We start from the raw sequence: 72,089 nt of genomic DNA, 5'->3' as shown, positions 1-72,089 counted from the left end.
GTCACTGAGATTGGGTTTGGGTTGAGGCACATTTCATCTCAGCACTAATCTTATGTTAGAGCTCCCCAGCACTCTGGGTTCTGAGTCAATTTCCATCAATCGAGAGTTTTTTCATTCCTTTCTTGTCTGAAGTGGAGCTGGATGTGACCTGCTCACTCTGGTCTCAGGTTTGTGGCCAGTCCAGGCTTTTCCTGTTATCAAAGCTGCCACCCTTAGCCCTCGTTGACAATAAGAAGCTTATTTATTTTGTTCAACAATCCAACTTGAATTTCCCTAAAGAATTTTTTGAAAGGTAAAATAGCAAACATATTAATCATGTAGGACTTTGCCGCCCATACTTATTGCCCAAAGGAGGACAGTTGCTATGGCAATGGCTCTGGTAAGGAGGATGGAGTCTGGCTGAAGGGTGAATAAAATACCATAATAGGGCATAGGCCACCCAGCTAGCCCCCCCCCTTATGATACTGGGAGTGTTTACCCAAGTCTTAGGAGTTAAGTCATAATTAAGAGAGAATGAGAGAAAGAAAAATGTCCAACGAGCATTTTGAGGGATGCAGGTGGGGCGTCAGAATGGGTGGGTGTATGTGACTGTGTCTTCTCCTGAGGGCTGGCAAAACCCTCCCACCACTAGCCCCATCCGTCTGCAAAGGGGCACAGCCAATGGGGCAGAGAGAAGCCAGTGAAGGGTTCACTGGAGAGCTGGCATTGGAATGACCCTCCTGGCCTCTCTGGCAACATACTCCAAGTCACTACCAGATTCATTCTCTGTGACCCAGTGGTCCCTTCCTGGGAATCTGCCCAAAGGAAATCACCCTGACTCTAAAAAAAGCTTGTTCTGTGGCTAAGGGAACCATCAGCTGAAGGTATTTGGTAGTACTTTTGATAGTATTATCACACCAGATATACGTCTTTTCATGTGCAAGAAATACTAGTGAAATTGGTGGGAGAAAGCTGAACAAAAATAAAACTTTACCTTCTAAAAAAAGCAAAATTCAGCCCCTATGGAGAGAATAAGTTCTCCACTTGCAGAATTTGTAACATTTCTGTGCACCAACCCGCATTCTCATTACTGCCAGGGCTGTGCCTATAAAAAGAATATCTGTGCAATGTGAGGAAAAAGGGTTTGTTACCAAAACCCACCAGCAAACATCTGTCTAGATGTATTGATGCAGTTGCTGGCTTTCAGTATGATTTTACTTTCTTCTTGGACTTTTCAAGGCACAACATAGATGTTCAAGTTACAAAATAACATGTTTTAAGGCAAATAAGTAAGTTTAAAGCAGGGGAGTTGATAGGTATTCATTCTTCCGCCCTTAAGAAGTTCTGAATAGCAACAATGTAACTAGCCTTCTGCCTTAAATTGTTATTTTCCTTACAACCACTTTACTGAACTTGAATAAGTGGCAAATTTAATGGAAAAAATTTCCTGCTTTATTTGCACTTTTTATTTAACATTATTCATATGATTCTTATTATCCTCTCCCTCTATTATATTTACAGATATGGCAGATGTGAGGAGGAGACTTAATATTTTGCTCTGAACTTGGCATCCAAACTTCAAATTCTCCCCTCATTCCCTTGTTGGTTGCACAGTTCTTCAAATCAACAGTTGCTAAATTAATTGCAATTTCACAGGGTGTTTAAATATTTGAGACCATTGTGGCTGAATGGTTGCTTGGTAATCAGCCCAGACCCAAATCAAACACAAGTTGTGTTTATGATTTTTTAATTTGTTCTTGAAGCCAAAATGTCAATACCTTCCTTTCTTTTCTTTTTAATTTTTTTAATTGAAGTATAGTTGATTTACAATGCCGAGCCAATGTCTGCTGTACAGCAAAGTGACTCAGTTATACATACATACATGTTCTTTTTTATATTCTTTTCCATTATGGTTTATCACAGGTTATTGAATATAGTTCCCTGTGCTATACATTAGGATCTTATTATTTATCCATTCTAAATGTAATAGTTTGCATCTACGAACCCCAAACTCCCAGTCTCTCCTCCCTCCCCTCTCCCCCTAGGCAACCACAAGTCTGTTCTCTATGTCTATGAGTCTGCTTCTGTTTTGTAGATAGGTGCATTTGTGCCTTATTTTAGTTTCCACATATAAGTGATATCATATGATATTTGTCTCTCTCTGACTTACTTACTTCACTTAGTATGATAATCTCCAACATGTGGCATCCATGTTGCTGAAAATGGCTTTATTTTGTTCTTTTTTATGACTGAGTAGTATTCCATTGTATATATGTACCACATCTTTATCCATTCATCTGTCGATGGACATTTAGGTTGTTTCCATGTTTTGGCTATTGTGAACAGTGCTGCTGTCAACATAGGGCTGCATGTATCTTTCTGGTTTTCTGTTTTGTTTTGTTTTGTTTAACATCTTTATTGGAATATAACTGCTTTACATTGGTGTGTTAGTTTCTGCTGTATAACAAAGTGAATCAGTTATACATAAACATATATCCCCATACCTCCTCCCTCTTGCGTCTCCCTCCCACCCGCCCTATCCCACCCCTCTAGGTGGACTCAAAGCACCGAGCTGATCTCCCTGTGCTATGTGGCTGCTTCCCACTAGCTATCTATTTTACATTTGGTAATGTATGTATGTCCATGCCACTGTCTCACTTCGTCCCAGCTTACCCTTCCCCCTCCTTTCATATGAGATCAAGAACACAAGAAACACCCCACACAGGTCCAAATGAATACACTGGACTTCAGAAAAACATTACACACATTACCTTGAATTCAAACTGTCATGAAAACCAGGAGAGCAGTGTTCATCCATAAGGATGTATAATATAAATGAATCACCACTCTTTGGGAAAGTTCTTTGAAGTAGAAACCAATTTTTTTTTCTTTATCTCCTCCTCTCTCCCACCAAAATAGATGATAGATGATTGATAGATAGATAGATAGGAACGAAGCAGGGGGGAAGACTTTGGGCACGAAGAAGTTCAGTGCAGCATTGTTTTTAATTCTGTAAAACTGGAAAAGGGAAAACAAAAACCTTAATCTTAACAGCAAGGAAAAAGTTAAGCTATGATGCAGTAGCACAGTGAAATATAATGCAGACAATAAAATGATGTTTAAGAAATCATCATAACATATGGAGAAATTCTCATCCTTTCATGCTACAAGAAAAGGTAAAATTCATCATTGTAAATGCAATATAATTTAATCACAGGGAAAACATGTAAGAATCTGGAAGGAAATGCATCAAACTATTGACAGTTCTTGTCTTGAAGTTCTGAGACCAGGGTAAGTATATTTTCTTCTATTCCATTTTTTCCAAGTTTTCTATAACAGGCATGTAATTTTTATATTTGCAATAACAATCAACTCTTTAAAAAACCCAATACCTATCTCTGACCTCATAGCTATTCCCAACCCACATTGCTCTTGTCTACTTCTACTACAGAGACTGAAAAAGGTGAAGTAGTCACTTTTCCAGCCACCTCTGTCCTAGCAGAAGACACCTGACACAATTCTAGCCAATAAGATGTGAGTGGCAGTCTGAGCCCTGCCTTTCCCCCTTCCTCCTCCTTCTTATCTAGAATGTAGTGACTGAGGCTGCATCAGGCATCTGGGAACCAAGCTGGATAGGCCAAGAGACTCACAGATATGCTGGCTGTAACACTGTCCGGTACTGAGCCAATGCCAGCAGCTGAGAGCTGTTAAGAACATGATGCAAAGTGTTGGAGAAAGCTCTGCAGCAGCAAGGCCAGGAGTGGAGGTTCTCACCCATTAGATTCATGGGGTGAGATTTGGTAAATACTGACGCCTGGGTCCTGACCCTGGAAATTCTGATTTAATTGGTCTGGGCTGTGCTCTGGACAACATGATTATTTTTAAATTCCCCAGGTCATTCAGCCAGAGTTGAGAACAAAGTTCTGGAGGCATATAGAAGATGAGGTCTGAGACGACATCCCACTACCCAATGGTTCAGACTTCCCATTATGTGAAACCAATAAACCCCACTGTCACTGGATTTTCTGTAACTAGAAGTTGGATGTATTCCTAACTGATGCAATTGTACTGCTTCTTAAGGCTGGCCCAAATGTGTGAAAACATGAGCAAAAAAAAATAAAATAAAATTTCATAGCACATAGCAGTCACATAGATATTTCTCCTTCTCAGTGTGGACTTTTCCCCATTTGAAATCACACCCAGGTAAAGACAGATTTATGAAGTATGTAAAAGTACAGTTTCCTTGCCAAGAGGGAGCCCCCAAACTTACAATTTCATGCCCTCTCATTCCTTCTATGCCTCCATTGGTATTGCCCCCTTTGTGGCAGAGACCAGGAACTACGGCAAAAATCCCACATCACATCCTGGCCCGGCCCCCAGGCTCCCTCCCCTTGATGTTAGCACCTGGCTATACGTCTGAACTGTAATACCTTAATCCTCAAAGTATGGTCCATGGACCATAAGTTTTGGTATTGTAACTGAGCAGGACCCTGTAAGACCTTCCCAGGAAAGACCCCCTCCCCCATATCCTTTAGCTTTAGCTCTTCTCTGAAGTACCTAGATAGTAGTATCTGAAGCACATTTCCTGAGTTGTTTTACAGATGCTAAAATCACCACCAAACGGAAAAAGTTAACTACTTGATGACCATGAGCACATAGCCCCCCTGACCTACTGGTACCTAAGGATTGATAATGTTAACTGCTGTGACACTGCGCTGTTACCTCACCATCAATCACTCAATCAGAGAATTGTGCACAAACTGATCACATACCCTGGGACTCCCCTCCCTCACCTGGCCTTTTAAAATGCTTTGCTGAACCCATCAGGGAGTTCAGGCGATTTGAGCACTAGCTGCCCTGGACTCCTTGCTTGGCGCCCTGCAATAAACACTGCACTTTCCTTCACTTTCCACCACCACAGGACACTTCACTCCAGTGTCCTGGAGTCAGGACACTGACTTTACTGAGCATGGGCAAGCAGACCCAAGTTTGGTTCCAGAACAGCATTACCTGGGAGCTTGTTAGCAGTGCAGACTCTTGATGCCCAGACCTATTGAATCAGAATCTGCATTTTAATAAGATCCTCAGGTGATTCTTATGCTTGTTAAAATTTGAGAAACCCTGCTGTAAGAAAGCCCTAGAATTAATTATGTTTAAAGTAATGGTTCTCTCTCTAATACACTCTCCTTTTGGCTCCTCTTTTGCTGTTAAAAAGAAATGGAGGAGGGGAAGGCAGAAAGGACAAGAGAAAAGTAAAGCTGTCACTGAGGCTGCTGTGAAAAAAAATGAGTAGGGCATGCTTGCCTATGTCACCAGTGGGCTCCCCCTCTTTCCCCTCCCCAGGCTAAGGGCGGGAACTTGAGCCCCCTCACCCTCAGCCCTCTCCCCACTAGTGTCCCTCCCAGGTGAATACTCCACCTACCCACCAGAGGGAATGGGAAAGGAGCATATTAAATTCCTTCTTTTAACCTTTTTGCTGCAGCAAGTGTGCCAATCCCACAGCAAGTCCTTTAGGGATGTAAAATTTCAGACAATTTTGAAAGGAAAAAAATCACCACTTTTTGTGTGTATATAGAAGAAAATAGGACCCTAGGGGAAATGAAGGGATGGGAGAGGGCAGGAGAAGTGGAGCTGAGTGGAGCCTATATATCCATTGAGGAATTCTCACACAACAGAACATCTACCACGAGGGAGATCTGTTTGCAGGAGGATCTGGGAGAAAGATTGTAGATGTCTATGAGACTGACACTTAGATCCTGGCACACAACGTTAAGGCTTTAGCAACAAGAGAGGACAAAGTCTGTCTCCAAAGTTATAAAGGGAGGGGTTATACATGGAGAGAAGAAAGTCACTCTGAGGCAGGAGAGAGGCAAGGTGTCCCGATGTGGTCCTGGAACAGTGGTTCAGCATATCTGGTATAGAACGTTTTTAAGTCAGACACAGGTTGGCATTGCTCACCAGCCCCTAGGAGCTTATGCCAAGTTTGGGGCAGAGGAGGCTAGACCTGGGTAGGTGAAGTTCCACTTGGATGAGAGCCTCCCCCCAGCTCAGACAGAGGTAGCTAAGCAAACTGATGCTTGTGTCAGCTGGAGTTATAACCCTTGCCTCTCAGTCAATGAGGCAAGCTGAGCTGACACAGGAAGCTCACCCCCACACCCAGTTCAAACACATAGGTATGCTGTATAAAATTAAACAAAAAGGGGCTTCCCTGGTGGCGCAGTGGTTGAGAGTCCGCCTGCCGATGCAGGGGACACGTGCCCCGGTCCGGGAAGATCCCACATGCCGCGGAGCGGCTGGGCCCGTGAGCCATGGCCGCTGAGGCCCGCGTACCTCAAAAAAAAAAAAAAAAAAAAACTTTTGTTACTTTTTAGCCAAACTGAACTGTGCTGGAAATGAAAAAAAGAACTCAAAGGCAGAGTGATGAGTGGGAGTTGATGGCTCACTGGGGGAGTTCCACTAGACATACACCATGGGGTTTGTATTTTAACCTCTTTTGGAAAGTCTCAGCCCCCACACATTTGATATTTGAACTGAGCTCACTGCATAAAGGGGAATACCGCTCTCACTGACCCAAAAACACGGAAGAGATACGTGCCACTGATTGTGGACCAAAGATGGGAAAGAAATCACCTGTGAGAAAAATGAACCCACATTCTATGTTGTATATAGAGCTTCATGTCTACAATCTGTGCTTCTCCACATTTTTCTTGGCTTAGGGGTTTTGCCTGGCAGAAAAATTATTAGCAAAAGTCGTCTGGAGGAGCTTCCAGTATGGCTTAGAAAGCTCCTTCCAGACTGATCCTCCTGCAGATAACAAATATAAAAGCTGTAAAAAATAGAAAAAGCAACCACCTGAAGCCACTAGAGAGTGAACAAAGACAGGCATATTCTGGAGGGTAGTTTACACTTGGAAGAAAGAAAACTCACACAAAGCAGGTTTCTGTGGCTTCTAGCCCAAGGGAAGAACAGAGTTAGGCAGCAAAAAGCAGCTAAAACTCTATTAGAAAATCTATAGTCTTTATGGACTGAAGAATCAGAGAAAAGAGTTCAGGGCAACTAGAGCCACCATAAAGTGAAGGGAGAATACTGGAAGAAAGACACCCAGAGGTGTAAGGTCTAAATTTTGTATGTAATATTTTCCCCAAATCTCTGAGTAAACTCTACACGTGCAGGGCTGACTAAAAACAGCTGCCTTAGGTAAAAAACTGAATGGAGATTTGAGATGCCCCCCAAGAAACAGAGTTTGCAGTTCAAATACAAGCAAGTTAATTGTCAACTCAAACAAACAAACAAACAAATCAACACTCTGGAAGAATATAGTAAAATCCAATGTCTCTAGAACATAACACTTACAACATCCAGAATAGAATCCACATTATTTTACATGCACATGACATGACCCATTTTTAATAGAAAAGGCAATCAATGGAGACTGACTTCAAGATAACATAGATGCTGGAAGTAACAGACAAGGATTTTAAAGTGGCTAATGTAACTATGCTCAAATACATAAAAGATAATATGCTCATAATGAATGAAAAGATAAGAAATATCAGCAGAAATAGAAACTATGTTTTCAAATGAAATTCTAAAACTGACAATATAATTTCTGTAACAAAAATGTATGAACTTATAATCAAAATGGAGATGACAGGAAACTATCAGTTAACTTGAAGATAGATCTGTAGAAATTACCCAAGGACAGAGAAAAAGAACAGTGACATGTAGGACAATATCAAAAAGAAACAATGGAGGCCAGAAGACGGTAGTATGATATAATTAAGGTGCTGGAAGAAAAAACTGTCAAGCTAAAATGATATATTCAGATCAATTATCTTTTAATAATAATTAAAGTGAGTGAAGGCAAAATATAGTTTTCTGATAAAAGGAAATCATGAGAATGCATTGCCAGCAGATCTACACTACAAAAACTGCTAGAGAAAGTTCTTCAGACTGAAGGGAAATGATACCAGATGGAAACTAGGATCTTCAGGAAGAAATGAAGAGCACTAGAAACAAATCTTATTAAATAGGACATTGTATATCACTAGATATAATGCAAGGCTCAAAGCCTGAGAATTTGAGACAATCAGTGCACTACATCCATCCTTCCACCACCACAGCATTTCTGGGCAGCTGTCAGTGTTCCCACACTCCCCCACATGGCTGGGAGTAGCAATAGAGCCACATTAAGAAGGATATATCTGCTTATGTACAGAGAGGAAACACAAGAGCATTGAGTAAGTAATAGTAATAGGCAAATCTTGGCAGTCTTTAAATCCAATACTAAACCAGGAAATTCTTAACTTTGAAAACTTAATTGAAAGAATATTTTCAAAATTGTTACTTTACACATTTGATACAGAGGTGAAAGCTTCCAGGATGAGAATTTCCTCACAATCCCCATATCTCAAAGGTATCACTTTGTAGGTCTTTAGGTGATAAACAAAGGCAGTATAGAAGACAAAGAACAAATCAATGGCTATTCTCTGCATGTCTTGTCTCATATTAGGAAATAATGTCAGCTTTTTAAAAATGTATTTTCATTTTATACTCATCACCAAGCTATTAGACAAGCTGTTAGACATCTCTTCTTGTGTTTTGATCTCTCTGTTTTGTGTGTTAACACTGAATATTTTGAGCAACACATGGGTTTCTTTGATTTGAGTTTATGGATGAAATGTGTAACAGTAAGAACAAAGTCAATTTCATAGGCCTTGGTTCTCAACCAGAATGTGCTAAGGAATGGGAGGCTTCTGGACTCCTAGAAGTATAACAGCCAAAAAAATGTAATTTTATGCCTAGCACATTGAGTGGATTGATTGAAAATATCTGCTAATATAATTTCTTCACACTAGGGTGATGGTGGGAGAATTATGTGTATATATGAAAGTTGTAGGGTGATAAGATTTTGAAAGAAATGAAACTAAATTCACTCTGCTTTTAATCACCTAGAAATTTTTTTTAAAAAGGATTACAAGTGTCAATTACTCATCATAATTGATGGCAAATAGTTCAACTCTCCTCTCCCTTTAAGCATATTTCTCTCCTGAATGTAGAAGAAAAGGCTTTCTGAAGCAGCAGTCCTTATGTTAGACACCCTCAAGGGAATTATTATAGCCCCTGCTGCTGACAGTTTAACCTCAGAGCAGTCACTGAGGAGTATGATTCACAGAGGAGGATGAGACAAAGAGTGTAAAGATACTATTGTGAAACCCAATAGCTGGCTGCCCTCTGGTTCCCCTGCTCTACCCTGATTTCATGTTGCAATGGAATGGAAACTCCAAAAATAGGCTAAACATGGGGCACCTACACTTGGAGAGGATGTGCAACACTTTAACATTCTATTTCCTAAATGGAAGCTAGCTCTTATTTCTATGAACAGGAGAATTGGCACTTCATTTATTCTTCCCCAAATGGGTTTCATGCATATAATATACTTTCAATATTCACCTGTATTCACTTATTGAACAAACATGTACTGAATGTCTATTTTACACAAACATGTAGAAAATTTGCCATTAAAATAAAATATTTATAAACCATGTAGCAAAATATTTTTAAAATTATGAAAGGAAGGAAGGAAGGGAGGAAGGGAGGGAGGAAGGAAGGGAGGAAAGGAGGGAGGGAGAGAGAGAGAGGAAGAAAGAAAAAAAGAAAGAGAGAGAGAGAAAGAAAGAAAGAAAGAAAGAAAGAAAGAAAGAAAGAAAGAAAGAAAGAAAGAAAGAAAAAGGAAGGAAGGAAGGAAGAAAGATAATAGCCTGAAATAACTGAAATTATAAGGTCCCAGAGCAGGTACTCCATATGGATGTATCCACATCCCAGCATACACAAGCTTCCCTCACTAAGACATCTTTCACTAAAATTAAGCTCACTATCAAAAATTATAAAGCATGTGAGGAAATAAATCATGATGAGAAAGTCACCAGATTTGAAAACCAAGAGAAATCAAAAATCAAGATCTAAAAAAAAAAAAAAAAAATCAAGATCTACAGCTAATAGAAAAATATAAGAGCCTGTAAAATAAGGACACTTTAAATGTGTCCCCCAAAAAAGAATTGGGAAAAACGAACAGGTGGTATTTTAAAATGAACCAAATAGAAATGCTGGAAATTTAAAATATAGTCATTGATGCAAGAATCATAGTCAGGTTAAATAATGGACTAGATATATAGCATGCTATCTCAGAAGAATGAGTAAAGGAAATGACTCAGCACAAGAAGAGAAAGAGATGTAATGCCTAAAAAAGATTTTAGAGACATGACACACAAGATGAGGAGCTTTAACATTCACTTAATATGGATCCAAGAGAAAAGATTAGTCAACCTGGAGAAGAGGAAATGTCTCTAGAACTGGAGAAAGACATATTCTCTGGTATGAAAAGTACACTGCCTCCTGAGGAGAATTAAGCTATACTTAGGGACATAGTCATGAAAATGTCGTATATCAGGAATAAGAAGAACATCTTAAAATAAGTAAAGAAAAGATTATTTATTATAAATCCATGACAATGAGACTGACATCAGTACCAAAAAATGCCAGAAGACTTTGTAATCATATCTTCAAAGTTCAGAGGAAAAACAGTTGTCAAGCTCGAATTTTACAACCAGCTAAACTATCATTCCAAAGTAAGGACAAGATGAAGTCTTTCCAGGGACCAGCATAAAAGATACTGGCCATTCCAGCTGTCATTGTGCTCAGGAAACACAATGTGACTGTGTGAGCCACACAGAATTCTCCCAGTGGAAAAGGGTCAGGTCTGAGGAACTAGAGGTCTTGTTGACTCTATCAGGTGGGTATTGCCAAGCCAATACTACTGAGGATTATATCCAGACACTTAAGAACAGGTGGGCCTTGAAGAGCAAGCATCATCTTAGCTTTAGTGCTTTTTACCCACCTAAATTACTTCATTAGTTTGAGAAGTACAAAGGTAACACATTCTAGGTAGGCAGAGGGACCAGCTAAATCTACATTGTGCTCAACCTGGGATGCAAGCATATATGGATATCCTGGCCAAGTCTTTTTGTATGTAAGGAGCAGAAAACCCACTGTATGATTTGGGGCCTCTCTGCCAGCTGCTTACTCCTCAACTAAAAATGGTTGCCCCACCCAGATCCAACTCTGCATGAACTTTTAGTTAAAGTATCTACTACAATCTAAGCAGAACCTACGTTTCTCTTAGTTTAAATTCTTCTCATGAGAGAAAATCTGACTGACCACTAACCAATGAAAATTTTGTCATCCTCTGTGAAGGGTGCACCTCTGATCCAATCAGTTCTGCCCCTGTAGTAGCCTTGGCTACTCAACATCCGTCCTATTATCATCATTTTTTCTTGCTAAAGAAGTATATCCACCCTCCATCCTATGGCGCTTTCCCCAGCTCAAGGGATATATTTTGATTGGCCTAAGTCAATCATAGTGACACATTCCCCTTCCCAGGGATTGGTTTAGGGAATGGAGCATATGATCCAGTTTTAGCTAGTGATTTATAAAGGAAAGTCTGTTGGAGGATTCTAAAAAAAGATTTCTTCACTTCCTAATGAGAAGACAGCAAAACCTACAGACCCATCCCCCAAATACACACACATGCACACACACTCACACACACACATTCTTCCTCCATCTAGCATCACCATGATTATATGTGATGACTGGAAACATTGAAGCTAGGTTGCTACCAGCCTGAAGATGAAGGAGAGCAGAAGAGAAGCCTAGAGGTGGAAACAGAACTCTAATTTTGCTCCTCATTTGCAGACATTCCATCTCTGAACTCTTTGTAATGTATGATAGTTAGCATCTTTATTGCATAACCAAATTTCAGTTGGGATTTACTACTACTTAAAGCAAATGTATCTTAATTAAAAGAAACATGGACACCCAGGCCAGGCTTTCATCAGAGACCTTGAGTGGGTACAGCTCCCACAGAAATATCCATTGTGCCAAGTGGGTTTGGTAGACTTGAGGAGCATGAGGAATGAAGTATGTCCTAGAAAATCCCATCTCAAGAGAAGAAAAATGACAAAGAACAGGTTTACTTCAAGCATGAGTAGGGATGATTCTGGATGCAGTGTGTAATTTTGATTGTCCTCTAACCTAGTGTGCATAGACTTGTGTCTGAGTTCTAGGGCAAATGCATTGCAAAAAGAAGCAAAACATATTAATGGCTACAGTAGTCCCCCCTTATCTGCCGTTTTGCTTTCTGTGGTTTCAGTTACCACTGGTCAACTGTGGTCCAAAATTATTAAATGGAAATTTCCAGAAATAAAGTCATAAGTTTTCAATTGTGCACCATTCTGTGTAGTGTGATGAAATCTCATACCATCCCACTCCGCCCTACTCCATCCTACTCTGTCTTATCCAGGAAGTGAATCATCCTCTTGTCCAGCGTATGACACCTATTAGTCGCTTAGTAGCTATCTTGGTTATCAGATACACTGTCATGTTATCACAGTGTTTGTGTTCAAGAAACCCTTGTTTTATTTAATAATGGCCCCAGTGGGAAGAGTAGTGTTGCAGGCAACTCAGATATGCCAAGGAGAAGCCTTAAAGCGCTTCCTTTAAGTGAAAAGGTGAAAGTTCTTGACATAAGGAAAGAAAAAATATGCTGAGGTTGCATATTTATGGTTAGACTTATGGTTAGAATGACTTTCCTATCTGTGAAATTGTGAAGGAAGAAAAAGAAATTTGTGCTAGTTTTGCTATCATACCTTAAACTGCAGACGTTACTGCCACAGTGCATGATAAATCCACTTTTATTAGTCTACTGTTATAATTATTCTATTTGGTTATTAGTTATTATTTAACAACAATCTCTTACTGCATCTAATTTATCAATTAAACTTTATCATAGGTATGTATGTATAGGAAAAAATATAGTATATATAGGGTTAGGTACTCTCTGCGGGTTCAGGCATCCACTGGGGGTCTTGGAATGTATCCCCCATGGATAACGGGGAACTACTGCACTTCACTAAAATCTTAATGCCATCCTGAGAGGTTCTAGTAGCTTTGGTGCCATGACCTAGCTGTGTCAGGAGACTAGAATGAAGCTTCCTTGGAGGGAAGAGGGGGTCTTTGAATCTTTGTACCAAATGGGCACAAACATCTCCCTGTTTGGAGCCAGGGACAACAATCATTGGATCTTAAAAGCCTAGACTGATTCCAACTGACTGTGCTGAGAAGGACTCAGGCATGAGAGACTGCCATGGTCAGTGAGCAGTGTCTGTCATGCAAGTGGCTGGGGACAAGCAGCACCCACGTCACACTCTCACCCTCCCGAATCCCTTCCGAGACCTCAGCCAACCACTCCCTGCATAACAGGGAAGGTGCACTCCCTCCAACACTCCACATCACGCATTCAAAAATCTTGTATTTTATCCTTTATTCTCTTAAACAAGGATACACTTACAAAAGTGCACTGTCTCCAGCCAATTCAGGCATTGTTGAACAACCCTCCAAGACCAAGAGCCATTCTCATCACTTTTATTGTCCCTTGCCCATCCACAACTTGACACGCCTCAACTTGCTATTTCTTGAAGATCAACAGCCCTCCAACCTAGCGAATTTTACTTCAGAATTTTAGTATTATTGTTACTTTTATGATTTTTCTTGTCTTCCTGCTTCATCCTAGAGATTTTAACCATGAGTAGCTTTGACATGCTTCAAAACTGTTTTTGTTCTTTCAGGGAGCTTTTGGAGAGGGTCCAACTTCACAATGTCCCTATGAAACAAGGCCACAGAGAATCCTTTGAATTTACTTCCTCAAATATTTCTTGAGTACCTACTCTGTACCAGGTGCCATGGCAGATACAAAGATGAATAAAGAAGGAGAAGGAAGTGCCACTTGTTGAGATTCTGCTGTGCTATGTAATGTGCCAATACCATGCCAGGGACTTGGAAGTGCTTCAGCTCATTTCATTTCCATAGCAACCAGCAATTTCCCAGAGCATTATTATCACAATTAGAGCTGAGGAAACTGAGACTCAGAGAGGTAACAGTCATTCTTCTAGTGATTAGTGGAGCTGGCATTTGAATCATGTCTGTCTGACTTGTGGACAAAAAATGTCGCCTGCCATATCAGTAAACAAAGGATGCTGGGACGACCAATCCATCAGCCACTGCAGTCCCCGAATGTGCACCCTACAGGGATTCAGGATGGAGAAAAACAGGATGCTGGCCCTAGATAGCTGAGGTGTCTATCAAAGGAATGATTTAAATGAGCCCAGATTCTTGCATCTTCCCATACATAGAAAAGTGCTAAATTCATTAACCTGAGATATCTGGTTTTCTTTAATGAGTGCTAATCTTTTGATGCTCATCTACCTGGGTTTTTTGTTTGAATTTCTGTATATCCCGGCTCCTCCCTTACCTCTTCAGATCTGTCCCTCAGAGCTATCTGAGAGCCTGTCTCCAGGGCTTAAGTCCTCAGTAAAGCTACCGAATAAAACATAATTCTCAACTTTTAGGTTGTGCACTTTTTTTCAGTCAACAGACTCAAAGCCCATTGTGTTTCAATGCGCCAAGACAAGGGACCAAATGAGAAGTAAGGCTTATAGGAAAGGGGGAAGAGGGGTGCTGGGAAATTTGGAGTCAGAGCATTTCCTAGCAAGCTGTATGAAAGTAGGCCAGTTACTAACCTCTCTCAGCCTCAGCAGCTCAGTCAACATGGGCTAACACCTACCTTGCAAGGTTGTTGTGAGGATTAAAAATAATACGTGTAAAGCATCTAGCACATGGTACTAGCCTATAAAGCATAATTATTGTTATTCACAGCTATGCAAATTACCATTTCTCAAAGAGGCAGGAGCCATTTTCCTCCACCCCAAGTTCTCAGAATTTGCAGTGGGTATGAAATCTAGGACCTAAGTTAACAGGATTTTGCTATATGGCTTTGAGAAGGCATATGTTTGTCTCAAGAATCTCCAGGAAGTCTGTAAGGAGAGAAAATCCCAAATCAGAGGCAAAATCCAGTCCTCATTCAGGGCAGATACTGGGCAGGAATGCCAAGAGAAGCCACCATAGTTCAAGCCTGCTTGTGAATTTGCGTGAAAAGTGAAAAACAACATGACCCCGGATCTGGCCCCATGGAATAGCCACGGGCATCTTCAGTGAGAAGAAGGCCATTATCTAAACTGCTTGGAATCCCACCGCAAATCTTTACAGAAAGGCACAAACTCACATTGGATCAGGCTTTTGTGGGTCTCCAGGGAATGCTGACTTTGTTAATGTCACCACAAATGTGTCCCTGAATGAGGGAATTGACAGGACACCTGTCTCTGCATTGAAGCCTGATTAAAGCAAGTCCAGCCCCTACTATTCTCTCAGAAGTTTTCACAGTTTCTAAGCTGTTTAATCCTTTGTGATTTGGTCATTTCTATGGCAGGAAGACTTCATCCTTGATTCTTTTAGTGATAGTCCATCCACAGCACGGCGTGAATACTCGAGGAACAGGCTGTCTCCCAAATAGAGAGGATTGCCTAGGTGGAAGGACTGGATAGGAACTGAAAATGCATCCCCAAAAGCCACCCTCACAAATAAGAATTTTTCCCTACCTCCTGTCACTGATGCTGTGAATTCTTCCCTGGAGGAAGAGCGGCAGGGAGGTAGCATCCCAAACTGTTGCACGAAAGAACCCCTCAAAAAGAGGGTAATAGTGGAGATGGCTGTGCAACATTGTGAATATACTAAAAACTAGTGACTTGTACACTTTACAGTTGTGATGTTTATGTTATATGAATTATATCTCAAAAATATTTTTTTAAACATTAAAAAAAAAAAGAGAGAGAGAGAACTTCAGCTTTGGGAAACTTGTCCAGGAGGCCTGGAGGGCCCAGACCCAATTAGAGCTCCAGATAGGGACTCTTGTGCATATCACGTTCTGCTCTGTAATATATCTGTATTTGTTGTAATGTTTTAAGGGTTAAAATTATTTGCCAGTTAAAATGCTTAACCTTTAACCCCTCAGATATTTAAATAAAATTGATAACCCAGGAAGATGTGCCTTAGTTTTCCAGGGGTTTGGAGAACCTTGTGGCAACTCCAATTGCTTGTGGGCTTAAGAAGCATGAGAGGGCTTCCCTGGTGGCGCAGTGGTTGAGAGTCTGCCTGCCGATGCAGGGGACACGGGTTCGTGCCCTGGTCCGGGAAGATCCCACATGCCGCAGAGCGGCTGGGCCCCTGAGCCATGGCCGCTGAGCCTGTGCGTCCAGAGCCTGTGCTCCGCAACGGGAGAGGCCACAACAGTGAGAGGCCCGCGTACCACAAAAAAAAAAAAAAAAAAAAGAAGCATGAGAAACCAGCCAGGCTTACCAAAGTATTAACCCCGGGTGTGGATCTCAGGATGCTATCCCGGTGCCTATAAAAAAATGTTGTCTGTCATTCCATTAAACAACAAATGCTGCCCACCATCAAGTCATCGGCCACTGCAGCCACCCCCGTTAGTACTCTATGAAGGGAATTCTGGATGAAGGAAAACAGGATACTGGCCCTAGATAGTTAAGATGCAAATCTAAGGAATAATTTCAATGAGCCCAGATTCTTGCATCTTCCCATACATAAAAAAGCACTGGGCTTCCCTGGTGGCGCAGTGGTTGAGAGTCCGCCTGCCGATGCAGGGGACACGGGTTCGTGCCCCGGTCCGGGAAGATCCCACATGCCGCGGAGCGGCTGGGCCCATGAGCCATGGCCTCTGAGCCTGCGCATCCGGAGCCTGTGCTCCGCAACGGGAGAGGACACAACAGTGAGAGGCCTGTGTACCCCCCCGCCAAAAAAAAAAAAAAGCACTAAAATCATTAACTTGAGTCGTCTGTCTTTTGTGATTAGCAGTAATCTTTTGATGTTCTACCCCATGTTTGGTTTGTCTTTGCTTTTTGATTTTTTCAGCAAAAACTCCTGTATACCCTGGCTCCTCCCTTACCTCTTTGGAACTGTTCCTCAGAGCTATCTGAGAGGCTGCCTTCCCAGGCTTTTGTCCTCAGTAAGGTCCCTGAATAAAACATAACTCACAACTTTTAGGTTTGCATTTTTCTTCAGTCGACAGTCTCAATATGTGATTCCAGGGTATAGATCCTTGCTGTGGACTCTGGTCTGGTCAGGTCACTCAGAACATTCATTTCCTCTTCTGTTAAATTAGGAATCCAGCACCTACTGTACTATGAAACACACCCAAACCTACATATATATATAAAGCATATATATATGCTTTGTCACAGGAATAATTGGCAAAAGACAAAACAATAATGACCACAACAGTTCCCAAAACACCATTACACAGACATTCATACTCAGTAGAGGGTATCTCCAGATTTGAAAGAGCTTATCCAAGGCAAGAGACCTCCCTCAGGTGAGCAAAGAACAAATATTGAATGGAAGACTGCCAGTTGAAGCAAGAAAGAAAAGCTCTTCCATCCGGTAATGGAGCCCTGTGAGGCCAAGGTCAGGGCAGACCTCTGCAGCTGGAAGAAACATCCTTTCCTTATTATGGGTTCAGGCTGTAAGTCAAGAACAAAATAGTTGCTTGTTTTCACAGCAGTACAGATCAACTGGTAAAAGAAGTGATCATACCAAATAGAAGACTTAAATTAGAGGTCCATCCTCATCCACCAAACCAGAACTCAGCACAACCTAGCTTCCTTCCTGTGTCCAGTGTGCAGAGGCCTAGGGCTGACGCTACAACCGCAAATGTGGATGTGGTCACCGTCGTGAGGAGATTAGCAGCAGCGATACATGGCTTAGGCCTGAGCAGGCAAGCGGCCCAGGCCTCACGGGGCCCTGCTCCTTCCTTGACATTTTCTAAGCACCCCTCAGGGCCTGGAACTGGCTGGGGCCAGCAGTCTCTTCTGAGAAGATGCCTCAAGATCAGGACACAAAGAACTCCATCCCTGTTTCTCCCCTTCTCAGTGCTGACTCTCTACCCTGGATGTGGGGATGTTGGATGCCCAGAGGAGCTCTGGAACATGCCTATGTGTCCCGTTTCAGGCCAGCAGCCAGGCCAGCAGCTTACCCTTCCTACTTAGTACAGTATTTCTTTGTGAGATCATGCAAGATTGGGCCCCTAAAATGGTGTTAATATGCTGAGTTGGGGTGACACTCACATATCCCACAGAATAAGTTCAGGGCCCGTGTGTCAACCCTCCCCCCTCCCCCATGTTCTATGCTCAGTGCCGCCTCAGACCTACAGCATCGGACAGCAGTAGGTGTCACTTATCCTATGTGTCCCCGGCTGCTGGCGCCCAGGAAGGTTTCCCAAGTCCTCACCGGCTCCATGCCACACGCCCAGCGGTCCTCTGGGGATGGTCTCACCTACATCCCCTGAGGCCTCTTGAGATTGCCGCTCTGCAACCCCAGAGGGCGCTTTTATTGATGTCCTCGCTTGCTCCTAATCCATGCGGCGACATTGCCCTCTCCTGCTCAGTCTTCCCCCACGGTAGAGGACAGATGGACATGCCTCATACAAGGTATGTGCCTCGCTTTTCTCACTCCCCTCACAGGCCCCTCGTCCATCCTCCCTGCAGGCAAAGGTGTGTCTACATTGAACGAGATCACATCTTATGAAGGCAGTGATTAAAGCCTAAAAATTTCAAGAGAAGACGTGGTCAGAAGATGTGGCCTAGGGACTTCCTTGGTGGCCCAGTGGTTAAGAACCCGCTTGCCAATGCAGGGGACACGGGTTCGAGCCCTGGTCCAGGAAGATCCCACGTGCCACAGAGCAACGAAGCCCATGCTCCACAACTACTGAGCCTGCATTCTAGAGCCCACAAGCCACAACTACTGAACCCGCGTGCCACAACTACTGAAGTCCACGTGCCTAGAGCCCGTGCTCTGCAACAAGAGAAGCCACCGCAATGAGAAGCCCGCTCACCGCAACGAAGAGTAGCCCCCGCTCGCCGCAACTAGAGAAAGCCCGTGCACAGCAACGAAGACCCAACGCAGCCAAAAATAAATTAATTAATTTTTTAAAAAAAGAAGATGTGGTCTACCTTCAGGTTAAAAAATTCCGAATGGTAAAGGTAACAAGACCAGAGATCTATCATTCCCGTTTTCCTGTATACTCCGGGTAAGATTTGTTGTTGTGCTCCTCAACCACGAAGCAGGTAACATTTGAGAGTCATTGGAAGCCAGTATTCACAGGTGGCCTGATGCAGAGGCAGCATCATAAGCAGTGGTATCACCGTCACTAAATAGCTGATATCAGGGAACTGCGGGAACGAGCAGATCTATATTGTTTCAGTACAAACAGCCACAGCAATGGGAGCAATAACAGCATTGCTACCTTTTCCTCATAATGAGGGGTATGAAATTAGCCAGGAATGGTGCATTTGACAATAAAGAACATGAAGAATGTTTCCTGGACCTGAACAGGATGGGATGGTGCCAGAACACTACAGAGAGTCTTCACATGCACCAACTGGACAATAAACAAATCCATAAGTACCTCTGCTCCCCCTATTTTTCTATATTGCCAACAATAAATCACTATGTCACATGAGCCCATGCCCATGGACTTTAAATTCTTTAAAATTAATTTAAAATTTAAATTAACTGCAATTTCTTTGTCTTAATCAAATAGTTTTCATAGACAGCTTTATGAAAAATATTTGCTCAGGGCCCTGTACACCCTAGAGGTTCCCTGGGCAGGAGTGCATCTTTCTAAGGTAGAGGAGGAAGGTTTGTGGGAAAGAGCTGGGCAGAAACATGCTTGGGAAAGCGCATTCAAACCTGAGGACAGAAGAACCTGGTCATGAGTGGCGACTTTTGTCCCCTTCAACTAGTATTTATTAGTCCCCTAAGAGCCTCCCCAAATGGAATAAAAATAAATTAAAAAAAAGAAAAGTAAGCACACTAAAGGTTTAAAAACTTGAGGCTAATATCAAGAGGAAGTATAGCAAGAACAGTAGTTGCTAAAGCAAATTGCCCTGCGTTCAAATTCTCCCTCTACCATGTGTAGTCATGTGACCTTGAACCTATCTGAGCCTCAGTACTCCATTCTGTAAAATGGGGGGATAACAGTAACTCTCATCAAGGTACTTGTTGTACAATAAGTGCTCCATCAGTGTCAGCTGCTATTATTTGTTTGTGGAAGGATCTAGCCAACCATATGCAGAATAAAAAATCCTAGATCAGTTTCTGTAAAGTCCAGTTAATTATCTTTATGTTTAGAATACTGCAATTTTTAAAGTTTTTTAAAGATATAAATCCTCCAACTTAAATTCATACTGTATCTTAATAAAGATAGAAAAAAACAAATGAATCCAAACTTACAAACACAGTGATGAAAATGTAGAATTGCAGCAATAAAGAGAACATCTTAAACTTAAGTCAAGAAAAAAGACAGATTGACTACAAAGCAATGGCATTTGGAGTGATAATAGATTTTCTAGAACACAGTGGAATCACATCTTTTAATGTAATGATGGAAAACAATTATCCTACTTCTCTACACCTAAGTATTCTATCATTTAAGAATGAGAATGAAATCTTTTTATTTTCCATTTTCACCGACTCTAGTGCCTTAGGCCCCCCAAATCAGATCGTCACCCTTAAACCCCTTCTACAGGGAAACTTTCAACCACCTATGTGACTAAAGAATGTATTGAGAATGCCTGAATCCACATCTAGAATGAGAAATATATACACGTTCAGGGAGTATTAAAACCAAGTATAGGGCTTCCCTGGTGGTGCAGTGTTTAAGAATCTGCCGCCTATGCCGGGAACATGGGGTCGAGGCCTGGTCCAGGAAGATCCCACATGCCGCGGAGCAACTAAGCCCGTGCACCACAACTACTGAGCCTGCGCTCTAGAGCCCGCGAGCCTCAACTACTGAGCCCACGTGCCACAACTACTGAAGCCCGCACGCCTAGAGCCCGTGCTCCACAACAAGAGAAGCCACTGCAATGAGAAGCCCGCGCACCGCAACAAAGAGTAGCCCCCGTTCGCCGCAACTAAAGAAAGCCTGCAAGAGGCAAAAAAGAGCCAACACAGCCAAAAATAAATAAATAAAATAAATTTGTAAAAAAAAAAAAAAAAAAAAGTATATTTGCCACCTAGGCTGCAGCAGCCGTTGAGTAGAAATCATGTGATCATTTATACACAGCCACACTCCAAATATTGATGCTCCAAACCCCTATGCCCTTGACTAACAGGAAGTCCCATTCTTTGCTGCAGTACCCTCCCTAAACTTTTCAGCTCTCTCAGAACTTACATGTGAAACCCAAATGTTCCTAAATCTACCCATCTGTGGGTTCCAGGTAAGGGCCGTTCTTTCCTGGAGTGTCTGGAATGCCCCACATAAACGCAGAGCCTCCGCCTGACCCACCCTCAGCTCTCACCCTACCGGTGCTCTGTGATCTGTCGCCCCCTGCCGGTCTCACTGGACATAGCCTTCCCTTCCCTTCTGGAGTCCAGACTACCATTTTCTGACTTATTCCAGGCCACCCTCAAACTACTGTCTACACCACTGCAAATTTCAGGCACACCACCAACCTCTGGCCTCGGCTGCTCCTTTCTCTCTCTCCCCAGAATGGGGCTGCTTTCCCTTCTGAGACCTAGTTCTCTCTCAGTGCTGTGTGCCCCTAGTAATACAGCTGTGAACCCCATATTTCCCAAAGGGCTTTTTTAAAAGTCATTTTGTTTCTGCTATACATTAACCACAAAAGAACTAATTCCAAAGCCAAAAAGAAAAAAGAAAAAAAAGACAATTACGTGAAAAACGGCTCAGAACCATGAAATAGATGCTGATTATAAATATAGGCTTCAGGCATTATGAAATGAGGCAGCTCTAAATTTTCAAAGAACAAAGAGAAAGCAAGAGGATTTTTAAATATAAAAAGGACTTTCAGGTTATAATTAGTAAACTGACTAACCTTTTTAAAGGTAAAAGTGAATTTCTAAAGCCTAAGGCATTCATGGGATTATACAATACTGTAAGTCTAGAAGATCGGCTCTGCCAAACTTCTCACTTCACAGGTGAGAAAACAAAATGTTACGTGACTTTCCCAAGGTCACAAAACAGGTCTGTGGCTGTCAGGATTTGAATCAGTGCTCCTAGCTCCCTTCTTCAGGCTCTTTCCACTCTGTCTACAATAGAAGATGTGTTCACAAATGAGTGACAATCCCCAGAGTTACATGGATAAATATACAATGGTCGTGGTTGTGGAGGCGGTGATGATAGCGGTGGTGGTGATAGCGGCGGTGGTGGTGATGGTTGAAGAGGTGGCAGTGATGGTGGTGGTGGTGGTGGTGGTCGTGATGATGGAGGAGGTGGTGGTGATGGTGATGGTGGAGATGGTGGTGGTGATGGTGGTGGTGGTGGTGGTGATGGCAGTGGCAGTGGTGGTGGTGGTTGTGGTGATGGTGGTGGTGGTGGTTGTGATGGTGGAGATGGTGGCGGTGATGGTGGTGGTGGTGATGGCAGTGGCAGTGGTGGTGGTGGCGGTGGCGGTGGTGATGGCGATGGCAATGGCGATGGTGGTGGCGGGGGTGGTGGTGCAGGTGGTGGCGGTGGTGGTGGCTGTGATGGCGGAGGTGGTGGTGATGGTGGAGATGGTGGTGGTGATAGTGGTATGCATATGTGCTGGAATATTGAAGAGTAGGGGACAGACAGTTCAAGGGCAACTCAAAGGCATGTCAGCCGAGGCTGAGATTCAGTTATGACTGGGTATATCTAATAAATTGAAGGAATGAGGCCTGGGATGCAGCAGGTATAAGCAAATCAATTAGATGTATCTATACACAAAACGAGAGACAGTACAGCAACTGAGGAAGGAAAAAGGTCATAAGGACCTTTCCGTGTGGGATTGCCCTGTGTGTTGGATACTTCCAGGACGGGGAAACTTCCTGACAGTGAGTCTCCTTGAGAACACAGGTTGTGGAGACCCATCGGTATTCGTTGATTGTCTTTTTGGTGCAAGACTCTCTGCTAGGCCTTGGCAACACAAGGGTAAGCAGGAAAGCAGGACAAGTCCCTGTTCTATACCTACCTTCAAAGGTTCTTGATTTTTGTTCTTTTAATGATAGGAGAGTTGCCTGGCTGAATAAGACAATTTGCCAAGCCCTGCCCACCTGTCCTGAGTGGTGGTGCAGGCTGGAAGAGCCCTGGTTAACTCTTGCGGAGAGGTCCACATGTCATTGAAAAGTCCTCATGAGCCATCCACTCTGGCCCACAGTGCCACTGTACGGTAGGCACCCGCGGGCTGATCCTGCACAAAACAAAACAAGCAGTAGCAGCTTCTAAGTCAGCATACCACTCCCGCTCAGGAATTCAAAGCACTTTCTCTGAGTAACTATTGTGCTGAACCAAGGAAAAGAAAAGGCTCTAGAATCTTGGGGCTCAATGGACCCTTAGTGATCAGCTATTGGGCCCAAGTTCTCCTCGGTAAGATCTCTGACTGTGGTCAAATCATGGAATCAGTGAGCAGAGGGCAGCTCTCTACTCCTTCAGACCATCCATTTATTTGATCTATGATGCTGATGGGCTCTGTTGAGCATGGAACACGTCTCCATTTCTACAAGAGCCTAACACTGACCAGCTATTGCAGCAACAATTCAGCTCATTACCTCATCCTGGTTCAGGTCCTCCATTCACCCCCCTCAGACCTTTATCCTGAGTCCTCTCTATCCCTTGGAAATATGTCTCTTTCCTTGCTTATGTTGGTTCTTCTCTCTTGTCTTGTCATCAGGTGTGTCTTCATACGCTATGAAGACACTCCTGGTACAATAACTGACTTAGAATTGGCCCAGTTAGGCTTATCAGATGGGGAGTGTCTGCTTTCTGTAGAAACAGGTGATACAAGGATCAGCGACATGTCCTCCTCCCTAAAGAACTTAGCAAATGTTAGTGCCTGGCAGCTCTGTCTTCTTCTGTCTATTATTCTAACATGGAACCTGCACCATTACCTCCAGGGAGCTGGGTATGTAAATGAGACAGGCATGAGAACAGACAGAGAATAGGCCATGCAGGTATGAATGATTCTTTCCACATCCCTTCCTCTTAGAGAAGACTTGGAGGATCTCAGAAGCTCCCCTCAGAAACTGGCAGGGGACACACACAAGGAAGAGAAAAAAGTGTAGAACCACAGCTGAGGTTTTGTTGACTTTAGAGTTTGCTTTACCTCAATTCCCTATAAACTCAAAATTGATAACAGTGTGTAAATCAACTTATTATAATGTCATTTCACTTTAGATTTTCCAAAATTGAAAATGGTCTCACGTGTATCTCAGTTTCACAACACTATCAGATTCCAGCCATGAGATCAAAGTATCTTCTACTTCCTAAGTTGTGGGTTCGGATTTTTAGGTGGTAAAAACCTTTTTCAGGTTGTAGCCACCAACCTATTATAAACTTCCGATCATTATCATCCTTACATGCATAAGTTAAGCTCATTATTGAAGTTATCTCAGAAGATACAACTCATTACATTTTCTTTTTTCCTATTGAATCATGCAATCATGTAATATATGGTCCACAGATGCAAACTGCAGTTCCCGAGTGCCAGGCTAGGGACCAGAGCTGGTCCATAATCAGGTCTTCACTTGTCCACCTCGTTTTGAAGTGAATGAAGAAAACGAGGGGTGCATGTCATTGTGAGGGGCCAATTCTTGGGAAGTTAGGTCTTCTAGTCTAAGATTAACTCAATCTTATTCATCTGGTATTAAAAATCTTTTATAAAATAAAGGTGCTAGTGTGTTAACTGTTGCATATTTTCTTTCTGTTATGTTCTTATCGGCAAAATAAAAGCTGTTAACCTCGAATCACCTGACGAACATTTTGTTAACTGAGCCTACAGCACACTGCCACCCCACACTACCATGGATTACGTTCCCACCCTACAAAGAACCAGCCTGATGGGAATCCAGGAAGAATTGTCAGATGCAGGAGGATTTGTGAGAAACCGTACACTCTACTTAGAAGTATTCAAAAGACACCCAATTAAGGACCAAGTTAGAGCTGCTTTTTTTCCGGACGCGCAGGCTCAGCGGCCATGGCTCACGGGCCCAGCCGTTCCACGGCACGTGGGATCTTCCCGGACCGGGGCACGAACCCGTGTCCCCTGCATCGGCAGGCAGACTCTCAACAACTGCGCCACCAGGGAAGCCCGCAAGTTAGAGCTTTGACTAGACCCAACTTCAAATAAGAGTTGTAATTAGTGCTCATGAAGGTGCACGTGAGAGCCATCCAGATTTATTTGTTTATTCATAGATGGAGATCTGGATACCTTCATAAGAATCTGATATAGTTTCAACTTTGAAATATAACCAATAATAAAATTCTGAGAGATAAAAATAATTAGGGTATTTGCATCCTGCTGGATGATAAATTTTAATGATTAAGAGCAGTGCGATTCCAGTGCCAGAACCGTCAGATTAATGGAATAAATAAAAAGTCCAGAAACAGATCCAAGCACATACAATAATTTACATCTGATAAAGGGGATATTTTCAAAAGTGAAGAAAGGATAAATTGTCAAATAATGATGGTGAGACCACTGGCTAACGGTTTGGAAAAAAATAAGTACCATCCCTAACTCACAGCTAACACCCTCCCCCCACAAAGTCCAGATAGATTAAGTATTCATATTTTAAATTTTTTAATAGAAGTAAAAGAAAATATAGATGAAATTGTATGAATATTGGCATGAAAAAAGCCTTTCTGATGCTGACAACCACTAAAGGCAGACATTATAAAGGAAAACGTCAGTTAGACATATAAAAACTTAAAAATCTCTCTGTGGGAAGGAACCTATAAACAGAATTAAAAGACAGAAATAGCAGTATGACAATGGATTAATATTTTTAATATATATAAAGTCTTATTTATATAATAATATATATAATTTTAATATATTTACATTTCATATATTAGCAATATGTATATATAAAAGCAATATGAAGCAAATTAAGTAATAAAAATGCTAACTCTAAAAATCAAAAGTAAAACGAAGAAGCAAACCAAATTATACAGCCATTCAGTAGCATAACCACAGAGAGCAACTATTGGAAGTGATTTTAAAACATAGTAATTTGGGGCTTCCCTGGTGGCGCAGTGGTTGAGAGTCCGCCTGCCGATGCAGGGGACACGGGTTTGTGCCCCGGTCCGGGAAGATCCCACATGCCGCGGAGCGGCTGGGCCCGTGAGCCAAGGCCGCTGAGTCTGCGTGTCCGGAGGCTGTGCTCCGCAACGGGAGAGGCCACAACAGTGAGAGGCCCGTGTACCACAAAAAAAAAAAACAAAACATAGTAATTTGACTGGGCATCCCTAGTGGGATACACCCTCAGGACCCCAAAACTCCAAAATATAACAGTAATAAATTTTAAACTGTTTTTAATATTCATATTGTGGACAATAAAGTTGGTACTGCTATTCTAAGACTGAGATTGTGCTGTTCAGAGCCAAGACTCTTGGAGTGGAAGAAAAGAGATACAAATAGATATTAAATCAATGAAATAAAGTAAAAATCCTGTAGTCCTGAATTTGAATGGGAAATATCAGTAGGAACTTATAATACATTTTCTTACCTGTATTTCCTGTCTCTGTCCACTGAAAGCACTTAGAAGTAATGACAATACCAGTGGTAACCAGGACCCCACGGCACCCAGGTTGTGTCTGTAAATATCATCTTCCTCTAAAAGAAACCAGGATTTCCCCAGAGAAATTACTGATTTCAGGTCTGAGGCAGGAAATGTATGCTATGAGCCTGGATCTTCTTTCATAACAGATAGCAAGGAAGCTACCAGACTGCTAAGGTCATTCAAAAGGACCCAGGAACCAACAGCAAGAAGCACCCATTGGCCAAAGACGATGAGTTCAACATCAATAAGGACAACAGTCACCATTAATTTCAACAGATCAAATATATTTAAATGTATGAGTTCATATGGTTCCCATGGAGTACAGAAGGAAACCATCTCATTATTTTGAAAGGGGTAAGAATCAAACCCTTAGCTTCCTTACCTATATAAACTGTATCTTAAGGCAACCAGACAGTTCTATTTGGGGAATTTCTCCTTACAGAAGCGTCCCAGCTAGTAAATGCCAAAGGAATGACAGACTATCATAATTTTGGAAATCCCTCATCAATAGATGGATTTAGGTAATGATCCTCAATATATCATCAATGCCATCATCAACAACATAAAAAGAGGGAACCAGATGTTATGTTCCTGTTGCTGGAAGTGCACAGTGCCACCTACGAAGTGTTTTGTCAAAAAGGAATCTAAAAATCAAAAAAGTGGAACCCGCTCAAGTATTTAGATCTAACTACAATTTACAGATAGTTCAGGGGAAAGAGGAATGCATGAAACACCATCACAGTAATGCAGTCAGCAAAATCGAGACCAGGGGAATTCTCCAAGGCAAATAACCAAATTTCTTTAGCAACAAAAAAAATAATAAGGATTGTGAGGGAGAAAAGGAGGGAGGGAGAGAAGGGAGGAAGGGGAAAGTGGAAATGAAATCTATGGATTAAAAGAGACATAAACATGTATAGGATAAGAGAGGACATGTGAACACAACAGACTGGATGACGTTTAGAAGATATTACTGAGTTTTGTTTTAGTGGTGGTGGTAAAGTGGTTATTTTGAAAAGGAAATATACTTTAGAGATACATATGGAAATATCTGTAGATATAATAATATGATTATTCAAGAGGAGGTTGGCAAGAGGTTTGCAGGAAATAAGAGTCTTCACGTGTTGACAATTGTTAGAGCTGAGCCATGAGGACATCAAGGCCATTATACATTCTCTCTATTTTTATACATGCTTGAAATTTTCCATAATAAAAAGATAAAGAGGGAATTCCCTGGTAGTCCAGTGGGTAAGACTCCAAGCTCCCAATGTAGGGGCCCTGGGTTTGATCCCTGGCTGGGGAACTAGATCCCGCATGCATGCCACAACTAAGAGTTCGTATGCCACAACTAAGAAGCCTGCATGCCACAACTAAAAAGGTCCCATGTGCCACAACAAAGACCCAGCACAGCCAAAATAAACAAACAAATAGATAAATTGTTTTTTAAAGATAAAGAAAAAACAACAAGGAAAAGTTAATTACATCAACTGACCAAAAAAAAGCACTAAGAATATAATCGGGCAATTTATAAAAGAAGAAATAGAAATAATTGATAGGAAAATGAAAAAAGAAATCCTGTCTTAGAAGAAAACTAAAAAATGTAAATTTTTTAAAAGGTGAGATTTCGTTTTTCATCTAGCACACTGTCCAAACATTAAGCGATGAATGATACCCCCTGGTGGCAAGGGAATGAGAAAAGGAGCACCCCAAACACTAGACTCAGTGGCTCAGGTTCTCTGCAGAGTGTTTATGTAATGAAAATCCCGCTAAATACATGGTGAGGGATTTCCCGGTGGCGCAGTGGTTAAGAATCCGCCTGCCAATGCAGGGGACACGGGTTCGAGCCCTGGTCCGGGAAGATCCCACATGCTGCGGAGCAACTAAGGCCGTGTGCCACAACTACTGAGCCTGCGCTCTAGAGCCCACGAGCCACAACTACTGAGCCCATGGGCCACAACTACTGAAGCCCTCGTGCCTAGAGCCCGTGCTCCACAACAAAGAGTAGCCCCCACTCACCGCAGCTAGAGAAAGCCCACGCTCAGCAACAAAGACCCAATGCAGCCAAAAATAAATAAATTAATTAATTAAAAACAAAAAGAAGAGAAGAGAAATAGAAAAGAAAAAATATATATGAAAAAAAAAATACATGGTGAGGAGCCGGGGCTCCAGAGCCAGCTGGCCAGGTCAGATCCCAGTCATACCATTTACTGGAGACAGGACTCAAAGCAAGTTTAACTGCTCTGTGTCTCACGTCCTAGTCCTAAAATGACGGTAATAGCAGCACCTCCTCAAAGAGTTACTGTCAGGTTCAATCAGTGAATTTTGCGTGTGTGTGTGTGGCCGCACCACACGGCATGCAGGATCTTAGTTCCCCGACCAGGGATGGAAACCGTGCCCCCTACAGTGGAAGCTCAGAGTCTTAACCACTGGACCGCCAGGCAAGCCCTCAGTCAGTGAATATTCGTAAGAAACTTGGACCAGTGCCTGGCATATAGTGCTGGCTTTCATTACGATGTTGGTCCAGCAACCTCACTTCTAAGTCCTTATCCTAAGGAAATCTTTATTAAGCTCACAAAGATGTATATACACATTTGTTTATCATTCCATGATTTATCAAAGGCCCAAAGTAGGAATGCTTGGCTAAATAAATTTTTGTAATCTTTACCTTGTGATACTATGTGGCCATTAAATATAATTATGTTGATACATGCGTATTGATGTAAGGACATTTACAATCTATTTTCAAGAAGGAAAATCAAGTTAGAGAAGAATAAATATAGTTGAACTCTAGGAAGGAGACATATGTATGTTTTTAATCAGTGCATGCATACCTAGTAGTTGACTCTGGATTTGGGGGTTATTCAAATTTATTTTTCTTTTTGATTATCTGTGTTTCCTAATTTTTCTACATCAATCTTACTGCTTGGATAATTTGTAAATAATTTACTATGTTACATATTGTGATGGTTAATTTTATGTCAGGGTCAACTTGACTAGGCTAAGGGATGCCCAGATAGCTGGGAAAACTTTATGTTGGGGTGTGTCTCTCAGGGTGCTTCCGGAAGAGATTAGCATTTGAATCAGTAGACTGAGCAAAGAAAATCCACCTTCACCAGGCTGGCTGGGTATCATCCAGTCCATTGAGAGCCCAAATAGGATGAAAAGGCAGAGGAAGGATAAAGGACGATTTAGCTCTCTCTTCTTGAGCTGGGATGTCCATCTTCTCCTGCCCTTGAGACTTGTGATTCCTGGTTCTCAGACCTTCACACTCCAGGACTGAGAAGCTTTCCTGGTTCTCCAGCCTGCAGACACCAGATCATGGGACTTCTCGGACTTTATAACTGCATGAACCAATTCCTGTAATAAATTTCCTCTTCATATATCTGTATCTATATCTGAACTTATATCTATATCCTATTGCTTCTGTTTCTCTGGAGAACCCTGACTAATACACATAGTTCCAAAGTTCTTATAAATCTTGCCCCCCCAAAATTTTAATGTATTTGAAAGTAGGGAGGGGTAAACAGCATAGAAATGCGAAACTAATATGTGAGTCTCCAGAGTACATAGAGAAACACATTTGGAGACATAGAACTTAATAATGTACATTCAGAAACAGAGTCATTCTGTACAGGTGATTATCACTAGCATGTGTAAGCACATGCAAAGCACATGGGTATTCACATCTATTTCACTTGGGTCCCCCTGAAAGCGGAACCTGAGGCAAGGACTTGGGTACAGGTTTTATTTATTTCAGAGGTGCTCCCAAGAAGCGGAAGCGAGAGGGTGAGAAAAATGAAACCAGAGTGAGAAAGGCCAATAAAGGGTGTGTTAATAAATTGTAACTGTTGCAGGAGACTGGGATTCACTCCCCCTGGGGACTTTGAGAAACTGCAGAATTAACCTCAGAACTGTCCCACCAAAGCATGGGAAGGCTGGAGCGATTACTCCCCAACTCCCACGCCACGTTGGGTGTGGGCTGCCCTGGTAGAGACAGCTCTCCAGCATTTGCAAGCTGTACCTGCAAGTAGCCTGTGCAACCTCCCACCAGAGACAACCCTGAGGCCGAAAAGCAGAGGTCCCAGAGCGCATTGCGATGTGGGGGACCGGCAACGGTAGTGCACTCAGTGCTACGGGAAACCAGCATGTGGCGAGGGACCCCACAAGCACCTTTTTACACCTTCCTTGCCCAAAGCCTGTGAATAAGAAAGCATAACTTTGTCAGCAGAACTCTGAGAGAGGGATGAACCGCCCCCACCACTCCCCACTCACTGTCCCTTCCCCTCCTCACTTGCCACTGAGATCCTGGTTGTACACCTTCTCAGCTGTTCAAAGGTATGAGATCCAGGGCTTCCCTGGTGGCGCAGTGGTTGAGAGTCCGCCTGCCGATGCAGGGGACACGGGTTCGTGCCCCAGTCTGGGAAGATCCCACATGCCGTGGAGCGGCTGGGCCCATGAGCCATGGCCGCTGAGCCTGTGCATCTGGAGCCTGTGCTCCGCAACGGGAGAGGCCACAACAGTGAGAGGCCCGCGTACCGCAAAAAAATAAATTTAAAAAAAGGTATGAGATCCACAAAGGGAACTTACTCCCCAGGAGCTAAGGGGTGGGCTGACCCGAGTCCCACGTAAGGCCCTTCATAAGCTAGCCTCTGGCCTCACTGAACAGCCTGGCACCATGATACCCCCAAGCCTCCTTTGCCCCAGATCCCCTTTGCCCTCTGCAGTGCCTTTCCTCCTCACTTCCCCTGGTTCCTCCTGCTAGAACTTCAGGGCTTAGCCCAGGTGTCAGGACCACGCAGAGGTCAAAAGAAGCCTGGCTGGAGGGCTGGGGAGAGGGACAGGCCCAAGGTAGTGGGGAGAGATAGGTGAGGCAAGACTGGCCACGAGCTGAGTGGACAACGGTTGAAGTTGGGTGTTGGGGACGTGGGTTCATCACGCTATTCCCTCTACTCGTGAGGCCTGGAGGTGCACGGCTGGGTTTCCCTTTAGGGAAAACAGTGGTGGTTCAACTAGGTCTCACTCGCCTGGGCACCCCAGCCAATGGCCAAGCTGGCTGGGGGCATGAGGTCCTGGCCACTCCTGCCCAGTGGGGACTCCCTGGTGGGCAGTGCCTGCTCTGGAACTCCCACAGGGTTGGTGGAGATGTCAGCCGCAAGGTGGTCTGGGGCTCCCCCCTCCCCACTCCTGCTTCCCGCTCTCCCTTCTCCCACGGGGGTCAGACCTGCATTGCACGTGAGCGCTTTCCCTGCCCGATCCGGCTTCCTCCGCCGGTGTGACTCCCCAGCAAACCGACTGCAATCCTATCTCCATCTTGGCAACTGCACCCCAAAGGCCCTAAACTGACACAGTTGGGGTACAGATGGCTCCAGCCCCCACCCAGCCCCTGCTAAAGCGCCAAAACCAGGAAGAAATACCAGAGAGTGAGAAACATTGTACTGTATTTAAAGGGTTACATATAATAAATTAATGCTTTTCAAATTTAAAAAAATACAGTAGTTACATACATAACCTAATTTTAGAAATAATATCAAAAATTTAATTTGTGGTTCTTTGGGGATATGAGGCCCTCCTTCCCTTCCACCCACGAGCAGGCCCTGCCAGATATCAGCTCTGGGAAGCTCTCCAAGGTCACCCCAGGCTGCACTGGGAGGCTCTGTCTGCACTCCCATAGCATCCTAATCTTTGTCAACAGATTATGACCCTGTACTTTTCACCCCCCATCTCTGCCTCTACCCCAACTCAGCAGTGAGAGGCTGGAGGACCTCAGTAAATGGCTTTGGGTCAATCAGTGAATGACTGGCTCAGGCATAAGTCCCCAAAAGGACCCCATAAAAGACCCATCTCTACAGCGTTTCTGCAGGTTTACAAAACACTCCGGACTAGAGACCAGGTGTTTCCTTTCAGTCTGGAGTGAACGTGGAGGTGGAGGAAGGATGCTGCTCTGAGGTCCTGTTACAACCCTTTCTCAAGCCCTGGGACCCAGGGGCACTGCCAGGGCCCCTCACAGGGGGCGGGAGAGATCATATCCATCTTCTGCTCTGCTTCTCTCCAGGGGAGAAGACCTCTCGGTTACTGGTGACGACAAGAGGCCCAGCAGCCCCATCTGTTGGGGGGGACCATGAGCCAGCCCCACCCAGCTGGGCGACGAGGCTGGTCCTCTGGCCGCCAGGCTCTGGGACAGGATCACCAGCCAGGGGCCCTGGGCTGACCAGGGCTCCAGGAGGTGGCACCAATCTTCTCTGGGAGCTTCGAGCGAGACAAGGGCTTTGGTTTCTCTCTCTGGATCACGTCCTGGGGGAGATCTTCCAAGGAAGAGATCTCCAAGTCACTCTCATCTTCAGAAAGCTGCAGGGAGGGGAGGGGGAGAAGAAAATGCATCTGACAAGGGAGGATGAATGTGCAGGACGGACATGGGGACAAAATGCGGATTTGGAAGAAAGCAGGAGGGGGATGCTTCTCCTCCTGCCTTCTCATTTCCCTGAGAACCTGCTTCAGAGACCTGGGGTCACAGCAACGCAAACACCCCTGAAATTCCACTGGCCACACCAAGGCAAGCTCCTTGGAGAGGCCTGTAGCAGAGCAGGCTGCTCTTGTTGTGATTTAAACTTTGTCCAGATTTTTTAACTGCCCACAGTGATGGATCTGGAAGCCTAGAGCCTCAACTTCTCCAAATTCCTGAGCTGATGCACCAGGGGCTAACACGCCCACCCCACCCGCCACAGACTTCTTGTCTAGGGGCTGGGAAACATTCTGACCATAGGAGCGTGAGGGGAACTCGAAGTGCCAGGAATCTTTCGTCCTGGAAAGGGTCTGGGCTGGGGCCAACTGAAGAGCCCAGAATGGGCCAAGGTCCCAGGCTGTCCTGGAACCAGAGCCATGGTCAGTGCCCAGGTCATTTGCCTGGAATGTAAGGCCAACCAATCAGAAACCAGCAGGGCCCGGGGGCGGCAAGCAGGCTCTGAGCGGTGCCTCAACCTGCTTAGGGCTGTCGGTGTTCTTTCACAACATGGGAAAAGGGATGAATACTTTTTAAATCCTTTAGACTCATTACTCGTAAACACACATGGGCTGCATAATAAACCAAACATGTCATGTAGTACAAGGTAGGTATTTGGGGTTGGGGGAGTATGCTAGGGAGAACCAAAAAGTGATGGCCCACTCCTTCTGAATTTTAGCGCAATGGCATCCCAGGACGCATCTTCTTGATTGAGAAAGGAGTGTAAAGTGATAAGAGCTCGAAATGCTTCTGCCTAAGACAGCAACAGGAATATGGAAGTTGTTCCCTGATGGGGGGCGGGCAGCGAAGAGGACGTCCTGACAGGAATGGTCTGGAAGGCTGAGCATCTGAGTTCTAAATCTGACGGCAGCTGGAGCCTGAGAGAGGCAAGGCCATCGAGACATTCTTAGTGATGAGAAATGGCCTTGACTATTTAGTCTAAATATCCCCATTGTGGGTTGTGGCCTACTCTGACGTGCTGTGTGATGCTACTCCAACACTCCACCCTGTGAAGCAATCTGCTCTGCACACAGCCTTGCGCTGGGGTCCTCGGGGGCATGAAGGAAGGGGGAGGGGTCGGCTGTGGGGTGAGGCGGAGCCCGAAGAGAGCAGCTACTGCAGGAAGCCAGACACAGAGCTGGGTCCAGGCTCTATCAGAGGCAGGAAGTGGGAGCGTGTGCGGCCCGGAGACACAACCCACTGAGTGGTTGTTCGTATAATGAAACAACAAGCACTGGAAAGTGGCCATCCCTCTACCTGTGCAAGGGCAGAGGGGACAGTGACGTCACCCACAGTGTCACACCAGGGCCCAGGCTGACGCTCGCTGGACCCTCCCTCAGTCCCCCAAACTCAGAGCTGGCTCTGTAGGGAATTGCAGGGCAGCCTCCAAGGTCCTACGGCCTACCTGGGGCTTCCCTCCTGGCACAGCAGCCCTCTGTGGCCCGGCATTGGGCTTGCAGAACAGACCGACCTCTCCAGCAGGCTTCTTGGTCGAAACCTCCAGCTGCTTCTCATGACTTCTGACCATCGACCGCACCAGTGTTCCTGGAAGGCAACCAAGGGGAAAAGCCCGGAGTCCGAATGCATCATCCTTATGGGTCACATCCAGGCTCTGGTGTGGATAAAGGGAGCATGGAAAAGGGTCAAGAGGAAGAAGGAAGGGCAAAAACAGTAAAAGAGGGGCAAAGAGAGGCAGGCCCAGGCCAGCGTGTGCTTGGAACATCCTGTAAGTGTACAGTGCACTTAAGGACACGGCTGGGTACACAGGCTTAGGAAGCTGCCCTTCCCTCTCAACGGGAGGCCGGGAGGAATCCCTGCTCAGTTGGTACATGAACTGCAAGACTAACGTGCAGTTCCTCCTCCAACACCTTCACAGAGAAACGAAGAAATATCATCAATATAAATTCGCAAAGAAGGGCTGTGGGCCAGACACACTTTTGTGAACTCCACGCAAGAAGGGGGCTAAGCAGGGACTACGTTATCAACGGACTCTGGTGACGTGGGAGAGCAAGGTGGGTGTCCAGACCTCAGGACCGGCCAAGAAGCAGGGAGCTAGCCACGGACTTCCAGGATTCACACATCTGGGGCCTGAACAGAGGTCCGGAGCTACGACAGCCCTCAGCTCATTGATTCATTCAAAAACTGTTTGTTAAGGGCGTAATGCGTACCTCGCCCCTCATGACCCATCTTGTCTGGAAACCTCATTTTACAACAAAGGAACCGGAACCCTTCACACAAGCACACGCAGGGAGCAAGTGACAGAGGCTGACGCGTGTCCGAGGACTCCAGATTCCCGGTTCCTAGATGTTTACACCCTATCATCTCGCCTGGCAGGTCGTCAGTACTTCTCCAGAGATCTGGTTCTGGTGGTCGACGGATTGGCAGGCTTGGAACACACTGTGGACAAGATGAAGTACTGCAGGATCCATGGACACTGGACTTGGCAGATAGAGCTGGCCTTACACCCCAGCGCTTCCACTTACTGACTTTGGAAAGACAAAAGTTCCATATTCTTTCATCTTTGGCTAGAAAATGCAACTGAAGCCAGAAGCTACAAGCCTCTTAACATTTTTATAAGAAAACCTTCCTCTCCTGAGGAAGCCAGCGCACCTGAGCTCTTGCCAGGCATCTGGGTGCTCCCCTCCGAGGTCTCGGTGTCAGACCAGTCCGAGTCATCCTGCGGCCGGGGCCCCATCCTCGAAGGAAGTCTCGGGGGCTGGAGGGACACGTGAGAGCTGGCATCTGCCTCCGAGGCCTCTTCAGAACTGAACGGGGGCGTACTGCTGAGGAAAAGAAGAAACGGGCGACGTGTGGGCTGGAAGGAGGACGTTCAACGCCACACTTCACCACTTGCAAGCTTGTTTGGTTTGCCCAGAGCCAGCCCTGCTCCCTCCCTGGGCCCAGACGCCAGCCAGGAGTCATCTGGAGGGTGGCAGCCACACCAGCTCCTCCGTGAGCAGATGAAGACCCAGCCCCTCCAGCGTGGCAACCGAGGCTTGGGGACAGGGGAGTAAGGGGAGGGTAGGTGTGTCCTGGCTGGGGGCAAAGGACCCCGGTCTCTTCATGGGAGCTAGGGCTGGACCGCACCTGAGGCCCTTCCTGTTCACTTCTGCCTCTGCCCCTCCCCTGTCTGCAGAAGGCTGTGGGGGGCCCAGGACAGGGCGGGAGCCACACCACAGACCCAGGGAGAGCGCAGAGCCTGGCTCACCTCAGCCCGGGCCCCAGGGAAGGTGGGGTGCTGGAGGGTCCAGGCGCTCTGGAGCCAGGAGTAGGGGTGGGCCCCTGAGCCAGGCCCGGGCCATGGCTGCCGCGGCTCTGAAGACGTGACACGGGGGACTCTGCCAGCTTGGAAGACTGTGCCACGTGCAGGGTCCTGGCCTTTGTCTGGGCCTCTTTGGTGACCGGTGTGCTCTGCTGGCTTTTGACTAGAAACACAGGTAAGAGTGAGTTTCAGAGCATACCCATCTGGGCCCTCGAGCCCGAGAGAAGCAGAAAGAGGTTCCACACACGGGAACTGGGCAAGTCACTCTGTGCAGAGCACCATCATAATCATAGCGGATTTAATAACTTCCCCCACCCCAGGTGTCCTGCTGCTGGCCAGACCTGGGGCCAGGACCCACGGTTTCATCAGAGACCAAGAGAGCAGCTGGTGTTCCAGGGTCATGGCATCGTTTCGGGAGACCCGCGGGAGGCAGCAGGTCTGAAGAGGGTCCAACATGTCTGCAGCTCCCCCAACACAATCGTAGAAGCTGGCCTCGCCAAGGCCACCTACTCCCCTCTCTACCCAACCCAAGTGGCTGCTGCTGGAGTGCAGGCAGCCCTGCGGGAAGGCTCTGCTGCCACGAGAGGGCGCCGGTGGACCACCTGGGCCATCGAGATCCACACGCCCGCCTCCCAGAACTCAGCTTGTGCAGGAGTGCTTAAGGCAGGCAATTAGATACAGCCCCTCCAGTTCGCGAATCACAAGGGGCGGGCAGTAAGGCAGGATTGGCAGTTTTTTTATGGGAAGAGAAGAGGAGAGAAAGTGCATCACAGGGAGTCCGAGTAAGTACTGTTTCATCAAACTCGTACACGTGTGGACTGAGCCACAGCATAAAATGCATTTCTTACTGCAGTTCGAAGTTCGAAAAGACGGTTCAAAATGCACAGCTCTCGGAGAATGCATTTACACAGAAGTGGGGTTTCTAGGAAAGAGTAAACTGAAAGGAGGGTGAACTTGCTGAGGGAAAATAACAACAGCTACAGTTACTATGCACAGACCAAGCTAAGCACTTCACATCCAACATCCATTTAGCCCCAGGCAGGCTTCCAGGGATTCGGGAACACTCAAGCCCCACGATTCCACGAAGTCACAGGCAGATGCAAACCCAGGTCGTCAGTCATCCCAAATCTAGGGCTCTTGCCATGCCCCCAAACAAAAGAGGCAGACTCTGAGCAGAGACGGGAGGTGAGCTTTCGTACAGCAGTCGTGGGGCCTAGAAAGAGAACACGTGGGTGCAGAGCTGGAAGGAGGCCTACGAAACGCCGAGAGAACAGTGTTCATCTCACAGGTCAGTGATGGGCCCTGGAGAAGGCAGGACCCGAGGCCAGGGAAGCGGAGACAGAAGGTGGGGGCCAGGGGAGGTTCCCACTGCAGGCTCTGGGACCAAGCACTGGAGGGGAGGGGAGCACCTTGAAAAGCAAGAACACTTTCTCTTCTTTCGGAAACCAGGACTCAGAGGGGGCTTCCATTCACCCTCCTTCGGGGCCCGTCCCCTCTCCGAGCTGCCCCAGCCTGTGCTTGGCCCTGTCACATCACCTATTCCTGGCTGGTTTCCAGCTAAGGGAGCAGGCCCCAGCCCAGGTCAACCTCAGTAAATACTGCACTCAATTAAACAAATTAGGAATGAATGAGCATTTGAGGCAGAGGGTTATGTGAAAGGCAGGTTAGCAGCCAGGACAAACACCCTTCACTCTGAGATTTCTGTACAAGACTAAAAACTATCCTTTCCTTAGAGCTTTTAAGGCCGGAAGTTTAAACCAAATACAACAGAGTTACCCAGATCATCGACACAATTTTCACCATATTCTCAAAGCAACTGTCCTGTTCTCTATTTAACATTTTTATATAAAATGACACCACTTTTAAACATAAAGTACCCACTTCATACTTATGCAAGTAATAATTTCCATGAGCTCTCAGGATTGCTATGTTAGTAATATTTTTCCAATGTACATGAATAAAAATAAAGATTAAATCTTGAAATTATTGATTCACGTACCAACTAAAATCAACCCTCATAGCCCCCAGCGATGGGTGGACCACACTCTGGAAACTTCCTTTGCATACAGAGCTCAGGTTGGGGCCTGCCTGGACACAAGGAGACAGCAGAAGCAACGTTCCTCTGGCTGCACACGTCCATGACCGAAAGGAGCTAGGGCATCACCCGGCCTGTGGATCTGAATCTAGAGGTGGGGGCTCCTGAGCCAAAGAACACAGTTCCCTTGCTCCCTGCGTGCCCTGAGGACAGAGCGCGGAGGGTCCTCGCCCACATACTTCAGTCCTCCACAGGACCCACAGGGCCTTTCAATATCACAAATTCCAGGGACAAAGCAGCGGCTGGACCCGGCGCAGGAGACATCTGAGTTCTGAGGCCTTGTCCGCCTGCCAAACTGGCCCAACCGCTGCCCCAGAGCCGAGTATTCATTTGACGGATCCTTGCCTCCACCTGCAGCCTCTGTGCTGACAGGCCTGGTTTATAGAGCCACAAACAGAATGGGCTGCTCTCTGTTGCGGCAAAGCTCAACTTGTGATCCAAGCAAGTAAAACAGTGCAGAGCTAAGCTGCTGAAGTGGGCAGTGCATCGGAGCAGGGCCAGCTCAGGGCTGAGCACAGCTCTGGTCCTGGCTCTCCTCTGCTTCCCCGAGGGACTCTGGTGCCCACCCCACCCCATCCACAGACTCTGTTTTTCCAGCAGAAGACTTTTGGACTCAGACACCTGGGAGGACCCTGTCGTCTGGCCCTTCAGAGCAAAGCCCTGGATGTGGACGGGGGGGATTACGCACCCCCTTATACGCAAACAAGCCTGCACCCTCGCAGGTCACAGCCCCGAGCAAGCCCACTCGCCAGCTCACCTGGAGCCTCGCCGTCTGGTTGGGACACCGGAGCCCTGTTCCACTGTCTCTCCTCCTTCACTCTGCTGCTGGCTTCCTTGATGAGCTTCTCCCTCAGACTCAGAAATTCAGAAAACCTCCCCGCCTTCTGCTCCCGCTGGGCTCGCAGGAGGGGCTCCAGGTGTCGGAGGGTGTGAGCAGGGATTCCCTTTGCATCCTGGAAGACCACAGAGGTTCCCTCTGGAGATGGGCTCTCCTTCTCCTTCCCTAAGCCTCTCAAAGCTGCTGCTGGCCTGGGAGTCACTGGGATCAGTGCCGGTGCTTCTGGGAGAGGAGCTGAGCATTAGAGCAGGGCGAGCAGGCTGCTGAAAGCAAGGTGGGCTAGGACCTGGGGGCCCCAGCAAAGCACACACAGCAGGATGGTGCAAAGGGGCTACGCACCAGTCCATCGACATCAAGCATACAGGCTTAGGTGGGACATGCCTCTCCACCACCGGACCGAATCCTACAGTGGGGAGACCATGGCTTGCTCCTTTTTGTACCCCCAGGCACTATCATTATGCTGGACACATTGTCCTCCGTGGCTAACAAGATTTGAAAACATCAACTGCAGAAAAACAAAGCCAGGCACCCTTCCAAAACCTACTGGAACTTGCTTGGGCTTTTGACATCCACCTAGAGCCCATGAGAAATCATTTAAGATTAGAAAGAAATGGTTTAATCAAGTCTGAACGTAAGGCCAGAGTTAGGTTGAGCAGTAGTTGAAACAGTCAGTGATTAGGGGGCATCCTTGCTACATTAAACCTAGGTGTCTGTTTTTTGGTTTTTGGTTTTTTTTTTGGAATTCTCAACGATGCGATGCTCAGCTTCTTTGATAACAAGGTGTGTTTTTTAATAAAAGATGTCACTGGGCTTCCCCGGTGGCGCAGTGGTTGAGAATCCACCTGCCAATGCAGGGGACACGGGTTTGAGCCCTGGTCTGGGAAGGTCCCACATGCCGCGGAGCAACTAATAAGCTCATGCACAGCAGCTACTGAGCCTGCTACTGAGCCTGCGCTCTAGAGCCCATGAGCCACAACTGCTGAGCCCGCGAGCCACAACTACTGAGCCCACGTGCCACAACTACTGAATCCTGTGCGCCTAGAGCCCATGCTCCGCAACAAGAGAAGCCACCACAATGAGAAGCCCGTGCACCGCAGCTAGAGAAAGCCAGCATACAGCAATGAAGACTCAACGCAGCCAAAAATAATGCCTTTCATGATAATATGCATTCTCTGGTTGCACACAGGCATGTAGGGACAATGGTGTTCAAATGCTAATTTGTACCAGAGTGTTCAGAGCCTGCTCCACCCACAGCCACCTGCTGAGTGGGCGTGGCCACGTGTGCCACCGATGATGGACACTTCACCCAAGGGGCCCCTCCAAAGGCCACACGGAGCCAATTAAATTCCCTCTGTCAGAAACAGAGACACAGCCCTTTGGGGCACATATAGTCCCTATGTGCAGGAGCAGATGGAACATCTTGTTTGATAGTTCCACTGAGACTCTATCCAGTTGGAGAGGAGTAATCTGTCAAAGTAACATCCACATATCGTCCACCGTCACACCTGGACCTTCAAGCTAAGGCACATCCCCTTATTATTCATTCTATAGCATCCAATACCTCTCTTGCAGAGTATTTCTCACAATGGTAAGTTATTAAATTTCTGGACAATCGTTGTTTAATACCTGAGTTCCCTACCATTTGTAAACTCGATGAAAAAAATTATCAGTTCTAATTCATCACTGTATTCTCAGCATCTAGTACACTACTTAGCACAAAGGTGCTCAATAAATATTTGTTGAATACGTGAACAACAACAAAATAGAGATGCAGAAGAAAGTAGCCAATGAGTGGAGAGCAAGGAGAAGTCAGGACACAGGGTGACATCTCAGGAAGCCATTGGAGGAAACAGAGAAGAGACCACAGTGTCAGCTGTGCAGGTTTATATTCCTGGATACCAAAGGTGCCCCACTGGAACAAATAAGATGAATAAGCTTACAACATAAAGAACAATCGACCCTCTGTCGGTTCAAGAATGCCCTGTGTCTAAACGGCAGGTACCGGCCCTGCCACAGGGGCCCTGGAACTCACTCGCTTTATCCCCATGCTTTCCAGCTTCTCCTCCAGGGTGTCCTCCAGGACTGGCCTGAACTGCTTCAGCAAGGTGGGGTTTCGACTGAGAGCTGCCAGCACCTTCTGCTGTCCACTGCGGGAGTCCTCCAGCTCTGCAGCACAAGACAACCACCAAGGTCAGCCTGGGTGCCCGAAACCTCTACTCCCAAAGCCACACCGCACACAGCCAGGGATCCTGGTCTCCAGCCTGTGCACCCAGGGCCACCGATCCCCTCTGAGCGTCCATCCCCGGGTCCTTCTCCTCCTGGGAACCACTGCTGCGGACCCCCTACCCACCTTCAGGATCCTCATCCCCTGCCGGTCTGGACCTCCAGATCTGGCTCAGCCCTGTCCCATTTTAACTGAGAGATTTCAGGCTTTTGACTCACAGCTGAGTCCTGACAGCAGGTTGTTCCCTGGGTTCTGGTCTTCACGCCCCCCGCCCCCGCCCCAGCTTTAGTGAGATGTAATTGACATACAGCACTGTATAAGTTTAAGATGTACAACATAATGATCTGGCTTACATGCACGATGTATGTATACATATACATATGGTGGACAGATAGCTCCCTGCTCCCCTTGTTCACTGTCTAAATCAGGCGTTCTCCCTCCAATCATATACATCAGCATTGCCTGGGTTTAAAGTGTACATTCTCTGACCCATCCTCCAGAGAGTCTGATGCCATAGGTCTGGGGAAGGGCCCTGGAATCTGCATTTTAACTTGCCCAGATGATTCTGATGGAGGTGAGCCACAGCCTGCACCTTCAGAAATACCGACCCAGCGGGTAACAAGATAAGCAATTACAATAAAATGTGATAACTGCTACAAAGGGGCCATCCCAGGTGAGTCAGGGAAGGCCTCCCAGAAGTGCTCTTGAGGTCCAATGCCGGGGGCCACTGTGGTTACAGATGGACCAGCCTTTTGATTCACTCAGTAGATGTTTACTGACAAGTAATATGGAGCTTGAACAGGCCAGTGCTGAGGACACTAAAGAAAACCCTCAAGGAGCTCACAGTCAAGGCGATGGCCTTAACCCTGGCTGCCTATCGGAATCACCTGGGCTCCATCCCAAGCTAATTATATCAGAATCTCGGAGGGTGGGCCCCAGGCCTTACGATCTATTTGTGAAACTCCCCAGACCTAACAGCAACCATGCCTGAGAACCAGCTGTTCTAGAGCAGCGGTTCTCAAAGTGTGAGCCACGGCATCGGCACCACCTGTCCTTATTAGAAACGCAGATTCTCAGATCCCAGTCCAACCTACTGAATCAAAAATTCTGGAGCTGGGGGCTTCCCTGGTGGTGCAGTGGTTGAGTCCGCCTGCCGATGCAGGGGACGCAGGTTCATGCCCCGGTCTGGGAAGATCCCACATGCCGCGGAGCGGCCAGGCCCGTGAGCCATGGCCGCTGAGCCTGCGCGTCCGGAGCCTGTGCTCCGCAACGGGAGAGGCCACAACAGTGAGAGGCCCGCGTACCACAAAAAAAAAAAAAAAAAAAAAAAATTCTGGAGGTAGATCCCAGCAATCTGTGTTTTAACAAGCCCCCCACTGCCCCTCAGGGTTGACGCTCTTCCATAAAGTTTGCACAGGGCATGAGCCCCAGTTTTGGCTGCATGTTGAAATCACCTGTGGAGGTTTAAGTACTACTGATGCCTGGGACGCCCCTCACCGCGTGTTGTGATTTAGGTAGTAGGGGACTGGCATGGTCCTCCAGAGAGCTGCAAGCAGCCTGGGAGCTTCTTAGTGTGCAGCCAGTTGCAGAGAGCCGCAGGCCCCGCAGCGGTCCTCAAACTAGAGCAAGCCCCAGAATGCCTTGGAGGGCGGGTGCAGACAGAGATGGCTGGGCCCTGCCCCAGAAGTTCTCATTCAGTCTGTGTGGCATGGGGCCGAGAATTTGAAATTTTTACGTTTCTAGTAAGTTCCCAAGGGATGCTGCTCTGCTGGTCTGGGACGAGCAAGTGAAGAGGCACAGCACAGCCTGACAAAGGTCTGGGTCCCGCCTGCAACAGGATGGGGCATGGAGGGGGTGGGGAGACATCTCCCTAACTCGCACTTCTCAGCCTCCTTCTCCTCGAACTCTAGGACCCCATTGGAGTATTTGGTTCATCCCCACTGTGGACCTTATGTTACTCAAGGTTACATGTAACTAATTTTTGCTACTATATCCCAAGGTTAAACGCACTGGGTGGGGAGGGAGGTAGCAGAGGACTGATTAGGTAAATTTAGGTTCAACCATCCAATGGAATACTGCGAAGTCCTGAAAAATTAATGCAGCAGCTCTATGTAAAGGGATTGGAAATGACTTCCCAGATACGCTGTTAAGCCATAACTACAGAAAAATATGTACACTGTGCTCCCGTTTAGGAAAAAGGAAAAGAATGCATACATCTATGTGCCTGTGTTTGCACCAAGTATCTCTGGAAAGATGCATGACAAACCATTAACAATGGAATCTCTGGGCGGAGACTGGATGGCCCGGCCGGAGGAAGACCTACTTCTCACTGTGCACCCTTTTGCTTTTCTTTCCTTCTCCCTTCTTTTTTTTTTTTTTTTGTTTTTGGTCAATAGCATAGATTACTGTCTCAAAAGTAAACTATTACATTAAAAAACAAAATAAAACACCCCACGATGAACTCTTTGGTGACACCAATAAAACCCTTTCCTGGGTGCACCCGTTGGATCGCTCTGGGACTGTCACATCACAGCCTGGCTGGGCAGGCAGACCTGATCAGCAGGTTGGCTGTGAGCTCTCTGACCTTTCCTGGGGGCTCCTTCTTCCTGACCCTCTCAGGAGAGTCTATTTTTTTCACTTCTCCTCCTTTGCATTCCCTGGAAACATCTGGTTGAGAGCTCGGCAGAGGGAGTGAATAAAGCAGCAGGTACCCAGGGCTCTGCAGAGGGCGCCAAGGAGGATTCCTGCACATCAGTTAGGTCCCGTGGGATCTGTCTGCAGCACGCTCGCCATGCAGAAGAAAACCGCAAAGGTCATTTGAAGCCAACGCAGGGAGGCTGCATCCACCGCTCTGGGTAGTACCAGGCAAGTGGTGGGGCAGGCACCAGGGACAGGCTATGCAGCAGACACCGCGCCAAATCCTGACTCCACCACCTGCCGGCTCTGTGACTCTGGGAAAGTCACTGACCCTCTCTGAGCCTGGGTGAACCAGCAAGCTGCACATTAGTACCTGTGTGTAATGTGCCTGGCAAGCACAAAGTGCTTAAGAAATATTTATTTCACGTCCCCAGTTCCCGTGCCCCAGCCTCAGGTAGCCAGATACAGTTAAGTAGGGACAAGCTAAACAATGAAGAGGGCCGCCCCCAGGGTAAAAAAGGGAGCCTCACCTTCCTCGGAAGAGTCCTTCTCTGGGTCCACAGCCTTCGGGCCCTTGCGGATCCCTGAGGAGAGCAGGAGTAGTTAGTGTCTCCAATGCCTTGGACCCCATCCCCGCCTTAGAGGAAAGCACGGGACAGCATGTGAGTGCTGGCCAGACACAGCAAGCCCTCGAATCGGTTCTCTAGCAGAGAGAGGCAGGATGGAGCAGCGGTCACAACCATGGACCCCGGAGGCAGAAAGATCAGAGTCCACGTTCCAGCTCTGCCCCCCAACTAGCTGCACACGACACGGTAAGTCCTTGAACTTCCCTAAGCCTCAGGCTCCTCATCCAGAAAGTGAGAACAATAATACCCACCCCACGTAATCATGGGGACAATGGACTTGAAGTCCATGGCACACAGCTCCTATGAATGGCTCACACCCCAGCCCCAGCACCCAGGAGATCAAGGCCATAGGGATAGTGCCTCTCTGAACTGGTTGCGAGGCTGGGAAAGAAATGTCTAGCCTCGAGGCAAGACATGTGGGGGAGACGTGTGGGTCTGCAAGGAGAGGCAGAAGGGAAGCTACAGGCATAGGGCAGGGGAGGCGGCGTGGAGTAGAAGGGCCAGGTTTCATAAGCAGGAGGGGCCCCCTGTAGGTTGCTGGCGCCCTTTAGACGCCAGCGCCTGTGTCCGTCCGACACACACAAGCACGCACACCAGCACGCCGGAGTACCCAAGAGGAGGAGGGCGTACCCTCCAGACAGGCCACATTCACACAGATTCGCAGGGATTTGGGGTCAACTCGCTACACGCTGGAAACAAGGTAAAGTTGGATGGAACTGAATCACAGGCACGGTGAATTAGAAAGAGCCTGTTCAGGAGCCCTGCCTGCCCCATCCATCACTGCCCCCAAGATCCTCACTGCCCGCTCCCACCTCATGTCTCCACCGTCCTACAGAGAAGAGCAGGCCAGGCAAGAAACCCTGCGAGCCGCATGGAACGCCTTCAGCACAAACCTGGGCTGGAGCCCTGTCTGTCCCGGAAACCGATGTCTTCTCACCCTCCACCACCCAGCCAGAGAGCCTGACGCTACAGGCCCCTGAGCTGCTGCCACCAGCCTCGTCCTATACATTGACTGGTGGGGGACAAGAGACAGGAGAGGCCAAGACGATAGCTACAATTGTTACAAACCTCCCCGTACAGACTTACCCTCCACCTTCCTGAGAGACATGGTCTGGATCTGCAAAGATGTGGAACAGAGCAGGTTACAGCCAGCAGGGGACTCTGCTGTGAGCGGTGGCTCTGCCTAGCTCTGTGAAGAAGGGACGGCCAGTGTTTCCATGCCAACCACTGGGAACTGGAGGGAGCTCAGAGTACTCTGCCCCAGCCCCTCAATGGCACCAAGGGTGAACAGCAGCAACCGAGGTGGTACCATGCTCCACTTTCCCTTGGTGAGGAGACAAGAATGCCCCTCTTCAGAGAGGCACCGTGGTTTGAAGGGCAGGAGCCCCATGCAAGCAGAGGGGGGCAGGCACACAGGCAGTACTGTCGGTATAATTGGTGGAAATCAGCCAGGGCAAGGGAGGCTCCCCTCCTGCAATGTGGGCATCTGAGCTGAGTGCCCCGTGGGAGGGAGGAGGCATGATATGGACAGTCACCGACTCTCTGCTCAACCCCTCTTTTCCAGGAAGTGTTTCCTCTTCCTCCTTCCACATAGTTGCAGACAGGACAGCCCCTTGTGGCAACGAGTCCCCCACACCACAGCCAGGTTTGGGCAGAGAATTCTGGACTGGTAACATGTGAACTCAAGAGCTCTTGACAGCCAACTGGTTTGAGTTTTGGTTGTCACTGTTTATTTGTTTGCTTGTTTGTTTTGCCATGTAGGGCAGACATGGAGTGGAAGCTGACCTTCAGAGTAAAAGAAAAAAATCGAAGCAGATACAGAGAGAGGAACAGAGACACACAGCAGAGGAAAACTCCTGACTACACTCATGTCTCTGGTCCCAGTTCATTCCTAGACTTCGCTGCACCCCTGCCTCGAGCTCTCTGAGACACCCAGTCTACCCTTATGACAAATCCCCTCTTCTGCTTAGGCTTGAGTTGTTTTTCATTACCTACTGATGAATGACTCATCCAACGTCCATTTCTAACTATTCCTCCTTTGCTTACCTCTACCCTAGAAAGTATAAAACTAATTATTCCCTTTCTAACCTTCCTTGCAACTATAGTTGCCCATATAACACAGCTTTGAACAGTAAAATATAAGTAGAAGTCTTGGGAAAGAGCCTTTTCATCAATTGCTTCCATTGGATATGACTGTGATGGTTGGGGCTATGGCAGCCATCTTGCAACTATGAGAGTCAAGCATGAGAACAAAAGTCAATATGCTGAAGATGGTAATTAAAACAAAGAAAAAAAGAAACAGAGTCTGGGTTTCCAATGGCATAATCTTGCAGCTAAACCAAGGCCATCAACTGTCACCTCTTTTGGTGTTACAATAAAAATAAACCCCTGTCAACCTATTCTGCTATGTTTAGCCAGTGGCTTCCTAACTGAAACATGTGCAAACAAGAGTTCTGGGTAACATAAGGAGGAAACCTCCAGACTGGACCTGAGGCGGCCACAGCTGTGAAGAGTTAAGTGTGTTGGGGGAGAAACAGTAAAAAGAAAAGCATCAGGGCCATGGGTTAATAAGATATGTTGACGGTGAAGTATAGCTGGGAGAACAGAAAGGCACAAATAGAAAGAGGTACAGGAACAGTGGATTAGACAGTGACAGTGGGTGCTCAGCCCAGGGAAGCTGTGTGGAGGGTGGTATCAGACCCATGGCAAAGGAACTGAGGCCACAGGAGGGCCCAGCTGGGGACAGATACTCATCTCCACCGACCTGGGGCTCAGAAGGAGGAGCTGAGCCCAGGCTGGGCAGAGAGTGATCTGCATTAGATGAAGAGTCACAGGGGCCAGTTCTAGGAGAGGGCGCTTAGTGAGGGACGCCTTTTCATCACACTAGTCTATCTGACAACTTCATCAGAGGCAGTCAATTTATGAAAAAGGAATTAGTTAAGAAATGATGTCTGAGGACACAGTGAAAGGGGCACACGCTTTACATTCCACCTGCCTGGCGAGGGTTGAATCTCACCCCTGTCATTTATAACGTGCCCCGTGTGGACTCGAGTGAGGCACTTGACTTCTCCTGCCTGTTTCATCATCTGTCAAATGAAGATGGGGAGAAGGTAATATCTACCTTGAAGGGCAGCAGTGAGGCTTCCACGGAGGGATAAGCAAAGTATCAACCAGGTGCTGGCCCTCACACGGTCTCTGGTGGTACCGTGAACCCACTAACACTGGACAGCAGGCACGTCTTCAGCATCTTCATCACTTCCTGCCCCTCAAATCTGAGGACTCTTCTCTCTCCTCAAAGAGTCTGACTAATGAGGCTAGTGCCGGTAAGTCCAGAAGAATCTAAGGAAATCCTCGCAGGGAAGAGGCCTAGGGCTCCAGGTCCTGGCTGGGAGGAGGGATACACTTACCATCTCCTCCTGGGAGGCGATGAGCCTGGTTTGTTCCTGGAGCTGGGCGCGAAGGGCAGTGATCTGGCGCTGGGCCTGGATAGCTGCTTTCCTCTGATCCTGAGACAGGGAGGCCTGGAGCCTCTCGTTCTGCTCCTGCAGCTGGTGGCACAGGATGGTCGGTCAGTCACATGTCTGCAGGGACCTCTGAGTGCCCAGTGCCTGCAGGGCCTGCACCTGTAGGCAAACGCTGGTCGGGGTTTCATCTGAAGCAGGTAGAGTGTCTCCAGACCTGGGCAGGTGGCTTTCTAACAAGACTGACTTCCTTCCCATTTGAGAACATTTCAAGTGGTGTCTGAGAAGTGAGAATTGAATGCAGGCCCCTAAGGTCAGGGCAAAAGGCTCCCTGTCAGGTGTGCCACCCACTGAAGGACAGTCAAGTTGAGGTCATTCGAAAATCATCAAATGGATGTTTTTAGGTGAAGACAAAAGGTGAAGGAAATGCAGTCTAAGAGCAGAGAGAAAATGACACTATTTATTTTTAAATAAAACCTCTGATGTAAGAGCAGAGAGAAAAAGACACTGTTTATTTTTGCATTAAGAACCTCTAGAAGAATACAAGAAAGCAATAAAAGTGGTCACCTGTGGGGTGGGTGTCGGGGACAGGGAGATGGAAACGGAGCAGAAGTAAGACTTTACTCCATGTACCTTAATATAGTTCTTCTGCTTTTGGAACAAACTTGAATGCATTTCCCATTTTTAAATGTTTCAAATAAGATAAACCCATCAGATGGGAATTACTGGAACGGGGGGAATCCATCCTGCACCAGACTCAGACCTAAGCACCTTCACCTTCTGAGCTTTCCGCAGCAGAACGTGGGGCTCCTGTTAACTGGCTTCCTCCTCAACTTGCCTCCTTGTCAGGGACATTTTCAGAGAAGCTGTTTTCTCTGCCCTGAGGCCTGCTGCTCTCTGCCCACTGGTCTCAGTGTCTGAACCCTTCCATTTGAGCTGCCCGTGAACTATCACTGAGGTCCACAGCCACCGGGGTCTCTCCTGGTTGGAGTTTCAAAGGAGGGCCCAAACACAGAATGACCAGGCAGCTCTCTGAGTTTTACAGCACCACCCTCCTTGGAGCACCTTATGGGGTCACTGCAGAGGAAACCACAGAGAAAGGATGTGTTGGATTCAGAAGAGAAGGCCCAGAGGCCCCTGCTCCCTGCCAGGGAAGCTGCTCTCTGGGCGGCCGGCCCCTCTGTGTATTGACGGGGGTCAGCAGCCAGGAACAGTATCAGCAAAAAATGATTTTCTGCCAACCAGTCCAAGGGGTGGGGGATGAAAGATGGGGAGCTGAAGGATGAGAGGAGGTCGTGGGAAACCAGGCTCCCCAAAACGGTCCAGTGAGACCTACCTCTCTCTTCTGAGCTGCATGCTCTTCCTGCAATACCTTCATTTTTCTCTTCCATTCTGTTTTCTGGAAAAGATTAAATGCTTATCAAGTGGGCCCCTCTAGATATTAAAATATACTATAAAGCTACACGAGTAGTAGAAAACCCAGACAAAGATGGGGAAAAAATGGAATCTTAGTCTGGGGGAAGATGGATTATTGACAAATGGTGTTCAAACAAGTAGTTAACTGCCTGAAAAAAAATATGAACTTGGATGCTTATTTCATATCTTAAACGAAAATAAATTCTAGGTGGTCAAAGATTTCAACTTAAAACATGTGAGTGATGTCAGCAAGATGATGGACCAGGAGGTTCCAGCTCTCAAAACACCCACAGATGAGACCTTTATGGGAGCCTGGGAATCCAGCTGAGAGGTCCCAGCACCTCGGTGAAGCAAAAAAAACCCAAGAACAGACACACTGAAGAGGGGAAGAAGAACAGCTTTCACCTCACCTGTGTCACCCCTCACCCATGGCGGCACAGCTCAGTGCCAAGAGAGACCCACTCAGCCCACAATCTTTCCCATGGGGAAAGTGAGAGCAAGGGAGCACCCAACTGCCCCAGCCTTGAAGGATGCTGCCCAGGAGGCCCACTTCCGCCTCACCCCACCCAGAACGGAGGGAATCAGCACAGCTGACTCAGTTTTTGGTACTGGCACACGGATCTCAACACCAGCTGGAGATCCTACTGGCTAGCTTGTGGACAGCGGAAGGTGTGGAGGAGGAAAAGTAAAAGTGTAGACTATTTGTATGCAATCAAAGTTAAGTTGTTTTGGGCTTAAAACAGAGTGCTCCAATTGTAAGATGTTTTATATAATCTAATACTAATCACAAAGAAAAAACCTGTAGCAGATATACAAAAGAGAAAGAGAAAGGAATCAAAGCATACCGTGACAAAAAATTCATCAACTCACAAATGAAGACAGCAAGAGAAAAAGAAAGGGACAGTCTGAAAACTGTCAGTTTCAGAACAGTCTGAAAACCATTAACAAAACGGCAATAGAAAATCCTTACCTAACAGTAATTACTTTAAATTTAAATGGATTAAATTCTCCAACCAAAAGATCAAAAGTGGCTAAATGGATTTTTAAAAAAAGATCCAACTATATGCTGCATACAAGAGACTCAGGTTAGCTTTAAGGACACGCATAGGCTGAAACTGAAGGGATGAGAGAAGACATTTCATGCAAATGGTAAACAAAAGAGAACAGGATACCTATACTTATATCAGACAAAATAAGTCAAAAACTGTTACTAGAGACAAAGAAGGTCACTACATATAGGGATCAATTCATCAGGAGGATATAACGACTGTAAATATACAGTCAGCCCTCCATATCCATAGGTTCCACATCTGTGTATCCCACATCCATGGATTTAACTAACCATGGATTGAAAATATTTGGAAAAAAGTTCCAGAAAGTTCCAAAAAGCAAAGCTTGAATTTGCCTCATGCTGGCAACTATTTACGTAGCATTTACATTGTATTACAATATTTACAACTAGTTACATAGAATTTACATTGTATTAGGTATTATAAGTAATTAGAAGTAATCTATAGATGATGTAGAGTATATGGGAGGATGTGCAAAACATAAGGGACTTGAGTATCTGAGAACTTTGGTATCCATAGAGGGTCTGGAACCAATCTCCTATGAATGGATACTGAGGGACGACTATATACTCACCCAACACAGGAGCACCTAAATATATAAAGCAAATATTAACAGAACTGAAGGGAGAAATAGACAGTAATACAATAATAGTAGGGGATTTCAATACTCCACTTTCAACAATGGATATATCATCTAGACAGAAAATCAGTAAGTAAACAATGGACTTGAACAGCACTATAGACCAAGTGTACTGAACAGGCATACATAGAACATCCCATCCAAGTAGCAGAGTACACATTCTCCTCAAATGCCCAAAGAACATTCCCCAGGACAGATCACACGTTAGCCCACAAAACAAGTCTTGCCAATTTAAGCTTGAAATCATAACAAGTTAATCTTTTCCAACCACAATGCTATGAAACTAGAAATCAATAATAGGAGAGAAACAGGATAATTTACAACTGTGTAGATATTAAACAACACATTCCTGAACAAAGAAGAAATCAAAAGAGAAACAAAAAAAAAACTTGTGACAAACAAAAATGGAAACACAACATACCAAAACTTCTGGGATGCAGCAAACGCAGTTCTATGAGGGAAGTTTACAGTCATAAAATTTTACATTAAGAGAAAGGAAAGATCTCAAATAAATAACCTAACTTTACACCCCAAGGACCTAGAAAAAGAATAATAAACTAAACCCAAAGTTAGCAAAAGGCAGGAAGTAATAAAGAGTAGATCAGACATAAATGAAATAGAGAATAGAAAAACAATAGACAAGATCAACAAAAGTAAGAGTTAGTTTTTGAAAAGATAAACAAAATTGACAAATCCTTGGCTAGATTAAGAAAAAAAGAGAAGTCTCAAACATATAAAATCAGAAATAAAAGAGGAGACACTACAACTGTTATCACAGAAATGCAAAGGATTACAAGAGATGTCTATACACAGTTACACACCAATCAATTGGATAACCTAGAAAAAATAGACAACATTTTCCTAGAAATATACAACCAACCAAGACTGAATCATAAAAAAATAGAAAATCTGAACAGACCAATAATGAGTAGGGAGATTGAATCAGTGGTCAAAAATCTCCCAACAAAGAAAATCCCAGAACTGGATGGCTTCACTGGTAAATTCTACTAAATGTTTAAAGAATTAATGCAAATTCTTCCCCAAAATTGAAGAGGACGAAACTTCCAAACACATTTTATGAGGCCAGTATTACCCTTGTCAAATGCCAGAGAAGGACACTACAAGAAAAAAAATTATAGGCCAATATCCTTAAAGAACATAGACACAAAAATATTCAACAAAATACAAGCATATTAAAAGGATCATACATGATCAAGTAGGATTCATCCCCAGGATACAAGAATGGTTCAACATACACAAATCAATACATGTGATACACTACATTAACAAAATAAAGGATAAAATTATATGATCATTTCAATAGATGTAGAAAAAGCATTTGACAAAATTCAATATCCTTTTATGATAAAAAAAAAACTCTCATCAAAGTGTGTATAGAAGGAATATACCTCAACATAATAAAGGCCATATATATGACAAACCCAGAGGTAACATCATACTCAACAGTGAAAGCTGAACACTTTTCCTCCAAGATCAGAAACAAGACAAGAATGTTCATTCTCACCATTCTTATTCAACATGGTCCTAGCCAGAGCACTGAGACAAGAAAAAAAATAAAAGGCATCCAAATTGGGAAGGAAGAAGTAAAATTATCTGTTTGCCGATGAGATGACCGATGACCTTACAAATGGAAAATCCTAAAGACTCCACCAAAAAAAAAAAAAACTGTTAATATAAACAAATTTGGTAAAGTTGCAGGATACAAAATCAGCATGCAAAAATCAGTTGTATTTCTCTACACTAAAAACAAACTATCCAAAAAAGAAATTAAGAAAACTATCCCATTTACAATAGCATCAAAATCAATTAAATATAGGAATAAATTTATCCAAGGAGGTGAAAGAGCTATACAGTGAAAACTATAAAACGTCAATGAAATAAATTGTAGAAGACAAATAAATGAAAAGATATCCCATGCTCATGGATTGGAAGAATATTGTTAAAATACCCATACTACCCAAAACAATTTACATATTCAAAGCAATCCGTATCAATATTTTAATGTCATTTTTCACAGAAATAGGAAAAAAAATCCTAAAATTCATGTGGAACCACAAAAGACCACAAATAGCCAAACCAATCTTGAGCAAGAAGACAAACTAGAGGCATCACTTCCTGATTTCAAGTTATATTACAAAGCTACAGTAATTAAAACAGTATGGTACTGGCATAAAAACAGACACACAGACCAATGGAACAGAATACGAAATCCAAAATTAAACCCACATATGTATGGTCAACAAATCTTCAACAAGGGCACCCAGAATACAAAATAGGAAAAGAATAGTCTCTTCAGTAAATGGTGTTGGGAAAATGGATATCCACATGCAAAAGCATGAAATTGGACCAATATCTTACACCATACACAAAAGCCAACTCAAAATGGATTAAAGACTTAAATGTAAGACCTGAAACCCTAAAAATCCTAGAAGAAAACAGGGACATTGATCTTGTCAATGATTTTTGGATGTGATACCAAAAGCACAGGCAACAAAAGCAAAAATAAACAAATGGGACTACATCAAACTAAAGTTTCTTTACAGCAAAGGAAACCATCAACTGATGAAAAGATGACCTATGAAATGGGAGAAAATATTTGCAAACCATGTATCTCATAAGGAGTTAATATCCAAAATACAAGGAACTCATATAACTCAACAGCAAAAACCAATCCAATTAAAAATGGACAAAGGACTTGAATAGACATTTCTCCAAAGAAGACCTACAAATAGTCAACAGGTATATGAAAATGTGCTCAACATCATTATTCAGCAGAAAAATGCAAATCAAACTACAATGAGATTATCATCTCATACCTGTCAGAATGGCTACTATTTTTAAAAGTAACAAAAGATAACAAGTGTTGGCAAGGATGTGGAAAGAAGGAAACATTTTACACTGTTGGTGGGAATGTAACTCGGTACAGTCATTATGGAAAAACAGTATGGGGGCTCCTCAAAAAAATTAAAAACCAAGAGAGTTACCCATTTTCCCAGAGGAATCTCCCATGTATCCATGAGGTATACATGTTAATAAACTTGTTTTCCTCTTATTAAAAAAATTAAAAACAGAACTACCATATAATCCAGCAATCCCACTTCTTGATTGATTCAAAGGAATTGAAATAAGGATCTCAAAGAAATACTCACACTCCCATGTTCATTGCAGCAGTATTCACAATAGCCAAAATACAGCTACACTTACCCCCAGATTCAATGAGTTATATACATTAAATATGCACAGCTTTTTACATGCGAATCGTACCTCAATAAAGTGACATGTATGAATGAATGAATGGATGAATGAATGAGCAAACAAACTAACAAAAAGAAAACACAGGAATATTTTCTTTTCTCTTTTTGGCCACACGGTGCAGCTTGTGGGATCTTAGTTGCCTGACTAGGGATCGAACCCAGGACCCTGCCAGTGGAAGCATGGGGTCCTAATCACTGTACAGCCAGGGAATTCCCATGATTATTTTCTTTTTAAATCTCAGAGTGGGACCTGATCATTTTGACCACATAAACATTATTAATTTTGTATGGTCAAGACCATGATAAACGAAGTTTAAGGATGACTAGGAAATAGGGGAAAATAGCCACAACAAGAGCAACAAAGGGTTGGTTAATTTCCATATGTTACACAAACTCACAAATTGGTAAGGATATCAACAGAAAAAATAGGCAAAGGATGTGAAAGAGTTCACAGAAAAAGAACGGCTTTTTTAAATGAGAAACTTGAAACATCAAGCAGTGGAAACGCTTCACCTCTGCTAGTTAAATGTTAAGCTCTTTCTTAACAGTCTTGGAGAGCAGAAGCAGGACATGATTGAATGACTGTGCCAACTGCCCTTCCTAGCCATGGAACTATCAGTGATACAGACCATATGTAACTGGACTGATGTAAGGTTCATCCAGTGGAGGCCAGGCCGCCCCCTCCCAGCCCATGACAGCAGATTGTGCATAAGTCTTCCCAGTTCCATATCCAGTGACCTCACATTAGCAGCATGAAATCAGCCATGATGGGAATATTTACACCACAGAAAATGGCAAATGCTACAAATCAAAGCTTTTTTAGTTCCAGACAACCGGTTGTTAAGTATTTAACATCACACCATTAGACCCATGCCAAATATCTTTAAAGCCAGAAGACTGTCACACTTTCTAAGAATTGTTTTCAACTGGGTTGGAATCAAAATGAGGGCAAGGGTGTCCAGTAAGATACACGGCTGAATGTATTTTGAAAAAACTCCCAGGCAAATCTGACATTGCACACATTTATGTCACCAGCCTCACCTGAGAATCCTAAGAACCCTACTCCATGCTTTCATGAATTGGCAGAAGGTCTGAAAATATAGAACTTTGATGTCTTTCAACTTCCCTTAAACCACAGAGCAAAACCGACAAACTCTGTTGGAAGACAGCATGGTTCTCGCCTGGCTCTGGGAAGAAAGGCACGGGGCATCGGCTCACCTGAATCTCCATCTTCTCCTTCAGGCCCCGGAGCTCCTGAGCCTGGCTGAGTCGTTCCTCGGGCTCCTCATCCTGCAGGGACCCGAGGTTGGACTTCATCACCTTGTGGGACTGCAGTGCCTGCAGTTTCTGAAAAGACCAGGGTGCAGTTTCATTCAGATGAACATCTAATCATGATGTTGTCTTTTTTACCCGGAGCGGTGTCAGAAGGGCACACCTAACCCCAACCATAAAGCCCCAACCTGAACTCACTAGGTATCTGCATGCCTGCAAACATTCACACAAGTTCACACTCCCCTTCACTAGTGTTCTCCTGAGAGCTCAGCCCTTGCACAGGAGAAGCAAATTCCCATGGAAGAACAGGATTCAAGAGTGTCATTTCCATTGCGCTGAAATTCTGCTGTACTTCAAACCCGGAACTTGCCTGACGCCTTTCCCATTTCTTCCTCAGTCTCGAATAGGCTGAAGAGAATCAGACTATCGGAGCTTTGAGGAGGGTCTCAGGCACTCCAGACCACTCCCTGAGGACTCCTGGCCCTCTTCCCGCAAAAAAAAATCCTGGCTGTCACCAAGAAGGCCTGGCTTTTCACAACTTGGAGTCATGTCACCAACGCCTAGTGCTCCCCAAGCTAATAGTGTATGGTGTGAAGGAAAAGGCATGGAAAAGTGGATCAAAGACAAGGTGCCTTTCCACCCCCCATGGTTATATTTTTAAATATATCACTACTGCAGTGACAAAAGCAATTATCTCCATCTCTATTACTATAACAAACTCATAAGCCCTATTCAAGCTTTAGAGAACAGTTAAGTCCCTGAGTTTAACTTCTCACTCTTGCTAATCTTTATCTCTTCTCAGTTCCTGCTAAAGCAATATTGGGTCCAAGTGTTAACCATTTCTAAACCCCTTGAATATTCTTTTAGAGTCAAATGCTTGATCAGATGTATGCACAACTTTCGGCCCCTGATGTGTCACTTCTGTCTTCACACTGCTGCTTATGACACACCAGAGAGCTGGCTTTCTTGGCATCACAAACCTTCATGGTGTTTTCCTTTCAACTGGGGTAAAGTGGACTTACAGTGTTTTTCACAATCACTCTAAATGGAATCTTATCTGTTTCCCCATCCCCCAGAATTTTTAAAAAATAAATCAAGAAGATAATTATCCAACTACACTGAGAATCTTGTATCCAGTTTGGTTCCTATACTTTAATAAAAGTGAAACAATAAAATGTCAGGTGAGAGGAGATGGGCGGGGGAGACACACAAACACAAAAATACAACAGAAGCCATCCTATAGGGGAAAGGCAAAAAAAAAAAAAAAAAAAAAATAGATGTTCCAGTTTAGGACAGTGTGATCCAAGTTAAAAGGAAACCATGGATGGTAGTAAGAATTATGTCCTCATTTACCACAACCCAGAATTTCCTAACCAAAAGTAACCTTTTGATTTTTGAGGACACGGTTTATGAACAACAACTCCAAATTCAAATCAATACCTAGGTATCTAACGTGTCTAGTCAAAGAGTACCATGTCAGGGGAAGCATGAGAGTCAGGGAGTTTCAGATGAGCTCAGAGATGATGGGTGTGGAGCTGGGGGTTAGCAGTGTGACATCCACATGGTGGGGCAGCATCTTGTCCTCCACAGATTATCCCTGTCCACCCTGGGGGAACATTTAGGAATGGGAGGACTTGGGTCACTATCGATACACACACACACACACACACACACACGCAGAGCTCTCACTGCACTCCCACCGCCCTCCATCCTTGGCTTTCCGTCTCAGATTGAAACCACCAAGGCTCCATGCATATCCTACGACAATCCCCTTCTAGAAAAGTTGTCTAGGTGTTTCTTTAGGCAAAGCATGCAATGATCATGAGAAACACTATTACACAATTCATTTTCAAATCAAGAAAAGATTCTCTTTGATGTTCAGTGGACCAATAAGAGCTAAATACATCCTGAAAATACTTCTCCTCAAACATTGTCCCTGATACGGTTTTAGTTATACAGGTTTATATGGGAAGATACAGTCCACGGATAACTTTAATAAGGTTTTCTTGAATAAACTTAATAATATATCCAGTAGAAGAGCAGGGGCTTTGAAGTTTAAGGAGCTGGGTTCAAATCCCAGTGCTACCTCTTAACAGCTGTGTGACCTTAGGCAAGTTATGTGACCTCAGTGTCTTGGCCTGTAAAGGAGGAATGATAATAGCTTTTTTTTAAAAAAAAAAAAAAAAAAAAAAAAGAACTTTCTTCCTTTTTTTTTTTTTTTTTTTTTACTTTTTGGCCATACTGTGCAGCACGTGGGATCTTCGTTCCCTGACCAGGGATCCCTGCAGTGAAAGCGCAGAGCCCTAACCACTGGACTGCCAGGGAATTCCCTAAAAAAAGAACTTTCAAAAAGAAATTAATGAACTAATGACACACTTACCTTTAGAATGTTATAGTTGTTTGGTTGTTATGAGGATTAAGAGTTAGTGTATGTAAAGTACTCTGCACAGGGGCTAGAAAAGTTTCAGTAAATGTTAGCTATTATGTGTGACCCCCACAGACCCCAACAGAGAGCCTGGCCTGCAGCCAGGGCTCAGCAAGTACTTGTTAGAAGAAAAATGCATTCATTTACATTTTGCCTCATTTCTTGTCCAGTGATGAAAGCCCTTTGAGACAATAAGGATAATGTCTCAGGAGCTCTTACTATATGCCAGATAATGTTAAGTGCTGTCTATGTGTTAATTTAACCCTTTCAGAAACCTATCCTACAGAAAATAAACTGAGGCAGAGGAAGGTTAGGTAACTAGCCTAAGATCACACAGCCAGTATGTGATGGAGCAGGGATTCAATCCTGGGCACTGGCCTCTAGTATCTGGCCTCACAGTGTATTACCCACCCCCAATGGCAGATGACAGAGAACTAGTACAAACAAAGAAATGAATTTTGAGAATAAGCAGGTTTTCAACTAAAGAACTCTGAGAAGCCTTTTAGGTTGGGTACCTCTTCTAGTGTAGAGCTCTGGTTGGCAACACTTTTAAATTCATCCCAAAATAATTTTTTGAGCTTGTCTATTTCCCCGTATAGCTTGGCCCGCTCTTTTTCTTTCCATTCATCAAATTCTTTCTTAGCTTCTGCTTCCCTCTGGCGAGTGATCTCTGCTTCCTACAAAGAAAAGCAAGAACAAGAGAATCATTAATTCCACATTATGACAAATATTTACCAAGAAACTGCTAGGGCTCCTTGTCCGTGCAAGCCACTATGGAGACCCAAAGAACATTCATCCCCCGGTCCCCACTGCTGGGACACGGAGTGGGATTAGTCTTATCTGAACCGTAAAGGCCCTTGAGGATGGGGATCATGTCTTTTCTCTCTTTATATTCCTCACAATGCCTGGCATAGTTGGTGCTCAGTAAATGCACGCTGAGGGAAGGAGTGATGAATGAATAAATGCCGGAAGGAGTGAGGCAAGTTTATGCATTTTCGTTCTACAAATACTTACTGAGTACCTCCTCTGGGCTGCCTTTGGGAGCTTATCCAGTCTTTGTCCTCAAAAAGCTAACATTACATTGTAAGAAGTTAAAATTCAGGTTCAAATGCTCTCCAAAGGCGCTAATGCAAGAAGCTGCAGCTCTCTTTTGGCCATACAGGTCTGACCAAGTAATTGAATTTTCCTTGCCAAACTACCCAAAATGATTTAGCACATCCAGGAAGATGCCATCCTAGCTCTGTCTCCTGCTCTATGAAACAGCCAGAATTTTGGCCCTGTGGGATGAGAGTGCATCATGGGTCTCTCAGCTAGTCCGTGACCAAGCCCCCTGCCGTTTCCTCTCCACGCCCACCTGAAGCTGCCGCTGCCTCTCCGCTGCCCTCTGCGCTTCCAGCTCCCCTTGGGTCCACTTCAGCTTGGCCCACAGCTCTTCCAACACCTCCTCCACTGGCTGCTCCTGCTTCTTCTGCTTTCCTGTGGGGTCCACTCGAAGAGAGGGTGACGGCGTAAGTCAAAGTCAGTGGAATGTATACCGTCACACCTCAGTCTGAGTTCAGCTTTGCCACTTACATTGTACACTGACTTTGGGCAAATGACAGAACCTCCCTGACTCTCTGTTTCTCCACACTGGAAAATGGACATAGTAATAGCACCTAACCCAGAGAGTTATTGTGAGGATGAAATGTGATAATGCAAAGGGCGTAGCGTAGTGCCTGGCAGAACAGCTCAATCCATGTGAACTATTGTTGTCATTTAAAATAACTATTTTGACAGTACTAACACATGGTAATGTGAATGCAAAATCAGCAGAGTAACAGAAGCAGAATGCCAAACAGTGTGTACACACTGATTATCAATACAAAGAACATGTCTATGTATCCTGACAGCAATCAGAGGGGAATTTAAAATAGTGATAATAATTGTAGCTTTAAGTTCACTCTTTTCAGAAATATAGTGTAGTTTAAATGTGTAGTTTTAAATTTCCAGTGAAAAAAAGGCAGCATGCATTATGAAGAAACCTTGAATTACAGAAGAATATTCTAACTAAATCACATAATGATAAACTAAGAGTTAATGAAAAAGACACCAATTGTTCTTGAACATTTGTTACTTTTTTAAAATTTTATTTATTTTTGGCTGTGTGCCAGGGCTTTCTCTAGTTGTGGCAAGCAGGGGCCACTCTTCATCACGCTGCACGGGCCTCTCACTATCGTGGCCTCTCTCGTTGCGGAGCACAGGCTCCAGACGCACGGGCTCAGTAGTTGTGGCTCACGGGCCTAGTTGCTCCGCAGCATGGGGGATCCTCCCAGACCAGGGCTCGAACCCATGTCCCCTGCATTAGCAGGCAGATTCTCAACCACTGCGCCACCAGGAAAGCCCAACATTTGTTACTTTTTAAAGTACATTTACAGACTATTAGATGGTACTGTTACTGAAACTTTAAGCTTTACTTTGAAAAGAAGTATATGGCTTTTCTCAGATGGGACTTTTTAGAAACAAGCAACTTTTAGATGCAGTGTAAATTAATTTGGGTTAATTAAGTGATCTGAGGTGAGTCTGGAATGGGAGGGCTGGGTTATCTGAGAAGCCAGCTGCCTGACTATAAATTAATGAACATTAATGTAGCAAAAGTTGCCTTAAGAACATATTTTTCCTCTCCTTACAGCACTTTACATTAAGGAAATAACAAGGAATATGCACAACGATTTATGTACAAGAATGTTATCATCATGTGACTTACAACAGGAAAATTTTTTAGTAGCCCATATAAATTGAGAAATAATTCAACTGTGAAATATATTATGATCGCCACGTGATGAAATACTATTCAGCCATTAAAAATCATGTTTTCAAAGATGATTTACTGACTTTGGAAAATGTGATATATTCTTAATTGAAAATAAGCAGTGTCAAAACTGCATCCTATATGACTATATTTGTATAAAGAAAAATAATGACTGAGAACATACCAACATTTTAACTGCAGGTGATATTGTCCACAGTTTTTATTTTCTCTTTTCTACCTTTCTGTATTTAAATTTTCTAGATCAAAGGCATATTTTTTCCAATTTCTTTATTGTGATGAAATATACATAACACAAAATTTACCGCCTTAGCCATTCTTTTTTTTTTTTTTTTTTTTTTCGGTACGTGGGCCTCTCACTGTTGTGGCCTCTCCCGTTGCGGAGCACAGGCTCCGGATGCGCAGGCTCAGCAGCCATGGCTCACGGGCCCAGCCGTTCCACGGCACGTGGGATCTTCCCGGACCGGGGCACGAACCCGCGTCCCCTGCATCGGCAGGCGGACTCTCAACCACTGCGCCACCAGGGAAGCCCCCGCCTTAGCCATTCTTAAATGTATAGTTCGGTGGTATTACATACATTCATAATGTTGTGCAACCATCACCACCATCCATCTTCAGAATGCTTTTCATCTCGTAAAACAGAAACTCTAGTCTCACTAAACACTAACTCCCCATTCCCCGTTCCTCTAGCCCCTGGCAACCATCATTCTACTTTCTGTTTCTATGAATTTGACTATTCTAGGTACCTCATTTAAGTAAAATCATATAGTATTTGTCCTTCTGTGACTGGCTTAGCTCACTTAGCATAATACCCTGTTGTAGCATATTGCAGAATTACCTTTCTTTTTAAGGCTGAATAGTATTTCTTTGTATCTATATACCACACATTGCTTATCCACTCATCTGTCAATGGACATTTGGGTTCTTCTACATCTGAGCTACTATGAATATGTGTATAAATACCTCTCCAAAGATATATATCTTTATCAGAAAAAAATATTTAATAAGTAGAAAATCTGTTTTTCTCTAACAGTCTCTAATGCAGAACCAAGAAGAATTAGATATATAATAAATGCATAGTAACTAGGTGAATTGTGCTGTTTTAAAACTCTGTTCTTTGAAAAAGAAATTAAAATAAAGGGAAAAATATTTTATTCAATGGGATTTTTATCTTTAATTTATATTACATTTTATCACATTATATTTTCGTATCTATATTTATTTTACGTTTTAACAGCTATTTCTTATTGAACCTCAAAAAACAGATATAAAGTACGCAAACCTCTTAATGGGAAAAACATACAGCCTTGCTACTCGTTTTAGAATTTGAAACAGTAAAATTACAGTGATTAAGTCATAATAAGCTCATGACATTAAAAAAGTCAAAGAATTGGTCTGACTGCTCATTAAGCCCAGTTAAGCTTATTCATAGTCAGCACCAGAGAACAGCAAATTCCAGAAGGCTGGGAGGTAAGGGCCCTTCAAAGTCACTCTGTCTGACTGCCCCATTCACAGTGAAGGACAGAGGAGGAAACACTGACCGTGGTCACATAACAGAAGGGGACAAAGCTAAGACTGGAACGTACCTGTCTGACTCCCAGCCCTTTTTCTCTAAACACGTGGTCAGAAACCCTCCCCGCCCAATGTGGGATCCCCCCATCCTCAACTGGATGATGAGGTTCTGAGGGCAGCTTGGGTGGTGTACATGCCCCTCATCCACTGAACACACGCCCAGGCCCTTGCACGGTCCCAGGAGGGCCACCTGGACTCACCACCTTCCACCACGCCCGTATGTCTGCGCTGGATGTGGCCCCGGAGAAAGGTGGCGTTCATGAAGGTCTTGTCACACAGGTGGCACTACACAGAGGGAGGTAGTGGGAAGTGCAGGATTAGCTCACCTGAGTCAGCCAGGGATTCTCCCTCTATCAAAACTCTCATTCCTTGGGCCCCTTGGGCTGCTTCATATATAAAGAGTTTGATTTACTGAGTAAGGCAGTGACTGAACCCAAGATATATATACTATATATTTTATCCCCCCCCAATATATATATATATTTTTTTCTTTTTCTGAATTTTAAAACACTACCAGTGCCGTGGAGCTAGGAACAATGATTAGTATCATCCTTTGCTGATACTAAGGAATTTTTGTTGGTTTTTCAGGGCATGATGATGGTATTACGTTTATGTTTAAAAGTGGGATGGGAGTCCCTGCCTTTTAGAGCTACATAGTGAAATATTTACAGATAAACTCATATGACTGATACACTTCAAAATAATACAGGGCTGGGGGAAACTGGGTAGAGGAACAAATGCGACAACATTGGCCATGAGTTGATAACTGTTGGGCTGGAGAGTGTGAAGATGAAGGTTCATTATATTATTCTCTCTACTTTCGTATATGTTTGAAATTTTCCACAATAAAAAGGTTTTTTTCAAAAAACACCAATGTCCAAGTCTCACCCAGAGTTGAGAACCACTGGAGCAAAGGGTAGTAAATATAGCATCTGAAATTCCACTTCACTCTCCTCAAGCATTTCAGACAATGCCAATCCAGCATATCATTTTTTCACTGTAAAACTTCAAAATTCTTCCAACACGGCTTTGCAGGCTGCCATTGCTAGTCAATCAGAGTAAGAGGGCAGATTATTTGCTGTCTTTACACAAAGGCAAATGTGACAGAAATTGCCAATCGTCCCCCAGTACCAGTTTTCCCTTTTACCTTAGCAATAGAAGCCTTGATTTTTAGCTGACCGTGAGGCTAATGAGACTATATGTCACCTCCTCCCTTACAACCAGGTGTGGCCATGTGACTAAATTCTGGCCAATGGCATGTAAACAGAAGCGGTATATGCAACCACTTTTGGGAGGTGTCATTAAAGAAAGAGCCATGATATTCCTCACCCTCCCTCCTCCTGCTGAATGGAATGTGCACCTGAGAGGTGGAACTCAGGCAGCCATCTTGGACCAGGAGGCAGAAGTCACACAATGAGGCTGGAGAGAAACAAATCCAGAACTGGGTCCGCGATTACATGCCACCCCTGGATTGTTTACCTCTAAACTTTGTTCATGAGAGAGAGAAATAAACTTCTATCTGGTTTAAACAATTATAATTTGAGGTTTCCTGTCACCCACAGCCAAACCTAATCCAGATGGATACAGTCTGGGTTGACGGACTCTGCCCACTCCTGAGTTCTAAAGTGACACATGAATTTCTAGTTGTTTGAAGGAATATCAGCTGGGGGGCAGGGAATATGTTACAAGGCATCTTATTCCAAATTATAAGCCCGTCCCCTCAACCCACCCTTCCCTGCTTCCCCTTTTCCACCCCAAGCAGCACACTCACAAACCAGGCACCAGACTAGTCCCTCCACCATGCCAGCTTTGAACCTGGGAAAATGAGATGCTGGCATTGCAGTGGCCCAACTTGCTGCCACACGGACAGAGGGTTTCTGAGAATGGAATCCACACTGACAACTGCCAAGAGCTGCAGAGAGAGAAACTAGGTTCTGGTGCCATCACCTAAGTCCCACCATAACCCTGGATCTTTCAGTTAAATTAACCAATAAATTCCTTATTGGCCTAAGCCAGGTTAGACTGCTGTTTTGTCCTTTACTGCTGGAAAGGTTCTGACCCTTTTCTCGTAATTAACATTATATTAATTATGTCAATTACCATTCAATCCACTAACATCATGCCCTAATGATTCCTTCTGTCCACCCACCCCCAAACTATGAATTTCTATTAAACCTGAACCAGCATGATTTGTGTCTTCATCCTCAGAGCCTGGCAGAGGGTCGGGCCCCCTGACAAGCTACTAAAGGGCAACTGTCCCTGATCCACTCTTTCCATAGAAAGAAACGCAAATGCTCAAATGCCACTCTGGGGAAAGAACTGTCACTTGGCTGACTAATAGAGTCACTTTTCCAGAACAGGCCTGGCTCTACCAGTCCCCTGTCACACACCTCTTACACACACCTTTACACATCACACTCTCTACACACACACACAGCCTTCGTATATACACACTCACGCCCTCCATGAATACACACACCCTTACGCACATACAACCCTTCATTCATTCACACACACACACCATAAATATATCTTCACATGCAAGCATGTTACACACCACACACTCTACATACATACCTACACATACCAGTCACAGATGTACCTTCCAATCACAGACACCATCCATAAACACACATACACACCTTGCATACATTCACACATGCACACGAGACATGAACTCATACACACACCTGCCACACATGTACAATCTCCACACACACACACACACACACACACACACACACACACGCCATAGACTTGATGAGACACCCTGGGGCTCTCTGGCCACCAGCGGCATCTCTGAAATCTGCTCCCAGCCCCAGTGAGAATAGCCACAGCAGCCTCAGGGGCCAGGCAGTGGTGCCGCCGGGGTGGCTGGTGGCCGGGCCCACAGCCCTCCCGGCGGCCCCGCTCGCAGAGATGCTCACCGCATGGTAGCTGTGGGCGCCCGTCTGCAGGAGCAGCTGCTGCAGGGCGCTGATCATCTTGCGCCGCCGGCGGCTCTCCTCCCGCACGCCCCTGAGCTCGTCGGCCTGGCGGCCCAGCTCCTGCTGGCCGCGCTCCTGCTGGCCCAGGCTGGCCTGCAGCCGCGCCTCCAGCTGGGCCACGCTGGTGCTCAGGCAGTCCTGGCAGTGCAGCAGGTACTCAATGCTGAGCTGCGCCAGCCGCAGCACCTTGAGCAGCGCCGGGTCCACGGGCTGCCCGCAGCGGCCGCACACCTCCCGGTCCAGGTTGCAGAAGGTGACGCTGACGATGTTCTCCTGCAGGGTGGCCACATCCAGCTCCCGTGCCACGCGGTCCACGTCCAGGGCGCTAATGCGCCTCCAGTCCATTCTCTCACGGCGAGGTTGGAACTTGAAGGTGGGGAGAGTGTAGGCCACAAAGAGGGGGTCGCTGAGGCCCTGGGCGGTGGTAGCGTGGGACTGCATGGACGGGGGGAGCCCTGGGCTGACCACTGGGGAAGGGTGCCGCCAAGACCACGGCAGCAGGCACAGGAGCTGAGAGAGGGCCTGGAAAATGAGAGGAGGGTTGAAGTTAGGCCTGGTGCGTGTGGCTCCATGTACCGCGCTGGCCAGCAGGAGCCTGTAGTGTGCATGCTGTGCATGACACAGCCAGAGCAAGGGTGTGGGCTTTATGACACACAAATGTGGATTCAGATCCTCAGCCTGCAGCAAGATCCTTTACATCTTTAAGCCTCCGTGTGTACTGGGGATCACAGGGCCTCCTCTTCAGGCTTGCGGTTAGCAATGAGGCAGGCGAAACACCCAGGCCAATGCCTGGCCCATAGCAGGTCCTCAGTGAACCCCCCGCCGTGCCCAAGTCCACTGTAAGAGTGCCTGCCAGAGGGCTTGGTCAGGAGGGAGCTGTCCAATGTATAAGCAGGTCTTTCTGCAACCCTACATTGACCTCAGGATGAAGTCTAATAACTTGCCACGGGAGGCAGAGTCACTTAATGGTGGACATTAAGTGGCTCTCCTTCTGTAATTGCAACATTTAATGGAGGGGTGCGCTACAGTTCCCAGTTTCCCCAGCTGTCAGGTGTGATCAGTATGACTATGTTCTCTCTAGTGGGATGTGAGCGAAATGATGTCCGCCCCTGCCACGGGGTGGCGCTCCAGAGAGCAGCCGTGTCTCTGCACAGAGATTGTGCTCAGTCCACGATGGTCTGTTTCAAACCTCATGGTTTAGAAAACAGCTCCAGTTTGTTGTTAAATGACTCAGATTCTACTCACCACTCTCTTGTTAGACAAAGAAATTGCTCTCTTTGGGGAGTAACCTGACAATAGCAACCGGAATTTAAAATGAACATTCCAGTACTAAGAATTACAATCTGTTCTACAGATAAACTCATACAAGTGTGCAAAGGTGCTTGTACGAAAATTGTCTTTGTAGTATTATTTGTAATAGCAAATTACAAGAAAATTACAAAAAAGCAAAGTACAAAGTACAGTGGAGATATGAATGGTATCTCTATACGATGAAATACTATGCAGCTATTGATAAGAATAAGGCAGTTTTTATGTACTGATTGATACGGAATAATGACTATATATATACATATATATCCATTTCTGTTTAAATAATATATTAATATGACATTTAATAATAATTAGCAAAAATAAAGGAGATATGTATATCTCACATATGTATGTGTATATGTATTATATATACATATATGCATAAATATATATATCTCACATTAGAATGTTTCCTATGAGGCAGGAGGGAAATGGGAATGTGAAATGGGGATAAATAAATGAATAAAATAAATAAATAAAATAGATGGTGCATGGGTAGGAGATGGATAGATAGATAGACAGACAGGTCTTACATAGACCAATGATGATAATGATATATATAACACACATATATGAATGATTCATATATGTTATTCATATATAATCATAATTAAGTAGACTGATTTATTCTTCCTAAATATGGTTCATTATCTATATTTTTTAATAAGCATAGACTATTTCTAGGAAAATAAGCTGTTAGCAATGGTTATACCTGGGAAGTGGGAACGGAGGTTAGAGGACTTTTATTTTCCACTCACCACCTCTCTATACTATTCAGTCCTTTGCGTCATCATCTATTACTTTTATAATTTCTTAAAGAAAAATATACAATTTCCGGCCTTAAAGAACTTAGAATCTGACTGAACAGGAAATACATGTGACCCTATTCAATCAAGTTCTTTTTAGATCATGTGATTTACACTTTCAAGTACAGCAGAAAGTCAGAGAAGAAAAAGGTCATTGACCTCAGGAAGCTGAAAGGCCTTGAAGAAACAGGCAGGCTCGGTTTGCAAAGAGGGGAAGGCCTCCAGGAAAGGCCCCTGAGCGCCCTGAGCCTGTCTTCATCTGGGAAAGGCGGCAGTGGGAGGTGACAAGCCTGCCCCCACCTGCCCTGGGGTACTCTGGGGACTGGAGGAGAGGCAAGGGAAGGGTGCTCGGTAAGAAAACCGGCCGCAGTGCAGGGAGTGCCAGCCTCCAAGCCAGACACACACTCTAAATGCAAACCTACCAACAGGTAGAACTAGCCTCACTTTACAAACAAGGAAACTGATGTCTGGAAAGGTTAAGTGCCTTCCCCAGGTAGGGAGGCCAGAGTTGAAGTACAGCTGGAGGTGCATCTGGCTCCAAAGCTTGTGGACTTTGAACCATCCAACATCGATTCTTGAGGCTATTTGTCCTAAAACTTTGCTTGGATCAGATCATCAAACCTTACCCATCGAACTCATTCATTCATTCACTCACCCCCTCCCCCGCTCCTTTAGAACATGCCTAGCTTGGCCAGGCCCGGTGCCAGGCACTGGGGCCACCAAGATGCATTAATCACACACCTGCCCCCCAGCCCCCTCCTCGGCAGCTTAGCATGGCTCCTTGCTGCCCCAGGACCAAGTGCAAACAAACCCCTCAGCCTGGTCTTCAAGCTGCCACAGGATGCCACGGACCCACCTTTTCCATTTCAGCTCCAATGTTTCCCTTTCTCAGATCCTCCTCCCCAACACATACTCCAGAAACAAAACCATCCAGCCATGAGCATCCTCATCACGGCCATGAGGAGAAGACCAGCACATTCCTCTTAATATGTCACGTTATTTTTTAAAAAGGAGGCAGGTGACATGACACTCACCATGCTCAGCTGCAGGCTCTAACTGTGTCACCGGAGCCTCAGAGACAATCGCCACAACAAGCTGTGCTTTGGAGCAGCAGCACGTTGCCAGGTGGGCTGTGGGCCAGGGTAACAGGACACCTGCTTCCTGTCCTCCCACAGACCAGGAGCTCACCTGAGAACTCGCTGTTTAACTATTTAATATTTAAGCTCTGGCCTCAGATGTCTGCCCACAGTCCCCTCTCTCATAATAAGGCCAAGAATGTTCCACCAGCCACTCTCTCAGCTCTCCTCCCACCTCTTCGAATGCCCCTTCCAGCCTCTTCCTTGAACAAGGAAGAGCCCACTATCCTTGCACCCTTCTTTAAGGCAGGGTGTGCCAGTGCCCCTGTGACAGTCTGCTGGTCACCCATCACCCATCTCTCCCTGCACACTCTCCCTGGGGATGAGCTCACACGTAACCATAGCTTCAGCTACCATAGGCCTGCTATAGGCCAAGCCTCAGCCACTCCCAAATCTCCTTCTCACAGGCCTGTCTCTTGGGACCTTTAGACTTAGCCTTCCAATACTGATTATACGAGAAATTGCAAATCTAAATTCCACCAGGACCACGAAGGTACTATTAAAGGTAGGAAACGTGCCAGGTGTAAGAGAAACCAAATACAAGCTTGATGATAAGTGGCAACTGACTCCCTATCTTAATGTCCGAGATACACGTGGGCAGTGGTTCTCAAAGTGTAGTCACTGACCAGCAGCATCAGCATCAACTGGACACTCGTTAGAAATGCAGATCTCCAGACGAACTGCTTCAGAACCATTGCAGTAGGGAGTGTTGGCATAGGGAGCATTAAGGACTGTGGCAAAATGGGAAGTGCGTGCCCTGCTTACAAGGGGCAGCCACCACTGAGCTTCAGCCATATGGGAAGTGATGTTCTGTGCTCCTCGTGGGCTAATTCCAAATTCACTAAGTAGATATTCAAACAAGTATGGCCAACATGGTGAAGTAGGAAGACCCTAGCTCACCTCCTCCCACAGACACACTAAAATTACAACTATTTACAGACTGGCTATCTATAAGAATGACCTGGAGACTAGCAAAAATGGTTTTCCCCAACTAAAGATATAAAGAAGGAACCACAAGATGGGTAAAAGGAGTGGGGACGCAAATTAGTCAAGACCCACACCCCTCGGCGAGCAACCCACAAACAAGACGATAATTACAACTGCAGAGGTTCTCCCCAAGGAGGGAGGGGTCTGAGCCCCACCTCAGGGCTCCCCAGCCCAGAGGTCCTGCACTGTGAAGATGAGTTCCCAGAACACCTGGCTTTGAAGGCCAGCAAGGCTTGCATATGGGAGAGCTGGCACCAGCCCTGGGCCCCTCTGGCCCCCACAGACAGCTGCCCCAGGACTCAACCCCGATCACCAGGGGGCTGGCAGCCACTACATGAGGCAGGGCCAGCCACACCTACCAGCACCCTCACAGCAGCCAGCCCAGCCACACAGAAGGGCCCACTCAGCCCACATGGCTGGCACCCATGGAGCATATAGCTCTGGGGACCAGAAGGGAGTGTGGTACTAGGCTCCATAGGACGTTTCCTACATGAGGCCACTTCTCCAAGATCTAGAAACAAAACTGACCTACCTAATACACAGAAATAAACACAGAGAATTAGACAAAATGAGGAGACAGAGAAATATGTTTCAAATGAAGGAACAAGACAAAACTCCAAAAGAAACGAGTGGAGATAAGCAATCTACCCAATAAAGAGTTCAAGGTCATGGTCATAAAGATGCTCCACAAACTCAGGTGAAGATGGATGAACACAGTGAGAAGTTCAACAAAGAGTCAGAAAATATAAAGGAGAACCAAACAGATCTGAAGAATACAATAACTGAAAGAAAAACACACTAGAAGGGAATCAACAGTAGATTAGATAATACAGAGGAATGGATCAATGAACTGGAAGACAGAGTAGTGGAAATCACCGAAGGTGAAAACTAAAAAATAATTTTAAAAAATGAGGACCGTTTAAGAGACCTCTTGGACAAGATCAAGTGTACTAACATTCACAATATAGGAGTCCCAGAAGGAGAAGAGAGACAAAGGGGAAGAGAACTTAACTGGAGAAATAATAGCTGAAAAGTTCCCTAATGTGGAAAAGAAAACAGACATCCAGGTCCAGGAAGCACAGAGAGTCCCAGACAAGATGAACCCAAAGAGTTCCATACCAAGACACATTATAATTAAAAATGGCAAAAACTCAAGATAACGAGAGAATCTTAAATGCAGCAAGAGAAAAGCAACTAGTTGTGTACAGGGAACTCCCCTAAAACTATGACCTGACTTTTCAGCAGAACTTTGCAGGCCAGAAGGGAGTGGCACAACATGAAAAGATGCTCAACATCACTCATCATCAGGGAAATGCAAATCAAAACCACAGGGAGATACCACCTCACACCTGTCAGAATGGCTATTATCAAAAAGACAAGAAATAACAAGTGTTGGAGGATGTGGAGAAAAGTGAGCCCTCATGCACTGTTGGTGGGATTGTAAATTAGTAACAGCTTTATGGAAAACGGTATGGAGGGTCCTCAAAAAATTACACATAGAACTACCATACAATCCAGAAATCCCACTTCTGGGTATTTTTCTGAAGAAAACAAAAGCACTAATTCAAAAACATAAATGCAGCTCTATGTTCATTGCAGCATTACTTACAATAGCCAACATATGGAAGCAACCTAAGTGTCCATCAACAGATGAATGGATAAAGAAGATATAGATAGATAGATAGATAATTACTCAGCCATAAAAAGGAATGAAATCTTGCCATTTGCGACAACATCGATGGACATGGAGGGTATTATGCTAGGTGAAATAAATCAGAGAAAGACAAATACTGTATGATCACTTACATGTGGAATCTAAGAGACAAAACAAATGAACAAACATAACAAAACAGAAACAGACTCATAGATACAGAGAACAAACTGGTGAGTGCCAAAGGTGAGGGGGCAGAGGGATGAGTGCAATAGGTGAGAGAGATTAAGAGGTACAAACTTTTAGTTATCAAATAAGTCACTGGGATGTCATGTACAGCATAAGGAATGTAGTCAATAATATTGTAATAACTCTGTATGGTGACAGACGGTAACTAGACTTATTGTGGAGATCATTCTGTAATGTATAAAAATATTGAATCACTATTTTATATACCTGAAACTAATATAATATTGTAAGTCAAATATAATTCAATAAAAAATAAGATAGTCAAAGACCTCTATGAACTGCTTCCAAACTACCTTTCTAGCTGCA

At 45.1% G+C, this 72,089-nt stretch overlaps 1 protein-coding gene across 1 annotated transcript; it reads right to left on the bottom strand.

Annotated features, from left to right (window-relative positions):
• Nucleotides 1–32,724: 32,724 nt before the first annotated feature.
• On the bottom strand, nt 32,725–66,099 carry DZIP1L (DAZ interacting zinc finger protein 1 like; the record flags this gene model as incomplete). Its single annotated transcript, XM_082839331.1, has 15 exons — nt 65,584–66,099; nt 62,857–62,941; nt 59,633–59,754; nt 58,794–58,955; nt 55,800–55,928; nt 49,517–49,579; nt 48,127–48,267; nt 45,806–45,836; nt 44,624–44,677; nt 41,265–41,398; nt 39,152–39,347; nt 36,246–36,462; nt 35,648–35,820; nt 34,443–34,582; nt 32,725–32,886 (listed from the first exon to the last, which is right to left on the bottom strand). Exons 1-15 carry the CDS (start codon nt 66,082–66,084, stop codon nt 32,725–32,727), a joined length of 2,310 nt encoding a protein of 769 aa, XP_082695457.1. The 5' UTR covers nt 66,085–66,099.
• Between the last annotated feature and the right edge of the window lie 5,990 nt (nt 66,100–72,089).

Source organism: Leucopleurus acutus (assembly GCF_964270905.1).
Source record: "Leucopleurus acutus genome assembly, chromosome: 5".
Taxonomy (NCBI): Eukaryota; Metazoa; Chordata; class Mammalia; order Artiodactyla; family Delphinidae; genus Leucopleurus; species Leucopleurus acutus.
The sequence above is the reverse complement of the archived record's forward strand: the minus strand, read 5'-3'. Positions and strand labels throughout refer to the sequence as shown.